Consider the following 72,089-nt stretch of genomic DNA (forward strand, 5'->3'; position numbering starts at 1 on the left):
CGTCTCTGTTCTATCCCCTGTGAGGGTGAATACTTGTTCTGCCCCGTCCTAGACGAACTGTTAGAGAAAGCCGGGGATGAGAAAAAGAAATTTCCGAGTCTGCCGAATACATCCTGGAGACGTCCCTTTTCTAGGAAAGGGTATTCCCGCAGGAGGCAGGCCAGAGATCAGAACAGATGGGACAACAAGAAAACCAGAGGTACGGGCTTCATGTTCGGAGGAGGGGGGCGCCAAGAAGGTCCATCTCGGGATAATAAGAAACCGCCCCAATGACTAGTGGCTCCGGTAGGAGGAAGATTATCTGCCTTCTACCCGGCCTGGGCCAGAATCTCAAATAGCAGCTGGATACTGGGGGTGATAGCTACAGGACTGCACCTAGAGTTCTCCTGCGTTCCCCAAGACCGATTCAAGGTAACTCCGCTCAAATCTTCCCCGCTAGAACAAGCTGCCCTGGAGACCTAGGTCCTCGAGCTACTGGACAAAAAAGTCCTGACGAGAGTTCCAGAGGAAGAGAGGGGGAAAGGCTTCTATTCCCCCCTGTTCTTGGTCCGTAAACCGGACGACTCATTTAGGGCTATATTTAATCTCAAAGCCCTCAATAAATTTCTGGTCGTTCGACCGTTTAAAATGGAAACAATTAACACCGCAATAAAAATGCTGTTTCAAAACTGCTTCATGGTGGTCCTAGATCTGAAAGACGCGTACTACCATATACCCATATGTCTAGCTCACCAACCTTTCCTCAGACTGGCGGTTCAGTTGGAGGGGTCAATCCAGCACTTCCAGTACGCGGCCTTACCCTTCGGGGTGGCAGTTGCATCCCGAGTATTCACCAAAGTGATGGCAGAGGTGATGGCCCATCTGCGCGAGCTAAATATTCTAGTCGTTCCCTATCTAGATGACCTCCTTATAATAGGCAGTTCAGCCGAGCAATGTTTAGATCAGTTACAGAAAACAACGGCGGCTCTAGAGCGGTTGGGATGGTTACTTAATATCAAAAAATCCCGTTTGCAGCCATTAAAAATTCAACAATTTTTAGGCCTAACCCTAGATTCTAAAAAAACAGGAATGCCGTCTGCCCCCAGAGAAGCTGCTGCACCTGCATGGCCGGGTCCTGAACGCTTCCAACAACCCCTCCATGTCCCTCAGGAAAGCCATGTCCCTGTTGGGTTCCTTCTCGTCCTGCATTCCCGCGGTCCAGTGGGCCCAAGTTCATACGAGAACTCTACAGGGCGAAGTTTTGTGGTATCAGAGGATTCTTGGGGGTAACTTAGAAGGTCGACTGACCTTATCCAGAAACACAATAGAGTCCCTGGAATGGTGGCTAGAAAGAAATAACTTATCTAAAGGGGTCCCTTGGGAGTATAACATTACCCGCGTGGTCACCACGGATGCAAGTCCTTCCGGTTGGGGGGCGCATATGGAGGGAATTCTGGTCCAGGGCCTATGGGAACGGGATCAAATACAAATGTCTTCTAATTTGAAAGAATTGACAGCGGTAGTACACGCAGCTAAAGAGCTCCTTATGTATCTACAGGGCCATCACGTACGAGTTCTCTCGGACAACCGAGTGGCCGTGGCCTATATCAACCACCAAGGCGGAACTCGATCCAAAACTCTGATGAATGTGGCAGGACAGTTATTCCAGCTAGCAGAGCGGCATTTTTTATCTCTCACGGCTCTTCACATAAGAGGGAAAGAAAACGTCGCGGCAGATTTCCTAAGCCGCAATCTGTTAAAACAAGGAGAGTGGGCCTTAAACACCTCCATTTTTGTTCAGATCGTACAGAGATGGGGTCAACCAGAGGTGGATCTATTCGCCACCAAAGAGAACTCGAAAACGAGACAGTTTTGCTCCCTAAATCCCAGGGAGACTCCTCTGGCAGTAGATGCGCTACTGATAAAATGGGACTTCAGGCTAGCCTATGCCTTTCCTCCCCTATCTCTACTTCCTCTGGTGTTGAGGAAGATCAGGAAGGACAAGGCAAGAGTCAGTCATCGCCCCGTTCTGGCCCAGAAGAGCATGGTTCTCGAACCTCAGGATCATGTCGATAGACGTTCCTTGGGTTCTCCCGGACATCCCGGACCTTCTGTCCCAGGGCCCGGTCTTCCACCCTCAGGTGGCTGGCCTACATCTCACGGCGTGGAATTTGAGCGGTCACTGCTAAGAAGTAAAGGTTTCTCCCCAGACCTAATTGACACTCTACTAAAAAGTAGGAAAGTGGTGACAACTAAGATTTACGTCAGAATTTGGAAAAGATTTCTCCAAAGCTCAAATATAAATACTGATGATTCCGTCCCTATAGGCCAGATCTTGGAATTTTTACAAAAAGGGCTGGACCTGGGTCTCTCCACCAGTACCCTTAAAGTACAGGTATCTGCCTTAGGGGCCCTCTTTAGCTGCAACATCGCGGCTAATTACTGGGTCAATAGGTTTATCAAAGCAGCGAGTAGGTCCAGACCAATAGTAAAGAATAGACTCACGCCATGGGATTTGAACCTAGTCCTCACAGCTATGACAGAAGTGCCATTTGAACCCATCTCGTCAGCCTCTATTAGGAGCCTGTCCTTCAAGATAGCTTTTCTGATAGCCATAACGTCAGCCCGTAGGGTAAGCGACATTCAGGCATTGTCTAGGCGCCCACCTTTTCTTCAGGTAAAAGAGGATAGGGTAATACTTAGACCTGACCCAGCGTATTTACCAAAAGTAGCCTCCAGCTTTCATAGGTCGCAGGAAATAGTCCTTCCATCCTTCCTCCCTAAGCCAACTAATGAGAAAGAGGAGAAGCTACACACTTTAGATGTTAGGAGATGCCTCTTAGAGTATCTAGCAGCTACCGATCCTTGGAAGAAGGACAATGCCCTCTTTGTCTCCTACCAGGGCCCTAGGAAAGGTCTTAGGGTGTCCAAAAGTACACTAGCCAGATGGATTAGAGAAGCAATCTCGTTAGCTTATACCTCAAAAGGTAGAGTGGCTCCGGAGAAATTGAAGTCGCATTCCACCAGAGCCGTGGCGACCTCGTGGGCCGAGAGATCAGAAGTCTCCATCGACCAGATTTGTAAGGCGGCCACTTGGTCCTCTCCGAGCACTTTTTATAGTCATTATAGGCTAGACTTGGGTGCTTCTGCAGACCTCTCCTTCGGTATCAGGGTTCTGCAGGCTGTAGCCCCCCCTAAAGTAGTGATTACTCTCTGTAATTCTCTCAGGTGGTGCTGTCATGGACGACCGAATAAAGTCTTAGTTACTCACCGGTTAACGGTATTTTTCGGAGTCCATGACAGCACCCGTATATTCCCTCCCTTTAGTTTAACTTGGGTGTGCACGTCTATTTCTTGTATATGCTCACTGGTGATAAAAGTTTATAATTGTAAAGAATACTGTACATAAATCATGCATTAACCTTGGAAGTCCTCTTGTGCTCTGTAATCCAACTGATGCGTGGGAGAGGTGCCACCCTTTTTGTATCTGTAGGTTTCCTGTTCCTAAAGGGCGGATCCCCTCTCTCAGGTGGTGCTGTCATGGACTCCGAAAAATACCGTTAACCGGTGAGTAACTAAGACTTTTATCCTTACCACTGGTTTGTGGTGACTCCAGAGAGCGCAGAACAACTTCCTTTCCCGGCATCTATTTCTGACGTCCCCAGGAAGCCGCAGCATCTGGATTCAGAGCTTTATATGTGTTGTGTCTCACACAACCCTATTAGGTGAGCAGTTCTAACACTTCTGTACCAATTATTTAGATTAGATAAGACTCCATTGCTCTCTTACATTTGTTCATTTATCATCACTTTGTCCCTTCTACTTGGTGAAATGTGATCTTGTCCACAATCTCTTCCTAACAGTGGCCGTTTCCTTGTGTCAGTATGTGTCACAACACAGCTGTTGGGTGACTCAGGATCAGTGGCTCCTTCCCTGTCCATAACACTAGGGGGCGCCCTTGCTTGCCCTTCTTCCCATGATACTTCTGAAGGTGAAGATGCCGGGCCTCTATCCTTGCCTTATCTCCTCAGTTAGCCCTCCGTCTGATCTCTTCTCCCACCCAGGGAAGAGGGGGTGTTACTGTGCACCATAGGACACCAACTTGATAAACAAGGCAAAACAAACAGGGGTTAACAGAATACTCCAGGCATACAAAATATTCACTCACATATAACAGTGGAATGCACCAGGGAGTGGAGGTAGGGGAATAAACCAAAACAGAGGATAGGGAATTACCACACATACAAACCAAGCAACAGTCACAGATAACTCTTCCAAATCTTTTTCATATGAACTCCTTGTGGAGAAGTGGGGTCAGTGGGTGCTCTCATCCGCTGGCCTGGCTGCCTTTAGAAAGACTGCATGGACCAGGGCTCATACCACTGAACGCCCGCTCTATCTCCCTGTGGGCAACATACTACACAGACAACACAGGGTTAGGGTAAAACAGTGTGGCAATACTTTATTGAACCAAAACACCCAATAGTAAACAGAACAATCCCAACAATTGCCCCCAACATAGTGCACATTACAGGGCCTAACCCTTCTGCTCACTCGCCTGGATAACAGTAGATTTTACGTCAGAGCTCCCAGGGTCGATATTCCACCTGTGATATACACACAGAGAAGAGATATTGACAAGCGTAGGGAGATGACCGAGAACAGTCCATAGAGTCCATGGAAGGTCCAACTACAGTTGACACAACGTCAGAGCTCCCAGGGTTGCTATTCCACCTGTGATATACACACAGAGAAGAAATAACAACAAGCGTAGGGAGGTGACAGTCCATACTGTCCATACAAGGTCTAAAGCCAGTTGACACGAGAGTCACCACCTGGCTTATCCGACCATCTCCATGGAACAAGGCAACCAGCGGGTCCCAAAACCTGGCTTTCTCCAAACATATCCATACTTGAGAGATGGTCAATGGATCAGATCTGTTTCCTTCCAACCGAAGCCGATAACTCCTAGGTTGTTTCCCTTAGAATGATAGATCCATGTCCCTCGTGATGGTGCCATGATGAATTGGCTGCTGTCCTCTCTCTCGTCCATTGAGTGTTGTGCAGACTGGTAGCTCTCTGTGTGATGAGATGAGCTCTGGTCTCTCCATGTCAGGGTCTTTTTATACCCAAGGCAAGAAAGCTATTTTTAGAATTGCCCAGTGTCCTTCAGTACACCCTCACAGCCTTTACCTATCTCCCTTCGAAGTCAACAAACTGGTTATAGTATACAATACACAATTAGCATATCAGCTCACAATAAACAGATAAGCACTCACTATGTACAAGACACTATTACAGACTTACACAGTATGTTAAATGGCATGAAAGTCTGTATTATTGACCCACCAGATATTAACACTTAAATCCACAAGCCAATATACAGAAAAAAAGTCAATTCTTGTGGGTTTACAAAAACATGCTTGTCTGGGAAATTAGGATACAATCTGGTTTCTTCACACTCCTCTCCATGCAGCAAATGCTACTGTAGCTCACACAAGGATTTAGTAACAGAACCCAGATTATAAAGGGGAGAAGAGTGGCTAACCAAGCACAGCTGTGAGCACAGGGATTTCCAACATGGCCGATGAATCTCTCTTCTGCCAGAAGGAATAAACACATTTAAAATGAAGGAGGAGTGCCTTTTCTTTTTCACTACATGGGATGACAGTCCGGTATTGCTGAGTCTCTGATGGGTTCAGCTTACAGAAATCAATGTTTTAACTGACTCTCTTCTTCTTCATAGTCCTGGTTTGTGTTGTGCAGTACATGATCTGGATGTTAGGAATGATTTTCTTTCTCCAGTTGAAAAGTTGCATGGGTGATAAGATTTGGTCTGAATATGTCCTCTGGTGTCTAGCCCGAGCTGAAAAACGTTTCACGGGGCCTCCTAAATCTTCACATTCATGTTTGTCATGAACTATGGCAAAAAAGTCCATTCAGCTTCCACTCCAAAACCTTTCTTGTGATGGCAGGCATTTATAAAGTTTTTCTTATTTTTATGGAGTGCAGAAGAGCCATTCGAGAAGTAGTAGGCCTTGCTCAAACTAGGTAGGATGTCAGTCGTTATCAATGAAATCATTTTTTGGGGGAACAAATTAACAGCTATGAATCATGAAGTAAGCACTCAAATATCATAAGTACACTGTTGTACTTTATTTCTGACTGTAAGCAGAGCTGGCTGATTACTATTCAGCTAAGCAGACAACAGACCAGATGCTGCTCTCATCACACAGAGCACTGGGAGAGACATTGCACAAGGGAGACACCGCAGGGACCATCCCCTGAAATGAGCCTAACTGTTATGAATTCCCTGGCTCAGACTTCTGAGCTGAAGCTGCCCCTGCTCCCTCCGGTGGTTACTGGAGGTAGTGGAGCTGACCAGATTGACAGATCTGCCACCTGATGATGATGATGATGACAATTGGAGATCTGGGGTTACTGATTGGAGTATTTAAGTCTGCAGACTTCCTGCAATCCCTGCTGGTGATTGCTTTTCTGTGCATTCAGAGGTCTGATGTCTCCTGCCCTGATCCTGCATTGTTCAGCTAAGTGGTTCATTTGCTAATCCTTTGCATCTGATCTGGTTTTGTCTTTCTCTGCTTGTTGTGCGGGTTCAGCTTGCTCCTCTGGGGGTTGTGCTGGACCACCGCTCCATATGTTAGGCCGGGGTCACACTAGCGATTAAATCGGACAAATGCAATGCGATAAGAAATCGCATTGCATTCATCCCAATGTTATTCTATGTTGCTGCTCCCATCATGCGATTTTTTTTTTTTTTGAACGGATCCGATCCTCGGGACTCCCTGCAGCCTCAATGACGTCAGCAGGAGTCCCTGCAATTTAATACAACGAATTAACCCCTTAAATTAACCCCTACAACTCCATAATTTTACCCACAAACCCTCATCTAATTAATAGTGATAGACATAACGAAAAAAACATGAAATGAAATGGTTAACTATATGTAAACCATGTGTCATTTCATGTCGGGCAGGAGAATGATTATACAAAAGCCGGCAAATGTTTCTGAGGCTATACTGCTATGAAGAACTGTATGAATTCTAAATATATATATATATATATATATAAATGTGTCTCTATGACATGTATAAAATATATATATATATATATATGTATTTAATGTGTCTAGATCTATTCATTCTTTGTGTGGGGAAACCTGTCATTGGGCTCCATTATATGTCCATTTAGCTATCCTGCGAGAAAATCTCACCAGACGGATGTCAAACGGATCCTTACATGCAATTAAAATCGCATCAATGAAGAAAAATCGCACCAAAAACGGATCAATGGTTAAGATACCTTTGTGCGATTTCGGACCGTTAAAATGGGACCGATTTTTTTATTCGCTGTGTGTGACTCCAGCCTTACGGCCTGTGTCAATTTGTTCAGTCCCCTGTTATATTGGTCTCTTTTGCTTTGCTCCCAGTACAAACCGGAGTGCTGATATAGTGGGGGCGAAGTCATGTGACTTCAATGTTTTTTTGTACATCAGACGTGTTGGATTTTTCAGGGTTTTTGCGTGATTGCAGACAGTGTCTTTCCTTTCCTGTCTAGTCAGTTTGGGCCCCATCGTTTTGCTCAGTCTACTTTTCTGCCTGCATTTGTGTTACATCTTGTCTCACTGACAATATATGTTTGGGGGCTATCTATTCCTTTTGGGGTCTGCTCCGGGGCAGTTTAGATTTCACCTTTCTTGCTTTAGGCTTAGTTGGCTCTCCGGCTGTGCCGAGGCGTCTAGGGCATCGTAGGTATGCTTCACGGCTACTGCTAGTTGTGTGGATAGGATCAGGGGCCGTTCTGTCTTGTTATCACTTGCGCTCACCCGCGGTAAGGCTAGTTTCACACTATCATTTATGAGCGCAGCGACGGCCTGCGCACGGCCGCCGCTAAGCCCCGCCCCCTGCCGCGCCTCCGGCGGTAGCTCCGCCCACCGGCGCATGATGCTGCATGCGCCCTGCGTCCCCTATCTTTATCACTGGGGGCGCAGGCCGTGCGCAGTATGCGTTTGGCGGCGCATGCGTCCTTTTGACGGTGCGCCGACCTGCGCCAAACGCAACCTGCTGCAGTTTGGTTGCGTCGGCGCACCGTCAAAAAGGCGCATGCGCCGCCAAACGCATACTGCGCATGGCCTGCACCCCCTGTGATAAAGATAGGGGACGCAGGGCGCATGCAGCGTCATGCGCCGGTGGGCAGAGCTACCGGCGGGGGAGTGGCTTAGTGGCGGCCGTGCGCAGGCCGTCGCTGCGCTCATAAACGCTAGTGTGAAACTAGCCTAAGTCTTCGTCCAACTTCTCCCGCAGAAGACTTTTACCTACTCCTCTGAGTTCTTCCATTTCTTCCCTAAGGGTCTTGTTCACATTTTGCCACATTGACAGGTGACCACTGAGATCCAAGACTTCTTTCTCAAGCCCTTCCACATCTTCTCTTAAGGTGTTGTTTGCGCTGTGCCACGTTGACAGGTGACCTCTGAGCTTCAAGACTTCTTTCTCGAGCTCCTCCACTCTGTGCTCGGCCGTTGTCTCCTCACAATTTCTCGCTCGAGATGTTCCTTCACTGTCTCTTTTATTAACTGTATCTCCTGCTCTAGTTCTCTTTTGGCCAGTATGTGTTGCACCATTACTTCTTTAATTATATCGTCAAAAGGTACCCCGGGGTTAGTCCCATCAGTTGAGTGAACCCCCCAGTTACGCTCTGACTGTGTCTCTACTCCCGTTATCTTCTCGATCAGGTTACCATCCGTCCTGTCACGAGTTTCAGTCAGCACAGCACTAGATTCTGTCCTAGTGGTGGATACTGGCAACAACACGTCACACCACACCGTACGGTGAACCCCCAAGACACTCTGTCCGTGTGTCAGCTCTACTCTTTTTGTTTCACACCCTTCTCATTCACACCGTTGTACCCTTCAGGTGACATCCGGTCAGTAAGTTCGTCCGACACCATTCTTTCTCCGGTCGCCCCTATGTCTGGCCTGTCCACGTTAGGAGGCGTCAGTGTCTCAGTGTCTGCTAGCCCTACAGTAGAAACGTCTCTATCCTCCTTCCCCACATCATCAAATATGACAAAGTCCCGGTGCTTCTCGAAGGTATGCACTAAGTTTGGTGGCATCCTACCGCCTTGGCACTCCCCCTTTTTCATCTCAATCAGGACTCTGTCCACCTTATAATTCACAACGCCCCCGTGGACGCAGCGAACTCTGACGTTTTCCTCGGTCAGAGATAAAACGAGCGGCGTTCCTGTCATAGTCACCTGACTCTTGGAGTCCAGCCTACCAGAGACTCCTTCCTAGTACAGCATCACGGTACACACCTGGGGCCCGTCATTACTACCCGGAAAGGATATCTCACATTCCTCCCAAGACATACACATACACTGCGGTACTGCAGACATACCCACTAACTCAACCAGTGCTGCCATTTCCTGAACCACCCCAATTTGGGTTACCGCCCCCTCCCGGGACTCCACCCCTTTTTGGGTTACCACTCCGATTTGGGTCACCGCCCTCTTCTGGGACTCCACCCCCTTTCGGGATCTCACCATGTCCGTTATACCGGTCTTCTCAGACCACAGTACACACAACAGTTTGTCTTAACGATACCACACAAGTCCTTGTTGGCACCACCACAGCTCCTGCTGTCACCGATCACCGACACCACCGGCTGCTGTTCACACACACAGCGGCTGGAGTCACTGCAGCTCCTGCTGCACCGTCTTCGTGGACCCGCCGATCCACCAGAAGCCGCTTGTCCCCTTCGTAACCCCACCGATCCACCAGAAGCCGCTTGTCCCCTTTGTAACCCCATTGAGTTACCGGAAGCCACTTGTCACCTTTGTGACCCCACTGAGCCACATCAAGCCGCTTGTCACCTTCTTGACTCCCACTGAGCCACCACAGGCTGAGTTGAGAAAAGAAAAACACCACACAAAAAAAACTCACGTGTCCTGTCTGTGTGCTATTCAGGAAGCACCGTCTCCACCTGAGACTGTCCAACACACAGGGCGCACAGGGTGCTATTCAGGGAGCCGACGCTCTTTCCAGGGTTTCCCAACACACCGGCCTCACCAGGTCCAGGGGCTTAGCGGGTGCTATTCAGGACATCCGTCTCAGCCTGAGACTACCCAACACAGCCTCACCAGGTCCAAGGTCATACCACGTGCTCCAGGGATCTTCCCAACACTGTCCCTCGCTCACTGAACCCTCCAGGAACAGTCTTTCCCACTGACCCGGTCAGTACAACACGATCACCTGTCTGTTACCTGTGTCGGCCCCACAGGTCCTCAGATACCTCTTCTCCTCAGAGGCACCCTATAGCAATCACCAGTCTCTTTCTCACTGATCCTGGTCAATAAAACACGTTTTTCACGACCGTCACCTGCTGGCCGAACAGGTTCTCGGACCCCTCTACAGCAGAGGTATCCTAGTAAACACCAGTCTCTTTCTCCTGAGGAAACGGCCGCACTGGGCTCACTGATTCGGACAGTGCCTTACTCACTAGGCCGCCCCACGGTTCCAGAACCACAGCCGGGCAGTGGCTTCCACAACCGTCAGCCGTCCTGGCTCAGAGTTGCCAGCACTGCAAGATACGCCTTTGGAAACCGTTGCCCTTAGCAACCGAAACTTTGCAGTCCTCTTCCGTTGCTCCCAGCAACAAGGCTACAACAAAGCTTCCTCCACCAAATGTGAGGTAGCACTGTCATTTACTTGGGGAATTCTCACTTGGCAGCGAACAAAACACATTCGGCACGGGTTTTCCATCAAACATAGCAGTCCATGCGGTTTATTATGCAGCATAAACCGATTGATTCTATCAACAAAACTTCACATAAACAGCAGAGCGTCCATTATAGCTTCCCACTGTAAACCCAGTGTTCACACAGGTTGTTCAATGTCCAGCACAGGCTCTCTTAGCCTCATTTATCTCACTCACGTCAGGGTCTCCACCTGGTTCCGTCACTCATGCTGCAGACATCCATATCCCTCCAGGGAACTTTCAGGCTCTGGCAGCCATTACACACAGCCACACACAGGCTGTTAGCCAGGAGACAATCATCCTCATGGGACCTTCCGCTCTGGACCAACCAGGTCCCTGCATTCACCACATGTGACCTACCCTGGCCACATTATATGGTCTATAGACATGCCCACCGGGTCCCGTGACTATGACCTCATCACAGGTCCTTCACACACTCACATAGCCTTTTACTACAGGCGTTTTCAGACACTGGGTGGGTTTGCAGGTAACCAGAACCCGCCCATCTCTCTAGTTACCTGAAGACTTCTCCCTTACACTTTGAAGGAAGACCTCAGCAATGATATTGCTGATCACACATGCACAAGTCTCCATCTCAAAGCCACCCACTTTGAGATACATAACCATCCTTCAGGATTCTGCCACTCATCCGTTATCTTGGGACCTCCACACAGCGCCCCCTAGTGGACCCAGTGGTTACTACACCACACTTCCCTCCGATAATCCTCCTACCACAGGTCATTCGGAAGATTAGAGAGGACAGTGCGAGGATAATTTTGATAGCACCGTTCTAGCCCAAGAGACCATAGTTCTCATGGCTACCAACCATGTCCATATCAGGTCCTTGGGTCCTGCCGTTGATCCCCAACCTACTCTCCCAAAGCCCTTTTCTCCACCCCCAAGTGGACAGCCTACACTTGTCGACGTGGAATCTGAGAAGCAGCTACTAAAAACAGGAGGGTTTTTTGAGACACAAATTACTACGCTCCTACAGAGTAGGAAGCAGTCTACTACACAGATTTATACAAAAATATGAAAAAAAAAATTTCTGCAGTTCTATACAGCCTCTCACTCCACCGGAATTCCGATAGTTCCTATCCTGGAATTTCTACTAAAAGGTAAAGAACTGGGTCTAGCAATAAAATCCAAGTGTCTGCATTAGGAACACTCTACGGCCATAATATAGCCGGAACAGATGGGTGTCCCGATTTATTACAGCTTGTAAACGGATGACCCCTGTTCACATACCTAGAATCCCTTCTTGGGATTTAAATTTTGGTTCTAGACGCCCTAACGGAAGCCCCTCTTGAACCAATAGACAGTATTTCTCCTAAATACTTGTCACACAAAACGACCATCTTAGCACTAATATCCGCTAGGAGAGTTAGCAACATTCAAGCCTTATCCATAGATCCACCCTTCCTACAAACGTATCAGGATAGGAAGGTATGAGGGATCTGGTTTTAAGATCAACCTAAGGTATCAGCAAAATTCCATAGGTCACAAGAGATACTTCTCCCCACTTTCTTCAGGGATCTCTCCACTCTTGAAGAACAGAAATTTCACACCTTAGACGTTAAGAGAACTGTCTTAAAATACATCGAAAGGTCCTGGAGCTGGAGGCAGTGTAGGGCTCTGTTCATATCTTTTCAGGGCTGTAAAGAGGGGTACGGAGTCACGAAGAGCACCTTATCCCGATGGACCAGGGATGCCATCCAATTAGGTTACTCCGCGAGAGATGAAGATCCTCCGGAGAACATCAGAGCTCATTCTACTAGAGCAATGGCATCATCTTGGGCCGAGAGGGGAGACGTTCCAATCGAAGCCATATGTAAGGCGGATCCCGCTACCTCCAGTGGGTGCTGTCGTGGACTCATTAAAAGAGCATTACCAGTAAGTAATCCGGCTTAGGCTACTTTCACACATCAGGTTTTCGGCGTCAGGCGCGTTCCGGCGTCGTGCCGGAGCGCCGGATCCGGCAAATGTTTAGTAAAACCGGATGTGACGGATCCGGTTTTCTGCCGGATCCGTCTTCCGCTTGACAGCCAAAACCGGATCCGTCTCATCCGGTTCATCCGGTTTTCGATCCGTTTTTCAACGGATTACGCTGGATCCGGTTTTTAAAATCGCCCCTTGTGGCCTTCCGAAAGGGATTGGCTACTGAAAAACTATATATAGCATGTTCCTACAGCCCTTCTTTGACAGGTTGTAGAGGAGAAAGTGCAGGTTGGAGAGAAGAGCAAGTTACTGGCGAAGATGGATGTTGTGATTGGAAATATTTTGACTAATTTGGCGGATTTTATAGCGGAGGCGAATCGTTTGAGGGTGATTGTTCTGGAGAAGGAGAGAGCGAGACAGCAGCTCATCAGGCATCGTAGACGACGTTTGTGGATCCACCCCATCACAGCCAAGAGAATGACGCGTGGGATCTATTCTACACTCTGCATGGACCTTCGACGAAACCCGGATAAATTTTTTGGATGTGTTCGGATGAAAATGGAGAATTTTGATTACTTGGTGGAGCGCATTGCATACCTCATAAGAAAATCGGACACCTATTGCCGCTTCTCTGTTTCACCCGCAGAGCGTCTGATGGTGACTTTAAGGTAAGCCACATTTATTGGCTATGCCTCGCATCAGAGCACACTTTCACTGCAATCTTGTTGGTGGTAGTTTGCATCTCCAAGTGTTAGAGCTGACTTTTGGTATGTAATGCTGTGATTTTAAACTAATTGATTGTTTTTTAATTCCCCACAGATTTCTTGCAACTGGAGAATCCCTTTCGTCACTGCATTTCCAGTACAGACTCGGGATTTCCACCATATCTGGAATAGTGAAGTACACATGCCGTGCACTGTGGGACTCCTTAGCTGAAGAGTTTTTACCAGAGCCCACAACAGAGAGGTGGATTGAAATTTCAGAAAAGTTTCAACAGATATGTCAGTTTCCGAACTGCTTGGGCGCTGTGGACGGGAAACATATCCGCATTGTAAAGCCAGCCGGATCGGGATCGGAAAATTTCAATTACAAGAAATATTTTTCAATTGTCCTCATGGCCATCGCTGACGCGGAATACAAATTTATTGCGGTTGATATTGGGGCCTATGGCCGCTCCAATGACTCTCAAATTTTCAAACTGTCTGCCATGGGGCGTAAACTGTATGGAAACACCTTCCAGTTCCCACCCCCTAGACCGCTGCCACAAACATCTGGCCCACCTATGCCATTTGTCTGTGTAGGGGATGAAGCCTTCCAGCTGTCAGAACACCTTTTGAAACCATACGGTAGCAGAGGATTGTCAAGAACAAAACACATTTTTAATTACCGCCTCACAAGAGCAAGAAGAATGGTTGAATGTACCTTTGGTATTCTGACAGACAAATGGCGGGTCCTATTGACTGCGATCAACCTCAAGACAGAAACTGTGGATGAGGTGATCAAAGCTTGTGTGGTACTCCACAATTTTGTTATCTGCAAGGAACCCATTTCCATTGAGGACACCTCTGAAGAAACCACCTTGCAAGATTACCATGACATTACCACTAGAAGTTCTGTGACGGTTTCAGTAATGAGGGACAATTTTGCACTATACTTTGTCACCTCAAGGCACAGTACACTGGCAGGATGACAGAGTGTGAAAGATTTGTGCCCTTAACCAAACTTGTGAACCTTCTGTACCAACAGTATATACCTTTGCCAACCAAAGTTGGCTATCTTGTCATGGTCTTACTGTTTTTACCTTTAGGCCACAGGTGTGTACCTGGTTGTGTTTTATGCAAAGTATTTCACCTTTTAACAAAAGTTGTGTACATTGTTAGGAAATCACCAACAATAAACACAACTTTTTAGGTGAAATACTTTGCTTCAAACACAACCAGGAACACAACTGTGGCAAAAAGCTAAAATTTACCCACAGTTATATACCTGGTTTTGAATACCTTTTTACCTTTGAAGTACCCTGTATTTGACCTTTTTTTTTAAACATAGCTCGCCGCAGAAAGAAATGACAGACAACCATTGTGAAACGATAATTTAACTTTTTACAACAAAAAAAATATTTTAAATAAATGTTTTTAAAGTGAAAAAAAACTTTTTTAATAAATGTTTTAAACCAAATGACCATTTTTATTAAAAAACACATTATAAATCTGTGTAGTGTGGGGTGGAAATACTGCTGGAGGGGCTGCGGGACACTTCGACACTGGGAGTGTGGAGAGAGGACTGGGATCGTGGTGGGGAAGGAACAGTTAGAGGTGAAGGTGTGGAAAAAGCTACAGAATGGGTGGACATGTGGAAGGCAGAAGAGGTGGTGGGCGGTGGAGTGGAGGGTTGGGCAGGGACTGTAGGAGCAGATGATGTTGATGGCAAGTTGTATGGGGAAGGAGTTTGGTACGGGGCAGGTTGCTGGAAGTGGGGAGGTTGCTGGTACTGGGGAGGTTGCTGGTACTGGGGAGGTTGCTGGTACTGGGGAGGTTGCTGGTACTGGGGAGGTGGATGGTATGTAATAAGAGGGGGAGGATGGAAAGTGGCTGGAGGGGGTGCAGGTGGAGGAACTACTGTGGTGGGAGGAGGAGGTTGGGAGGTAACGTGCTGGAGAGCACCGTGGCATGAATGCATTACATGCATCTGCTGGGTAGGAGAGAGCGTTGCCATGCGCTCCACAACAGACCTGAAAAAGGTGTGGTTTGGCGAAGATCTTGCTTCTGAATGCATGGTTTGCAGAAGTGTCTTCAACTCCAGAATGCTGGAGTTGATCTGCTGAAAGCCTGCGGAGATTTGCTCTGACAATACTTTTAGACAGTTCTGGAAAGATGCATTCAGATGCAAGAACTCTGGCACATAAGTCTTTTCCTGACCCCTCTGCCGCTGCCTCCCAGTACCCGCAGGTGTACTAGAGGTGGCAGGGGCAGAAGGGTTGGGTAAAGGGAAAGCGATCTCCTCACCAGCAGCTTCATGTAATGTAGGCGGCGACGATGCTCCTGCGCTGGTGGATGGGACAGATGGCTGTAATGTGTGGGAAGGTGCAGATGTACCGGGGCGGTCGAAGTGTCCCTCGGTGCCGGTCTCCTCAGGGATCGCCTCAGAAGGGTCCAACCGTGCAGGCTCCCGAGTGCTGCTCACCGTGCTGTGGAAGAAAGAGAAAAAAAAACTATTAAAATAGGGACATGGCATGGCCCTGGCTGAAAAAAAATTGTTACATCTAAACATTTTTTTTTCACATGTGGTGTGTAATATTTACCTTCTGGTGAGCATTGTATCCCGGAGGAATGACAGGGCTCGTGTGTACTTGTACTTGCTCCTGCGTCCTCCAGATCCACTCGGGGCCCGCATCTCTTTATTGAACTCCTTCTTGAAACGATCCCTCACAGACCGCCACCGCTTCACAATTCTGTCCCCTGAAACGAGAAAGGACAATGTGGTTAGTATACAACATCAGTGTTTCCCAAACTCCAGTCCTCATGGTCCCCAGGGGTCATGTTTTCAGGATTTCCATAGTAAATAGAAATCCTGAACACATGATCCGTGGGGACCACGAGGACTGGAGTTCGGGAAACACTGGTTTACATCAAGCAAATGGTACTGTATATACTTACGCTCTTTAATCTGGGCCCGAGCATCGAGGTCCTCCCAGCGGTCCACAAGGAGCGAACAGATTTCCTCCCAGAGTCATCGGGTAACGATAAGGTCAGCGTGGCGGCGGTCAGCCATATTCCAGAGCGGCTCCCTTTCTCTGACGAGATCGATGAGGTGGTCCACATCTATTCCTCCATCCTCACTGTCTGAGTCGGGAGCACGCTGTGAAGGCTGTTAAAGTAAAAGAGAAAAATAGCAAAATTAGTCACCACAGTTAAGACATGAAATAAAAAGTGTACCAAAATTTCACTTAAATATTATACTTACACGCTGGTGACCGCCACGTTGCTGTCGCCGACGACCCTGGGAGGCACTGCGAGGACCTCTTGGCCGAGCACCAGATTGGGAAGACTAGAGAAGAAAAGAAAAAAATTTATGTGTTTGGATGTAGGCATTTGTTTGCTGTGTGTGGTCTGCAGAACATTGTTTTCTATGTGTTGTGTGTAGTGTGATGTTGCGTTTCTGCGTTTGATGCCAAAATCTTACCAATTGTGAGCCCACTCCAGGTGTCTGTCCACCCCTTCCTTCTTCTTCTGGGAGCTCCTCTTCATCTTGTGATTCCTGTTTTGAAATAAAAGGCAATGAATAGACATATATTACAGAGATGATGGATTTTGGAAATAAAAACTTACCGTCAAACGCTGACGATGCGAGGGAGGGCTCCCAGAAGAAGATGTGCTGTCCTCTTGCTGGCCAGACTCCATGGCTGTGGGTGGTGGTGCTGCTGCCAGTGCTGCCACTGCTGCATCTCTTGGGCGGCTGTTGAATAAAGAGAAACAAAGGGCCAATGAATATCTTGATATTCCATGGCCCTAGTTTGGAGGAATGGGGGATTTGATAATTACCGTCTCTCATCTGCTGCTGGCCTCCCCTCCTCAGCATGTTCCCTTTGCTGCTCCATTTGGGGTGGTGGTGGTGCTGATGGTGCTGCAGTGGTCTCCTGCCTTCTCCTGCGCCTGGTTCCTGTCTTGGGTGGCATGTTGGGTGTGGCTGAGGGTCCCACTGTCTTGCTTTTATATATGTGTCTTGTGGGCAGAGCTACTGAGCATGTTCAGACCCAAAAAACCGGATCCGGCATTGCGGCGCTCATAGGCTTTCATTGTGTGAAAAAGCCGGACGTGCCGGATCCGGCGTGTCCGGCTTTTTCGCCGGAGACAAAAAACGTTACAGTAGCCGTTTTTTCCAGACGCCGGATTTCGACAGATTGCCGGATCCGGCGAAAACCGGATGAAACGCATGGCCATCCGGCCCGATCCGGCGCTAATGCAAGTCAATGGGGGGGAAACCGGATCCGGCATTGCATTTCGCCGGATCCGGTTTTTGTCAAAAGTGCCGGATCGCGCCTGACGGCGAAAACCTGATGTGTGAAAGAGGCCTTATCCAGCACCATGACAACCAGCACAGCAGAGTCCTGCACACACTGAGGGCCCTGATCATGTGACCCCTGACTCCTCCCCTCCTGTGACCTCATCACAGGTCCTGTGCGCACAGAACAGCCATACATGTGGAGTAGTGTGGCCCAGCGGGTGAAGGTAAGTGGAGATTCCTTATTACTGAGGGGACATTAACCCCTTCAGCACTTAGACACTTTTGGGGTCTCAATGTGGTATGAACAGTGAGGTAACAGCTGTGGAGAGAATGTGGCTTAGGCCTTATTAACACATCCGTTTTTTGCCATCAGTCACAATCCATTGGCTGGATGGATCCGTCGCAGATTGTGAAAAACTGATGCGACGGATCCATTATTTCGACGGATCCGACTAGTGGATCTGTCGCATCCGTTTTTTGATGGATCAGTTTTTAAAAGCACCCACAGATAGATAGATGTATAGCCATAGCTGTATAGCCATAGATACTCTATATCGCCATAGATATAGCTATGGCTATATATCTATGGCTAAGCAGCCACACAAGAGAAAAGTGTATGCACCAAAATACAGGGATCACCACCAAGCCAAAATATTCAGGTTTAACAAATTTCTTTGTTTGTGTTGCTCATTGTAATAAACACTTGTTTAAAAGCCGTTAAAAAGTCTGGAAAGAAACAGACATGGATCAGTAGACAAAAAAATGGGTCATGATGTTAAACAATAAAGAGTCAAATACTTAGAGCCCCATAGTGACTCCACAATCAGTGTGCTGTAAACCAATACAAATGATTGCTGGCTAATATTGCCTAGCTCCTGCTATAGCCGTAGTCTATTCGTATGCTGTGAGCATATGAGCCTCAATCATGAAGTGCTATTGTGGCGTCTCTGAGGCTCAGACGCCACAGAGGTACTGCACCTTCTCCTGAGGTGTAGTGCCCCACTGTCCAGGTAAGGTGGGAACTCCTTTCCACACTCCAACACTCACACCCCACACAACAGGGTAGTTCTGCATAACCACATTGCGGCTCAGTGCTTAGAGAGTAGCAGAGCACCTCTGGTGGTTCCCTGCTTGGAACACTGGACGTGTTGGGAGGTGGGTGGAGGTAGAATGCATAAAAGACTGGGAAGGTTTAGAATTAGAAGTCAGTCTGCGGGGGGAAGTCTGCGAAAGGAGTCCCCTAGGAAAATAGGAGAAGGAAGCCACTCGGAGAGGAGTGGGGATCCCTGGAAGAAGGGATGGAGGAAGGAGTGCTGCAGCTGCATCAGTGACCTGAGCCAGCTGGCACGGGAAAGGAAGGAAGAAGGACACTGATCTATAACCTAAGCATCCATAAGAAAGAGAGAATAGTACGGATCGAAGGAGAATAGAAGAGAGAGAGGACGTGGGTTGGAAGGAAGCACCCTGCCTATAGGTTCTAAGTGCAAGGCCGGGGCCCGGTCCCCGAGGTTGTATGGACACTTATGGTTCTGCAGCAGACACCGGTGGAGTAGTTGGCTGTAAATGCACTACTCCCATCTAAGACTTGGGGCACAGCAGCATTTGGATAGAGAGCCAGGACTCAGGATAAGGGAGTTGTCTGCCATACAAGGAGAGTTCTTGGGAACATCTGATGAGAGGAACTCCAGTGTAACTCAGTACTAGGAGATCTTCACACTTTAAGGCGCTATAGAGGAGATGTTCAGAAAGGTACATGTTGGCGGAGTGTTGGAGGGGAGCCTACCATCTTGCCTCGAGGTTGACTGAGTCTCTGACCTGGAGGACACGGCCCGGAGGCAGGCACCTGTGTGCACTACAGACTGTGAGTAAAGCTTTGGAACTCCAAGCCCCGGTGTCCTCCATTCATTATCGCGCCTACATCCTCAGCACCACCACATCTGGGTACCAGCTCCTACACTGCCTGCGCTTCTCCTCATTCATTACCTCTAAACTGCCCTGGGGCTACAGCTCCACCTGTGGGGAGCTTCACCATCTTGGCTGCCACACACCACCAGCCCCAGAGGATCTGCAAGCAGCGTTGGCTTACCACCTCACTTGCCGAACACCACAGGTGGCGTCACAAACTATTCATTAAAACTAACTACAATACATATAACCCCCCCCATTACTTGGGTGCCCAGGGCCACAGACCGGGTCACCGCCGCTGTGACACATCCCGCTGACACCGGCCCGGTAACAGCCCTGGGAGGGCGACCCAATTTCAGTAGAGATGAGCGACTTGACCCGAAAAAAGGCAAAGTCAGGTTTCATGAAACCCGACTTTCGCAAGTCGGGTCGAACGCAATCGGCCGATTATCGTGAAAAGTCAGAGGCCGACTGAAACACGAAACCCAATGCAAGTCAATGGGGAAGAAAAGTCGGCAGTGAGTGGAGGACAGGAAACACACCAACAGTTCCCATTTTAATGCCAAAAACATCAATTCTTATTACTGAAGCTTGTCAACCTTAATTTACTTTAAATATTAGTTAAGCATTGAAAACTGGGGGTTATTTGGCTAAAGTTGTGGGGGGATAGGGCTGGCTCCAGATTTTCGTTGGCCCAGGGCCAAAGAGTGTCACTGGGCTCCTTTAACACATGCCACAAATCATGATCCTCAGATACGGCAGAGAAATAGCGGTATAGTACAATGAAAAATACTTCACTTGTTACATCACATGACTGATATCCATTTTAAATTCTCCAATAGCTCCAAAAACGGACAGTATATTACTCCATACAGTATTATGGCCACCGCATAGTGCGCCATACAGAGTAATGAGGCCCATATATTTCTCCATACAGAATCATTGGTCCCATATAATGTTCGATACAGTATATGATGAGCTCCACATAATGCTACAGTATATGTTGGTCCCCATGGATGAAGCTCCGCTGTCTTATGGGCCCAAATAATGCTCCATATATAATGGGCCCCATTTCTAATGCTCCAGTGTATAATGGGCCCTGTAAATGCTGCTCCAGTGTCTGATGTCCCCCATTTGGAAAGCTCCAGCATATGATGGGCCTCACGGATGATGCTCTAGTTTACGATTGGTCCAAATAATGCTCCATATATAATGGGCCCCATTTCTAATGCTCCAGTGTATAATGGGCCCTGTAAATGCTGCTCCAGTGTCTGATGTCCACCTTTGGAATGCTCCAGTGTATGGTGGGCCCCATATATCATTCTCCAGAGTATAGTGCTCCCCAAAAATTGCTCCCAACTTTTAAAACAATTAAATAAGTCTCCTCGCTAGGGAATCCCTGTACTCTGGACTTCTCGTCATCCCCATCTTCCATCTCTCTGCACTTGGACTGTTTAGGCAGAGGGCGTACAGACGTGATGTCATTGCGCTCTCTGACCAGAATGTCACTGTCAGGAAACACGGAAGACGTCACGGCGGTGGAGCAGGGAAAGGTAAGTATTTCAACTTTGCAAGTGCTGTGATCCTGAGCAAGCAGGGGGGGCCCACTCATTGGCGACGGCACTGGCACAGGGCCCCTCATAGTACTGCTGTGTGTCGGACGGCGGGTGAGCCCCCCACCAGCAGAGACACTTTTGCGTACTATGAGGGGCCCTGTGCCAGTGCCGTCGCCCATGAGTATGCCCCCCCACCTGCTCAAGGAACCTGCACTTTCATCTGCACCTTTCTCTTTGTCACTGTGTAAGGTGGTATAGTATGTGGGAAGGGGAACCTGAGTTTCATCAGGGTCAGATTCTGGCTGTGTAGGATGAGCAGAGTTATGGCTCACTCCTAGCTGGAGCGCATGGTCTGGATTCCGGGCTCCGAGTTTGTAGGGACACTGACGTTCCTGCAGCCGAAACCGGAGGAAGTAGCAGTTGTAAATGCTCTGTACCCAACTAAGGCTCAGAGGCCCCAGCAGCGACGTGTGGGAGCCAGAAGGAAAAGGCTACGGCTGCCTGCTATACGAGAAAGTTCCAAAAGAGAGTCAACAGGGGGAACTTCATTGAACTCAGTACTGCGAGTACCTCAGATAAACGCTAGAACGGAGGCCACACTATCTATCTGCAGAGAGAGAATTCCTAATTTGCTTCCAGGCTGACCAACTCCTTCTCCATCTGTACTCTGGGTCCTGGATGGCACTTACCAAGTATAGGTAAAGGAACTGCACGACTGTGTCTGTCATCTTTCTCCTGCGCCTGGCGCACGGCTCTGCTACATCCTGCACTGCACACCATCTACCAACTCTTTCATCTGCCCTGCAACTACGGCCCTACCTGTGCAGGGCTTGTACATCTTAGCTGCACCACAACATCTGTCCCAGAGAAGCGACACTGCAGTGCTGGTCAATCTGATCAGAAACCACAGGTGGCGTCACGTATCATTCACCTATAAACATTATTCACCCCTTTGAATGGATTCCCACGCACCGGGTCACCACCACCGTGACACATCCCTCTGAGACTCCGGCCCGGTACCGTTGAACCCTACTGCCCTGGCTGGCGACCCACACTCCATGTCAGATTCATCTTGGACTGGGGAATTCACAATTTGACTTGATAACCCAGGCATGGAATGTGAGAAAGAGCTACATGGACTAATGTGAAGCGTGGCCTGCTGCATCATTCACTTTTGGTGGGGGGTGAAGGACACAAGGTAAGGGGTTCTTTCTGACCAGGAGCCAGCACTTGACAACTCAGTGCTTGCATTTTTTGAAACTTCAGAAGAGGAGGGCATATTAGCTGGAGTCTGTTTCGGCAATGTAAGCCAAAACCAGTTCCTGATGCTCCGGCTTTAAAAGCGGTTAACTTACTCCCAGAAAAGGTAGCCTTCCAGGCCTTCCGGAGCCAGACCATGACGCAGGCTCAACACCTCCTGCCTTAGCTGCTATTGTGCTACCAGCAGATGCACCACCACCATCAGTACCAGCTGGCCCCCCCACATCCACGGCCTCTTCTACCATACTTCCAAATTTTGGAGAAAATGTACCCAAAGTAACATCAGATATATGGTACTGTATTAGAAGCGTACAGCTGTATACAGTCAAAGGATAGTTGTAAATCGCCGTATATATTTCATGAGTCACACACGCTCACAGGCTCAGTATGGATTAGACAAGAATATAAAAAGTAGAAAAAGGGTACAGTATCATCAGATAGCAGGTGTATATATAGTATAGTTTAAACATTCTAAATCTTCGTATATATTTCAGGAGGCAGACACAGACGCTCTCAGGCTCAGTATGGATTACAACACAATATAAAAAGCCGTAAAATGGTAATGGATCTGAAGCGTACAGCTGTATACAGTGTAGGGGTCATTGTCAATCTCAGTATTTATTTCCAGAGTCAGAAACAGACTCTCACTTGGTCTGTTTGGATTAGACCAGAATATAAAAAGCAGTAAATGGGTAATGTATCACAAGGGTAGAGCTGTATACAGTGTTGGGGTAATTTTTAAATCTACATATAAATTGGAGGAGTAACCCACAGACTCTCACACGCTCAGGATGGATCACACCACAATATAAAAAGAAGTTCCGCAATAAATAATCACGCGTGGGCCAATGTTCCAGGTGTCAATGATACACTTAGAGTGGTGGTTGGAGGATGACTTTCTGGCAGAAAGGGTACAGTATCACCAGATACCAGGTATATAGACATACATTTTTAATGTTTAAACTATGCCATATATATCAGGAGTAGTGTTGAGCCACCCCGCTAGTGTTCGGTTCGGTTTGTCGAATGTTCGTCGAACGTTCAATGAACACCGTTGAACCCCATTGAAAACAATGGCAGACAAACACATACAAACACATACAAACACATACAAACGCATACAAAACACATAGAAAACACAAAAAACACCTTAAAAGGTGTCCCAAAGCAGACAAAATGCTCAGAAGACACAAATAGCATATGGAAAAGGGCAACTACATATAGAAAAGAGGTGGAGGAGTAAAATGAGGAGGAGGAGACACAGATATAGGCATGTCATGCCCTTATAAAGTCAAGAAAGGCTGGAATAAAAATCTAAAATAAAAATTCTAAAATTCTAAAATCGAAGACGATCATATACCGTCGGACTTCCCACCATAAATTATGCCAACTGCCAATCGGGCGGCGTTCTTCCCACGACCCTCCGAACAGTGTCCATGAAGGCAAAGTGTTTGGTTTCCGGGGGCAGTATGGTTGCAAAGCTGAACCTTAAAGGAATGTCCAGAAGGGCACACCAGGAGTGGAGCCGGCGGCTTAATTGGACTCCACATGGGCAACCTCAACCATGCCAGCCACGGGAAGGATGGACAGATTTCAAGCTTTCTAGATTCTGTGGGTGGTGGTGCATGGCCGTTTTTAGCTGTGCTAGCGATTTGTCAGCTTAATTCTGTTAACGAACGAGACTCCGGCATGCCCCCGCGGTCCGCGCCCAGCTTACTAGAGGGACACGCGAGGCTCTGGCACACGAGATCGAGCAATAACAGGTCTGTCATGCCCTTACATGTCTGGGGCTGCACGCGCGCTACACTGAAAGGACCAGCGTGTGTCGCTTACAGGTGCGGATAACCCGCTGAACCCAGTTAGTGATGGGGATCTGGGATTCCAATTCTTCCCCGCAAACGAGGATTTCCCAGTAAGTGCAGGTCAACCGGAATTAGGCCTAACCAGCATTCCAGAAAGAATGTGAAAAAATTAAGCAAGCTACAGCACCTGTGGTTTGGACACTTAACAGCTGGGCTCCTCTGCTGAGTAGCACACAGATCTTACATAAACAGGCGGCAAAACTTGATTCACGGGTGGGCAACTCTGCTGAGTAGCAGACAGTGCTACAAGGCCCAAAAGGATTTTCTGGACAAGATGCGGTAAAACATTATTAGAAACACACACGGTGTAACTCCTTGACAGGTGTACTACACCGCTGGCTACCAGACACCACTACTATGCCATGAAACTGTCTATTAACATTGAAAGCCATTATTAATGTGAAAATAAAGTTACGTTTTTGGTGAATGAACCATTCTCAAACGGAACCTCGAACAGCCGAATTTTAAGCATAATGTTCGAGTTCGACGAACGGCTCGAACACTGCCCAAAACAGCTAGAATTTGAACTTGGCAAACAGGTCGACTCTAACACCGCTCATCTCTAATCAGGAGGCAGACTCAGACGGTCTCAGGCCCAGTATGGATTCGATAAGATTGTAGAAAGTTGAGAAAGGGTACAGTATCACCGGATGCCAGGTATATATGTAGCATAGTTTACACATTAAAAATCCCCGTGTATATTTCTGGAGTCGACAAAGACACTCACAGCCTCAGTATGGATTAGACAAGAATCTAAAAAGTAGAAAAAGGGTAATGTATTCGAAGCGTACACCAGTATACACTGTTGGGGTATTTTTAAATCTTCATATATATTTCAGTCTCAGTAAGACAGTCCAGACTCTCCGCAAGAGGAAACGAGATGGATACAAGTACAGATGGAAAGTCGAGTGATTGCAGAAATTTTGGAATTACTAATCACGGGAAAAACTCCCGGGAGAATTCTCAGAGGCGATGCTGACCCTCAATTACTTTGTCTGTGGAGACAGCGAAAACAGTTCTTTGTGAAGAAAGGGTTGCTGTATCGCAGTACCGTGGATCCCATCACCGTTACACCTCGATCAAATTGTGATCACAGGGATAGATGTAGACATGGTCCTCACTGCCTATCATGATCTGTCAGGTAACTTTGGAGTGCAAAAGACAGAAGCCACAGGCCGTAGACGATTCTATTGGATTGGCATGAGAGGACACATTTAAAAATGGGGGCAGGAATGTCACACGTCTGTGAGTAGGAAAACTGTGAAAGCTGATGATAAACGACCACTGCATCTCATTGTGAGTTGACGTCCATAACAAATGGAAGCCATTGATCATCTGAAGGAGCACTTTCTGGCAAATCCACATCCCTTCAGTCACGCACAAACCCTGTAACTGACCTTGCCACGCCAACATTTTCTCTTGCCCCCTGAGAAGCATCCTCCTCCTCCCCTAAATAATCATCCCCATCATCCTCCTCCTCTTCCTCCTCCACCTCGTCCAGGAGAGTTCCTTGAGCAGACAATGGCTGACTATCATCAAGGCTTCCCTCCTCCTCTTCCTCCTCGGCTGCAGACGCATGCTCCTTAATGTGCATCAAAGTTTGCATGAGCAGACGCATAAGTGGGATGCTCATTCTTATGATTGCGTCGTATGCACTTACCAGCCGTGTGCATTCCTCAAAACACTGAAGGACTTTACAGAGGTCTTTCAGCTTTGACCACTGCACACCAGATAACTTCATGTCTGCCCTCAAACTGCCTGCCCGTGTATCCTCCCACAAATGCATTACAGCCTGCCTCTGTTCGTACACCCTCTCAACCATGTGCAGGGTGGAGTTCCACCTTGTTGCAGCGTCGATAATTAGGCGGTGCTTGGGAAGGTGGAGCAATCGCTGCAGCTTCTGCATACAACTGGAGTGTACGGGCGACCGGCGGATGTGCGAGCACAGTATTCGCACCTTATGGAGCAGGGCTGTTAACTCCGGATAATTATTGAGGAAGCACTGCACCACCAGGTTCAAGGTGTGAGCCAGGCAAGGTCTGAGTTTTGAAAGGGCTATGGCTGCCACAAAATTCCGGCCGTTATCACTAACTAACTTGTCTGCCTCAAGATGTATACTGCCCAGCCATGACTCAGTTTGTCGCTGCAAGTAGTCGGCCAGTACCTCCACGGTGTGTCTGTTGTCGCCCAAACACATCATCTTTATCACAGCCTAGCTGTTCGATAGTGGGACACCTCGTGTGCAACACTGGCAGTTACAGATTGAGTGCTCGTGCGACTGCGCTCTGTGGACGAGCTTTCGCTTCTGGAGGAGGAGGGTCGAACACCTACAGCCAACTGTTTCCTATACCGTGGGCTAGGCAGCACTGTCCCACCGCCGCAGTCCCCTGTGGACCCTGCATCCACCACATTAACCCAGTGCGCAGTGATGGACACGTAATGGCCCTGGCCATGCCTACTGGACCATGCATCTGTTATGAGGTGCACATTTCCACTCACTGATTGCTGGAGTGCATGGACAATGCGGTCTTTCACATGCAGGTGGAGGGCTGGGATGGTTTTTTGAGAAAAGAAGTGCCGACTGGGTAGGTCATAGCGTGGTACTGCGTAGGCCATGAGCTCGCGGAAAGCTTCGCTTTCAACCAACTGGTAATCTATCGAGATTCGTTTGGCAATGTGGGTGTTCAAACACAGTGTACGCGGATGAGAGGATGAGTACTTTCTTATCCTACTCAGAGTCTCTGGTAGGGTGAGCTGGACTTGAGAGCTGCATATGGTGGAACTAGAGGTGGACATAGCGGACTGAGAGAGGGCTGGTGATGGTGTTGGTGGTCTGCTGATGGCCTAGATTCAGTCTTTCATGGCAATAACATTGTGATTCCCTGAGTGCTTTGGCCTTGCGATGACACCTCAACATTTGCTGCTGGTGGTGTGCTAACCGGTGGGCTTACAGTGGGGGAAGCGATGTAGCGTTGCTGACTACCTTCATTCGGAGCAGGTGCACATGTGGTACGTGAGGTTTGGTAGTCCGTCCACACTTGCAAGACCATGGTGGTTAAATGTCTAAGCATGCAACTGGTATTCAAATTTCTCAGATTTTTCCCTCGGCTAAAGGTCTTTGTGCACTTCTTACAGATAACCTTTGCCTGATCATTAGGATTTTGTTAAAAAAAGTGCCACACTGCACTCTTCCTACTATGGAAGACATTTTGAGGCCTTGCACGCTGTGCTAATTTGACCGTCTGGCCAAGCTGTCATGCAACTCTTTTGGTTTTTGTAACCTGTTTTTGGACTGCTACGGTCCTGCCAGATAACAGCTGTTGCTATGTTGTTGCCTGCTGCGGATCCTCCTCCTCCTCTTCTGAGCTATTGGCAGCGGCACCCTCTTCCCCCAATGGATGCCAATCTGGGTCAACAACTGGGTCATCCATCACCTCCTCTTCAATTTCATGTGCACCTTCCTCTGTGTCACCGTGTAAGGTGGTATAGTATGCAGGAAGGGGCACCTGAGTTTCATCAGGGTCAGATTCTGGCTCAGTACACTGCGAGGACAATGTAGTGCTCTTAGTGAATGTACCAGCAGAAAAATCTAGCAGTGGCTGTGCATCAGTGCACTCCATGTCAGATTCATCTTGGACTGGGGAATTCACGATTTGACTTGATAACCCAGGCATGGTATGTGAAAAGAACTCCATGGAGTAATCTGTAGTGTGGCCTGCCGCATCCTTCACTTTTGGTAGGGGTGAAGGACACAAGGAAAGGTGTTGTTTCTGACCAGGAGCCTCCACTGACGACTCTGTGCTTTTATTTTTTGAAACTTCAGAAGAGGAGGCAATAGAGCTGGAGGCTGTGTCAGCAATGTAAGCCAAAGCTTGTTCCTGAAGCTCCGGCTTTAAAAGTGGTTTACTTACTCCCAGAAAAGGCCTTGTGGTGCCAGACAATGACGCAGGCTCTTGTCATCTGCACCTCAAAAACATCTCTAGAATTCGACCTTTTCTTACTTTTGACTCTGCAAAAACTCTTACTGTTTTTCTTATTCATTCTCGTCTCGACTATTGTAACTCTCTTCTAATCGGTCTCCCTCTTACCAAACTCCCCTCTCCAATCTGTCTTGAATGTTGCAGCCAGGATCATATTCCTCACCAATCGTTACACCGATGCCTCTACCTTGTGCCAGTCATTACACTGGCTACCCATCCACTCCAGAATTCAGTATAAACTTATTACCCTCACCCACAAAGCCCTCCATGGCTCAGCACCACCCTACATCTCCTCCCTTGTTTCAGTATACCACCCTACCCACGCTCTCCGTTCTGCTGATGACCTGATGTTAGCATCCTCAATAATCAGAACCGGCCACTCCTGTCTCCAAGACTTTACACGTGCTGTGCCAATTCTTTGGAATGCACTTCCCCCACAATTTTAAGCGTGCCCTGAAAACGCATTTATTCAGACTGGCCTACCGCCTCAACACCTTAACCTAATCTATCCCTGTGTGGCACAGCCAAAAGTTTTACCATAACCAGGTTCCCTGTATCATGTTCCCACATGCTTTATGCATCCATTAGCCCTCTGTGTCCGTACTGTTACACACTTAACATTATGGCTGGTCCATACAATCAGGGCAACTGTTACCACCCACCTTTCGTGTCTACCTCTTTCCTCATAGACTGTAAGCTTGCGAGCAGGGCCCTCTTTCCTCTTGGTATCTGTTATGATCTATGTGATTATTGCTATGCTGTAATGTCTATTGTCTGTAGAAGTCCCCTCTGAAATGTAAAGTGCTGCGGAATATGTCGGCGCTATAGAAATAAATATTATTATTATTATTATTAATAAGGTGTATATAGTATTGGTGAGAATTTGAATCTCCCTAGAGATTTTAGGAGGCTGACAATGATGCTCTCAGTCCAAGTATGGCAGCAGGCAGCCTAATAAGCAGGACTGCTGCACACAAAAGTGTGGAAAAATGAACGCTTGGTAACTGTGCAGAAAGGAGGAAGAAAAGTATTTTTGCTTTTAAAAAAGCAGTTTGCACAGCAGTGTGCAAACAGCAATGCAGCTATCAGGGAGCCTTATAAGGCAGCCTAATAACCAACAGAGCTGATGCACAAAAATATACCATCCCCTGACACTGCACACAAAGTGTTGTGTTGTAAGTGGAAATCGCTACCAGTAGAAGCAGTTTTTTGGTTCTTCTTCCCTGCCTAACGCTCTCCCTTCTTCAGAATCAGCAGCAGCAACCTCTCCCTATGCTAAGATCGCCATAAGTAAGATGGCGGTCGGCGTGCACGCCCTTTTATAGCCCCTGTGACGCCACACAAAGCCAGCCAATCACTTGCATGCCCTTCTAAAAGATGGTGGTGACCGCTGCCCATGTCATCGCGTTGCCCACAGTGTGCGTCCTCCATCATTGGCTGAAAAAGGGCGGTGGAAGCATCATTTGAAACGCGACTTTGGCGCTCTGGTTGCCGACCTCATGGCCGACTTCACACTGTGGTCGGGTTTCGTTTCATGAAACCAGACTTAAGCGAAAGTCGGCGACTTATGAATTTGACCGACCTGTTTCGCTCAACTCTAGCTATCAGTATTAAATACACAGCCAACGATAACATAATCAAATAAATACAAAAATATGCTGTATACCTACAAATCATGAGCACTCAGTTCTAATATGACAGAAATACAATTATTCCATGCAAACACAGCTTGTTACCAGCAAAGATGGCTAAAGAGGTACAGACTAAATCACTCCTTCCCCCAGCATGATGGCGATTAGCCCCTGAGCACAAGCACACATCTCAGTTATCTATTGATTCATGTCTGTTTCTTTCCAGACTTTTTATCTGCTTTTAAACAAGTGTTTGTTTGTGTTGCTCATTGTAATAAAGAAATTTGTTAAACCTGAATATTTTGGCTTGGTGGTGATCCCTGTATTTTGGTGCATACACTTTTCTCTTGTGTGGCTTCATGTTCATTTGTATGCATCAGGTGATCCCACTTCAAATTATTGAAAACTTAAATTTAGGATGGTGCCCGTTTATTCTATATTTTGCTAAGTATATATCTATGGCTATATATCTATGGCTATATACCTATGGATATATATCTATGGCTATATATCTTTTTTTCTGCGCTAGAAGGGGAAAGCCGACGGTCGGGGGCCAATATTTTTAGCCTGGGAGGGGGGTAATACCCATGGCCCCTTCCCAGGCTATGAATATCAGCCCACAGCTGTCTGCATAGCCTTTACTGGCTATTAAAGGGAATCTGTCACCCCATTTTTCGAGTATCAGCTGCCGGCACCGTCATCAGGGACTTATCTACAGCATTCTGTAATGCTGTAGATAAGCCCCCGATGTAACCTGAAAGGCTTGGTACGATGGGTGTCGCGGTTTGGTCCGCGGTTGCCGCCCCGCGTACTCCGCACTCCTGCGGCTCTGCCTACTCCACACTCCTGCCTATATCCATACCTGCACTTCCTGTGTGAACAGGTCCAAATCCTGTTCCAACATACACCACTCCCTCCTGCTTGCACCTGCTGTGTGAACAGGTCCCTACCTGCCCCTTCTCATACCACGCCAGTCTGTCCTGTGTCTCCAAGCCGTGCCCACCTGTCCTGTGTCTCCAAGCCGTGCCCGCCTGTCCTGTGTCTCCAAGCCGTGCCCGCCTGGCCTGTGTCTCAGCCTGCTGGTCACTCACACCTGTCCAGGTGTCCTGTTCCCGAGTGGGATCAGCAGCCACAGCCAGACACCACCCTGGAGTGGCACCCGGCAGCTACCTGCCGCACAAGCCTGACCTCACCATCAGAGGCTCCAGTGAAGACCAAGGTAGCTGCCGTAGTTACGCCCCTTCCAGGGTAGTCTGGATTGTGGCACAGTGGGGCCACAACCCCCTGGCTCGCGCCACTCAGCCAAGGCGCGAGCGTGACACTGCCTGTGTTTTGTGCTTCATCTTGTCTCACCGGCAATATATGTTCTAGAGCTATCTTTTCCTTTGGGGTTCTACTCTGGGACAGTTTAGCTTTCCCATTTCTCTCTGTAGGCTTAGTTAATTTTGTGGCTGTGCCGAGGAGTCTAGGGCATAGTAGGTACGTCCCGTAGCTAATTCTAGTTGTGTTGTCAGTTTAGGGGTCTGCAATCCGCTAAGCTACCAACCTCTGTGGTTATCTGGTTGCCTAGTCTATTCCCCTGCTATCCTCCTCGGTTACCTAATCATAACACCTCTCGCTTTACGGCACTACAGCATGAGAAAATTCTCACGCTGTAGTGCTGCAAAGTGACAGGTGAACTCTGGTGATCTATCAGCGGCGGAGTGATACAATGTGTGTGGATTTTATCACCGGAGTCCCTGAAGAGCGGTCACATCAGCTGATGTGACAGCTCTCCACTGTGGATTGTCGTGGGACAATCATATTAATTGGATTACATCGGACACAAGGAGTTTTTGTTTATTATTTTAATTTTTCTTACAGGTTATCGAGGGCTTCGGTGATTAGGTGTAGATAGTGAGTATGAACTATATATGTATGGTTTTTTTTGTCTTTTTTTTACATTCAACACATTAGCCGGATGATGGGACTACTACTGTCCCATTGTTGGCTAATGTGTCAATCACTGTAGCGGGCATAGCCGGATGGGACTTGTAGTCCCATCGGCCGATGCCTGCATACACACACCCAAACACACACACAGCCCCGCATAGACACACATAGCCCGCACACACCATAAACGCACACAGTGTCTGAGCATGCGCAGTTAAAGAAAAAAAAAAAAAAAAAAAAATGAAATCCGTCACCGGATTCCGTCATTTGTCAGACAGCGACAGATCCATCGCCCATAGGCATAGCCTTCCATTCTAGCAAAAATCGGACAGTGACAGATGCATCGCTGTCCAATTTTTCAACGTAGACAAAAACCGTTCCTATGTCCGTTGTCTCCCTCCGACGGACAAAGAATTTTCGACGGATCCGTCGAATGACGGATGAAACGTGCGGCCATCCATCGCTAATACAAGTCAATGAGAAAAAAACTGATCCAGCGGCATTAGTCGCTCGCTGGATACGTTTTTTTCAAAATTCGACTGATTGTGAATGATGGCAAAAAACTGATGTGTGAAAGAGGCCTTAGCTGGTTCCCAGCTCCACATTAGATTCACACAACTGCAGGATGAGAGGACAGAAGCCCAAATAAGTTCTCACACAATGTGATTATTTCTCTCCTGGCTCTGCTGCAGCACAATAATGTAGATACTAGTGATGAGTGAGCCGCTCTCCACTACTAGATCGAGTATCGCGGGTGCTCGAGTCCTCGATCCGCATGTTTTGCTGCTGTTAGGCTGGTTTCACATTAGCTGTTTTTTGCATAGCGCATCGTGCACATCCGTGCGCATGCGTCATGCGTACCTATGTTTAACATGGCGTATGCATGGTCTTGCGTTTGCATGCGTCCGTTTGTGTTTTTGTGCGCATGTGTTTTTTCTAGGTGTGCGTCTAGACTCGCTAGACGCAACCTGTTGCATTTTTGGGTCCACCCAAAGGTGTTAAAAAACGCATGCGTTCGCTTGCACACGGAATGCGTCATAACATTGCATTACAGTCAATGGGAACGCAGGCGTGCGCATGCGTTTTACGAGGAAACGTGTAGACACTGGTTTAACACCTAGAGAACGAATGCGCAAAAAAACGCAAGCGCATGCAAAAACGCATGATGAGGTTCTGCATGCACTTCTACTTGCGCGCGCAGCGCACAAAGACGCAAATGTGAAACTAGCCTTAGACAGCTAATAAACATGCGTGGATTTCCCGCCAATACACGGTAATGCCATAGCCATATGGACTACTGGCATTACTGTGATTGGCCACCCACATCACGTTATCTGGTTTATAGAAGACCCGATGACATGATTCTCGGTACACTATCCTCAGGAAGAAGTTATAGGAGGGAGAACTTAGATTCATGTTTGACACCCCTAAATATTATAAAGTTGCACCCTTTTTTCATGTGACACTACAGGGTGTATTTAACTTTTTTTAAACCTATTAAGTAATTAATTAAAAAACTGACTTGGGATCCCCCCTATTTTTGATAACAGTCCAAGGTAAAACAGACAGCTGGGGGCTGATATCCTGCAATTGGCCTTTTCCCAGCCTATAAATAACAGCCCGCTTCAGTCGCAGAATTGACGCATCACATTAAATCCGCCAACTCTGGCACTTTGCCTGGTTCTTGCCCTGGTGCATTGGCTATCAGGTAATATTTTTGCGGGTTTATGTCAGCTGTGTATTGTCAACTGACATCAATCCCAGGTGTTAGTATTGCAGAGACATCTATCAGACAAACCCATTACTAACCCATTAAACTAAAAAAAAACCACAAAACACACTCTCTTTTCCACCTATTTTCCACCTATATATTAATTTAAAAAAAAGTCAAATCTCAACCTGAAATACATAAAAAGAGAGAAAATAATAAAGACAAGAGTCAATGTGTCATTTACCAATTTATTATCTTCACAGCTCCAACGTAGTTCATGGCGTTCCCACGACATCCACCGATTCTGTAGTACAACCTATGGAGCCTGAGATAGAAGTTTCATAGGTCACTCCCGGACAGGCTGCACTCTGAGAGAGCGGTGACTTCAGTAACAATAACATTAAGTCATCACCGCTCTCGCATGTCTCGCAAAGCGCAGCTGTTGGTACAAGCAACCTTTCATGGGGACAACATGGAAAGGAGGTTGTTATGTGAAAACGCACCTGTTACTACAATCCGGAGGCGGACTCCTTTTACAAGCCGGCGTTATATCCCTTGGGTGTTTCTTATATCATGATTGTCACATGACAACAAGATTTCGAATGTCAGAACCAATACACATACGTGACATAAAGATAATAAATGACAAAAGAAACACCAAAAAAGGTAAAGAAACAAACAACCACGCACGTCCATAGAGTGACAGGATTATAACCTATTAATACTAGAAATATATTGCACAGGGGATATCGCAGCCAATTCCCACAAGAAGAATCCTGGAAACACAGAATTAGAAATGATTCTTTCTCCACAGTTTCTTTAGGACTTAATACATTCCTGATTCCGGAGAGTAATAGAAATATGGCAGAAAACAGGAAGAAAGCTCAGAGAAGGAGCTTCATAGAAAGACCTTGAAGTTACAGATGACATTTATCCGTTTAGGAGAACATGATTCCAGGGAGTAAATCCAGAAGAATCCTGGAAACCCAGAATTAGATATGAATCTTTTTCCACTGTTTCTGTAGGACTTAATACGTTCCAGAGAGGCCATATTGGGCCCATGGCCATAAGGGGAGGCCGACATGATGGGGGTAAGGCAGGAATAAAGCGAGCTGGGCAGTTATTGTGAAGTTCAGGATTAATAGGAATAGCAGAGGTGGAGTTGGGGTCAGAACAAGGGAGAAGAGAGGTCGTAGGTGTGGAAGGGGGTAGTGGTATAAGAGGGTCAGCCATTTCCTTTGAGGCAACCATTTTAGGTACCCATTACCAGAATGTATAAAGCTCCCACCCTCCCAGGGACGGGATTAAAGAGGCCTGTGGTTAGTGGTTTCGAAAATTGGCCAAGTACTTAATAGGTGCCTCTGAGCTGGTACAAGGTGGGTTTATTAAACCTGCTGTTTATAGTTTTTGGGACTTCGAGGACCAACCCTTGTGGGAAGTTGTTGTTGTTTTAAACTGATTTGTAATACAAGGCTGATGTGACCAACCAATCCAATATAAGTGTGGTGTGATTATTTGGTAGTTTCGAAGGTAAAAAAAAATGAGCGCGGAGAGTAGGAGAAAGAGGGTTAAAAATCGAAGCTCACATGAATCGCGAATACCTCTTATGTCATGATTTCAGAGTAGAAATACAGCAGAAAGCAGAGGAATAAAGTTCAGAGAAGACGCTTCATAGAAAGGCATTGAAGTTACAGATGCCATTTAACCCTTTGGGAGAAAGTGATTCCAGGGAACAAATCCAGAACACGTCTCTGTAGGAATTTCCTGTGTTGTGATTGTGAATCCGCTGCGGTCGCCTCTTCTAACACCGACCATCGGAGATCAGAACTTTTATCACCATCTCTGAGAAATGTCCGGCCACGGTGGTCTCGCCAAACTTCTGCTCTTTCTCGTTCTTTTCTTGCACGGGCCGCAGTGGATTTCATCCTAGATCCATAGAGCTGAATAGGGGAGCGATTTTCCTTCAGTCTGATGTTAATTGATGGTGATGTTTGTCCAACAGCTCCTTTACCACAAGGCACTTTACCGAGTAAATCCCACCAGGACTGTAGCAGGTAAAAGACCCCAATATCCACAGGTGTCCCTTCTAAGTGGGGGGGGAAACTATCACCTCTAATAATCCTCGGACAGTTCTGGGAAACACGGGAAAGTGCCCCTTTATGGAGGTGACAGAAAGTCTGTTTAGTCTCTTTAGCTCCATAGTATCAGCTCTAATCCAATGGTGAGAGAGCGATTTACCCTGAAGAGTCACAAATTGTGGGGTTGTTATAAAATGTTATATTTAAGGTTTTGTGTTGTCTCCTTATAAGAATCACAATGGTTTTTCTTTTTTTTCGCTGAAAGATACAAACGACCCAACTATCACAAACAGGAACCAATGAAACCTGTATGGCTCTTACAGTATGGTTCCGCTCTATTGGCTCCTACACACAGTATAAAGTTCTCACAGTACCGCCATCATCCCCCACACAGTATAATCTTTCCACAGTTCCGCCATCACCAGTTTTTTTTTTTTTTTTACATTTTAACACCTGTTTTTTTTGGCGTTTTTCATGTAAATATATGGAAGCCTATGGAAAATGCTAAAGAAATCATATCCCAAAGAACACTGCACATGGAGACTTTGGCATCAAATAGCTTCTGTCCTGATGTTCTTAAAAACAATCTTTTCTAAAAGCCTCATTCTTCTGTGTGTGAATCAGAGCTGAGATCTAACGTGATAGAAGATTACAGTGCGGGGAAGACGGGAAACCTTCATATAGACGGCCGGTGGGGATGGAGTCAGTGACGGACACTGGCCAAATATGTTTCTAGAGCCGCAGTAGAAGATGAAGATGTCGTCCTCATCATGAAGTAGTTATTTCTCCTGTCCCGTGTAATGAATATCTCCTGCAGTATTGCTAATGCCGATTCCAGTGTCGGTAAATGAGACGAGAATTAGCGTTATGGAAGATGAGTCTATGAGGAACGTATTCAGCTGCCGACTCCGAGGAGGAAACTGCTTGTTGTCTGTGGCCTAAATATATAGGTTTTATTAGTAGATGTAAAGAAGGAAACTAAATACTGTAAAATAATAAATCTCATAGGTTTCCCTTATTATCTCCAGTAATTGTATTATTACACAGGATTTTTATGATGTTACATCGGCTCATCTTCTCATTCAGGTTTCTACAATATCGGATCCTCTCAGTGAAGATCTTCTACAAAAGAGAATTTTCCTGATTTACCCATCAAAGATGGATATGGACAGAGAAAAGATGGCGGAGAGGATGTTACACCTCACCCTAGAGATCCTCTTCCATCTTACTGGAGAGGTGAGAGATCCTGATGACGTCACGTTACTTCATTCTTATCTATGGGAATAACAGATGGACAGAACTGGAGAGGTGAGGACTCTGGAAATGTCTGTAGTGAGATTTATTAATGTGTCTCTCCATAACCAGGATTACACAGTGGTGAAGAAGACCTCTAGTGAGCGCTGTCAGGACCCTGTGTCTGAGGGATGGGGAAGACCCCTGAGCCCAATCATGGGGCCTCCACCTCACCCCCTGATACATGAGGACATCAATGACCAGAAGATCCTAGAACTCACCTACAAGATGATTGAGCTGATGACTGGAGAGGTGACACTGCTGGGAATGCTGGGACATTATACAGTAACGCTATGAAGGGATCGGGGGATGACAGTATCATTGTATGTGTCAGGTTCCTATAAGGTGTCAGGATGTCGCTGTCTATTTCTCCATGGAGGAGTGGGAGTATTTAGAAGGACACAAACATCTCTACAAGAACGTCATGATGGAGGTTCCCCAGCCCCTCACATCACCAGGTAATAGACAGGACTAAATACACACGGCCTATAATGATCTGTATGTAAAGAATGGATTCAGTCCCTGTATGTGTTTCCTCCAGTTCTATCCAGTAAGAAGACAACACCAGAGAGATGTCCCCGTCCTCTTCTTCCACAGGACTGTAAACAAGGAGACCCCAATGTTCCTCAGGATCATCAGGTAGATGGAGAGAAGGTGTCATGAGATCTCCCCTATGATGTGTAGACAGCTGTGAAGGTCTTGTGCTCAGTCTTGTTTTATCCACCAGTATTGTATGTTTTATTCTTGTGTAATGAGAACGTTGGAGATGGCAGGATTAGAGCTGATCATAGATGTGACTTCTCCATCTGTCTGTGACTTTTATAATATTTGTTTCAGGGTGAAGATCTGACCCATATTAATACTACAGAGACATGTGTGAGGGGTGATGAGCGGCGTAAAGAGGAGATTCCTACAGATGACTACCCAGGTGAGTAGTAACCACTAAATGCATAGAAGTCACAGATTCTACTCAGTCATCGGCTGTGGACGCTTTATCGGTGGTGTAGTCCGGTAGTAAAACAATCGTGTGATCACCATTTTGCATCTAGACCACAACATTCTCCTCCACCTAAAACTGTTCAGATGACTTTGGGCATTGAAGGCCTTTATTATAGATCTTACAACCTAGAGCAGTGATGGTGCACCTTTCTGAGACCGAGTGCCCAAACTGCAAGCTAAAACCCAATTATTTATGACGAAGTGCCAACACGTGCCAAATGCCCCATCATGATCCCCTTCATGCACAAATATGCCCCATCATGATCCCCTTCATGCACAAATATGCCCCATCATGATCCCCTTCATGCACAAATATGCCCCATCATGATACCCTTCATGCAGAAATATGTCCCATCATGATCCCCTTCATGCAGAAATATGCCCCATCATGATCCCCTTCATGCAGAAATTGCCCATTCCACCACCTCCATCATTTTTTCCTCCCCATCACCCCATCATTGTCCCTTTCCCCATCACCCCCATCATTGGCCCATGTGTGTGGCCGCTGTGATGTGTGTGTGGGGAGAGGACCAGTGATGGTGAGACGGCCAGTGATGGGGAGAGGGCCAATAATGGGGAGAGAGCCAATGTGTGAGAAGCAGGAAGCTGCAGCTCCGGAACAGTGAGGCGAGGCAGCATGCCAGCTGAGAGGGCTCTGCGTGGCTTCGCTGGCACACGTGCCATAAGTTCGCCATCACTGACCTAGAGAATCCACCTACCCTCTGGGATTAGAAGACGCTGATCGTTACTTGCCCAGATCTATACACTACAAAGCCAAATGACAGCGTACGTAGAATGTGCTGACAAGTTAGAAAGTGACTTGAAGAAAAATATTATGATGGGTCTGTAAGAGAAAGCGGAGGGTAATGATGCTGTTGGCTTCCTAGATCCCTGATATCTTATTGGATGAATCTACCTTCTCTCCCTTCTGTGCTGCTGAATGTGCTCATATGGTCCCTACAAGACCAGGTCCAGTCTTTCTGGCCAAACTTCGCTTTTATGATCAACAACATTAAATGTGCAGTGAGGCCAAGTGTGAATTTCTGTACAATAACAACAGAGTTTCCCTTTATACTAACTTCTCAATTTCTTTTAAAACCGACTAAGTTCAAGGAGGATTGTGATAAACTACATAAAACACATTCCACCTGTGCCATGATATATCTCTAAGCTGAGCGTGGTTGATGCCTGTGATATACATTTATAGGGGTTGTCCACTGTGATGCGGTGCTGTGTCACCAGCACCCAATCAGCACTGGCGTCACTGTCTCCGCCTTCAGACAAAACTGAACATGAAGAGGAAGACAGAGCTGCAGCTCATCCCAGACTTCCTCTTCATATTCAGTTTGTCCGAAGGTGCCGATAGTGACGCCAGCACTCATTGGGCACTGGGCATCACATGTCATTCTACCGCATCACAGCCCCGGTGCAGCGATTGCCAACACTGCTGGAACAGAGCAAGCATGGCAGAGGCGTATAAGTTTTATTTTTTTTATCGGGGCCAAACATTTAGTTTAAGAAATGCTTGTCCTAGTACTGGACAACCCCTTTAATAAATACTATAGATATGCATATATTGCCAAGTTTTTAACACTAAGGTTCGCATACGACTTTAAAATAAAATTGTGTTACATCACAAGTAGTAGCCTTCTTCAAAGTACAAAATTAAAGGAATAGTATGATTGAATAGTGTGATTGTGTACACTTTTGTATATTTTAACATACAAAGGTTAAGTACATATAAAGATCAAATGCATAAAATGATTAAGTACATATAAAGATTAACTACATATACTCACATCATCACCAAGGGGCTTTTAAACCTCAGCCATCTGGAATATCAGAGAAGCAAGCACCAAGACAGAGAACCCCTTGGAAATTCATAACACTGCACGGGCGTCCCCACTTATGCACGTATCACAACACTGTACACGTGTACAGGTACCCAACTCTCTGCTTCTATCCTAGTCATGTTTCTCTGGCCTTAGGCTAGTTTCACACTAGCGTTTTTTGCCAGCAACGCATGCCGCCACTAAGCCCCGCCCCCTGCCCACCCCCTCCAGTCATCTCCGCCTAGTATCGCACACGGCTGCATGTGATCTGCACACTCTATCTTTAGCATAGGGTGCGCTGACCATGCGCTAGTAGAATTTAGCGTTCGCTGCGGCCTTGCGCCGGTGCGCGCCGAACGCACCATGTTGCATTTTGGCGTGCTCAGAGCACCATCAAAAGGGCGCAGCGCATGCTAAATTCTAGTAGCGCACGGTCTGCGCACCCTATGCTAAAGATAGGGTGTGCAGATCGCATGCAGCCGTGTGCGATACTAGGCGGAGATGACCGGAGGGGGCAGGGCTTAGCGGCGCGTGCGCTGCTGGCAAAAAACGCTAGTGTGAAACTAGCTTTATATAGTGATTTACACTATGTAACTCTGGTTTCACCTTCCCCTTCCAGAAGCCAGCTTTTAAGATAAGATGAAACAGATACCAGGCGAGCATCAAACAATGGGCCATAAACTCTGAATATAAAAGCCACAAGGATTAGATAAGTCCACCACAGACAGAGGTTAAATAAACCTAAATGTTTTACAAAAACAAACAACAAACATAGAGAAACGTAGAACTGTTTGTGAGGTGAAGGCTTTCAGACAATGAGTAAACAGTTCTCAAGATTGTGTCACTGTGAGTATTGTCTGTCTGTAAATGTGTGACCAGCAATGCTGCTCTGTAATGGTCTGAATGCATTCTGTATATTTCAATATACTGATATATGAATTGCTAAACGTCTATGTGTATGGCTGGGTAGAGTATTCAGGGGCACGAGTACGCTTAAGGAGATGATCAAATCGATGATGAAGCCATACTGTGCCTTCGATTTGTACAGTGTTGGATGATGCAGAGTTAGCAGCGTTCCAGCCACCTGGGCTGATCCTAACACTTGCTTGAAAAGGAAAAATCTGCCGCCCTGTGTCTGCGTAATGTCACTACACCGCGGGCTCTCTTCTATTGCAAAAAAAGAATGATGATATCCAACGTGTTCCTGAGGCTTTGGTGTCTCTCGTTAGGAATCCCTTGTTTTTTGCAACAGAAGAGGGCCTGCCATGTATTGACATCACGCAGACATAGGGCGGCAGCTTTTTCCTTTTCAAGCAGTTGTCAGGATCAAAGCAGCCAGCTGGAATGCTGCTGACTCTGCTTCATCCAACATAGTACAAATCCTGGACACAGTATGGCGTCATCATTGATTTGATCAAGTGTATGTGTGCCCCAGGCTACTCTACCCAGCCACACATGTAGACGTAGACAGGGGCGTAACTACTTGGGCTGCAGGGGTCGCAGCTGCGACGGGGCCCAGAATGATTAGGGGCCCACCCCAGGTGCAGCCGGCAGGGGGGCGCAGTAGGGCTACCTACTGCGGTAGTCTGCAATGTCTCCCCCGGTGGCTGCATTCTGCAGCAACCCAGACTGGGAGTCGGCTCTTCTCTGTGCTGGCTGTCAAGCTGACAGTCGACACAGAGAAGCTGCAGCATGCCGGCTCCCAGAGATCAATTGTACTTGCTTCTTACAGCGAGTACAATTGAAGCTCCATAGTCTATTATGGAGTTGGTTTTTTTATGTGATGTCACCAGAAGGGGCGTGGCCTCCTTCAGTCCAGTGAGGCTCCCGAGTCCCGTAGCAGGAAGTTGCCTTTTGCTGAGGCTGCTGGAGAAGAGAAGCAGGAAATGAGGGGTTGCACCATGGAGCCGTGAGAAGAGAGGACCGAGGGGTTGCACTATGGAGCCGTGTGAGGTGAGGACTGAGGGTTTGCACCATGGACCCTTGTACAAATGTGAATGAGGATGCAAGATTCTGTGTGATTGCTCTGAAGATGTATTTTGGAAATGGGTTGATGTTACTTGAGTGGGGCTGCATAGGGAATCTTATGATGAGGTGCTGTGTGGGGAATGGGAGGATGATGAGGGTCTGTGGGAAAGGGGAGGATGAAGAGGGTGTCTGTGGGGAATGGGGGGATGATGAGAGGCTGTGTGGGGAGAAGGGAGGATGATTAGGGACTGTGGGGAGAAGGGGGATGATTAGGGGCTGTGTGGGGAATTGGGGGGATGATTAGGGGCTGTGTGGTAAATTGGGGGATGATTAGGGGCTGTGTGGGGAATTGGGGGAATGATTATGGGCTGTGTGAGGAATTGGGGGGATGATTAGGGGCTGTGTGGGGAATTGGGATGATGGGGGGATGTGTGGGAAGTTGGGATGATGAGGTGCTGTGTGGAGAATGGGAGGATGATAAGGGGCTGTGTGGGGAATGGGAGGATTTAATGTGTGGGGAGATTTGGAGTGGGATTGGGAGATTAAATGTGTGGGTGGAGATTTGGAGGGGTGGGAATGTTTAATGTGGATGGGGAGATTTGGAGGGGGTGGGGGTGTTCAATGTGTGTGGGAAGATTTGAAGTGGGTATGGGGGGATTTAATGTGTGGGGAGATTTCGAGTGGGGATGGGGGGATTTAATGTGTGTGGGGAGATTTCGAGTGGGATTGGGGGATTTAATGTGTGGGAGGAGATTTGGAGGGGGTGGGGGTGTTCAATGTGTGTGGAAAGATTTGAAGTGGGGATGGGGGATTTAATGTGTGGGGGAGATTTGAGAATGCAAAATGGGAGATGCAGGGCATGTATGAGGAAACAGGATGGGGAAATGGGTGCAGATAGAGTATGGTGAGTGGGGATGGGTGCTGACATTATGGGGAGCAAATGGGGGAATGTATGCGGACCCAGTATCAGTATTGATGTGAATAGAGTATGGGGAGTTAGGGTGATGTGTGCAGACACAGTGGGGTTATATGTTAGGGGTATGTGTGAGCAGGCAGTATAGAAAGTGAGGGGGTAAATATACGAGGAGACAGTATGGTGAACGGGGGGATGTGAGAGGAGACAGTATAAGGAGGGAGGGGAATAGTGTGAGGAGACAGGAATGGGGGGAGAAAAGTGAGTTGGCAGAGAATAGAATCTGAGTAGTGGGGGCGTATTACAGGGCAGTATTAGGTCAGACTATACAACATTGCAACAAATCTATGGTGTGCGAAATGAATAGGGAAAATGTGAATTTGGGTGGAAAATATTTTGGCATGGGGGGGTGGGGCCCATTTGAAAGTTCACACCGGGGCTCATAACTTTGTAGTTACGCCACTGCATGTAGACATTCATTAATTCGTATATCGGTGTCATTTGTGTGTGTAGCGCATATCTACTGTATATATTTATTGCATTTCTACCCATTACGCATGATGACAAGCAGCTGCGTCCACATATGCAGCTTTATAACACTGACACGCAGTGGTAGTGCCAGTGCATTCATCAAATTTGTGTCGCTGTAATATATATTTATTTATATCTGCATGTTGGAATGGCTCGAACCCTGGTTTCATGGATTCCCTTCACTTTATAAATTCCTTTATGCTTTTGATCCTAAGGAATTCAGATTACTGCACAATCTCTCCTGAAATGGGGGCACTAATACTTTCTGTACTATTCTGGTCAGGACTCATAGTAGCTCCAATGGTCCAACATGAATGAGTACAACTACGGTTTAATGTTGACGTTCTCCCTCAAAAATACGTTGTTGTTGGAGATGGCCCAGGAGGTCCCTTCCAACTCTACGATTCTATGATTCCATGTAGCATGTTTTATTCTTTGTCGATTGGTTAACAGTTCTTCATTTTGTATGATTTGTGGTCGGATCGGCCTGCTTCACTTATGTGAGTCTGTAACTCCCTGATAGTCTTTAAAAAGGTTTCCATTACCTCTTCCAAATGCCCGAGACTGGTTTGACGACAAAATTTATTGGGGACGTTGTTCGTGTCACCTGGCAGCTCAAAAGATTGCTACCATGAAGAGGTTTGGCTCTATCTACTCCATTTTCTAGATCCAAGGGATTGTCTTGCTCATCATCCATTAACCCTTCTACATGGATCTGGACTTGCAAAGACTTCTAGTCTTGGGCCATGCTGTTGCCTGCTGTTTTGTGGTGTGAAATATCTAGAAGAATAGATTAGTTGAGTCAGAACCAGGAGAGGAGAGAAAATACAAAGTCAGAAGACGCAAGAGTAGTCCGTAAACGGGACGGGTTCACAACAGGAAGCAAATACACAAGCTGGGAGCTGAGGACTGAACCAGAGGAGGCCAAGGCTGTATCTGACAGGTTTCGTTAATATTCTTCGAGCTTTAGTAGGGTGTGGTACTTTCCAATTGGCTGAAGCAGGAAGCGGATTACTTCAACTTGACAGCACACTCACCCATACTGTCAGGCTGGACGGTACTACTGGTCCCAGGCACCATAATCTTAGTGATTTAACAGTGCCTGTTTCGCCTAGAGCATCTGTTTCTAACGCCTCCTCCATCACCTCTGCTACCTGCTGAATGAATAAGATGGCACCTGATGACAGAAGTAGACATCGCAGGAGCAGATCCTAGAGAAAATGGGACACACCGTTTGCGGAAGCCCTAATATGACAAAATGGCAGAAATCTAGAGCAGTATAAATCCTCATAAAGTGACTCCAATTCGGAAATTATAACCCCCAGTGAATTATCCATAGGTGTAGTGACTATTTTGACTTCATAGGCACTTTGGGAAATTAACTTGCAGTGAATGTTGGAGAGTGAAAATTTCAAATATGCCACTATATTGCCCAGCACATAGTACCCAGTGCTCCAGGAGAAAGACACATTGTAAACTAAGTGGGATCTTCTCATTATGGTGATAGCATGGATGCTAAATGTGGTTTGGGCTCACTGCAAAGCTCAAAAGCAAGGGGGAGATTTGAATTTGGGAGAGCGGATATTGCTGGATTGGTTTATGGAATCCATGTTGCTTTTCAAGAGTCTTTGCGCTACTAATAATGTGGACACCCGTTTTCCTCTGACAGATGATGGAACTGAGTGGAGACTTGTTTTTTTTTGTGAGATGAGAAATTTTTATTTGTTTAATTCACACTTACATACAATTTTAGGTGGCTTTTAATTCCATATTTGGGAGGGAGAATGAACAAAAACAGTTGAACAACTCTCAACTGGTTCATCCTCTAAGTTTTTCTATTAGACTGTGAACTGTCATCGTTTTGGTCAATCATTCAATATTTTTGCATAACTTGCCATTTTTACAGACAGTTTAAGTACAAATTTTCAAAAATATAAAATTCAGGGATATTTTATTCAAAAGTAATTTTTTTTATCTTTGCAGATGACAGTACCAGGAGATCAGAGGGACAGCTGTCGTCTTCAATTTTTGAATCAGATGATCTCGAAATCCCACAGGATGCAACTGAATTGAATGCCATTACTTCAGAGATACCATCATCCCTTCACAGCAAAGATCTGTCATCTGATCCTTTGAAACAGGTCCTGTGTTCTGATTTATTACGGACTACAAAGGAAAATGAAAGTCACAAGATAAGCATTAAAACACAATCTGCTCCTAAAGAAAAGAAGTCATTTTCACTTTCAGAATATGGAAATGGTTTTCCCCTTAAAAAGTTGTTTCTTAAACATCAAAAAATTCAAACAACGGAGAAAAGATTTTCTTGTTCCAAGTGTGGGAAATGTTTTGAACAGAAAGCGCATCTTGTTAGTCACCAGAGAACTCACACAGGGGAGAAGCCTTTTTCCTGTTCAGAATGTGAGAAATGCTTTAAACAGAAATCACATCTTGTTATACACCAGAGAACTCACACAGGGGTGAAACCTTTTTCCTGTTCAGAATGTGTGAAGTGTTTTAATCATAAGTCAGATTTGGTTAAGCACCAGAGAACCCATACAGGGGAGAAGCCTTTTTCCTGTTCAGAATGTGGGAAATATTTTAACCATAAATTTAATCTTGTTACACACCAGAGAACTCACACAGGGGAGAAGCCTTTTTTCTGTTCAGAGTGTGGGAAATGTTTTACACAGAAATCAAATTTTGTTAAGCACCAGAAAACTCACACAGGGGAGAAGCCTTTTTCCTGTTCAGAATGTGAGAAGTGTTTTAACCAGAAGTCAGATTTGGTAAAGCACCAGAGAACCCACACAGGGGAGAAGCCGTTTTCCTGTTCAGAATGTGGGAAATATTTTAACCATAAATGTAATCTTGTTACACACCAGAGAACTCACACAGGGGAGAAACCTTTTTCCTGTTCAGAATGTGGGAAATGTTTTAAGCATAAATCAGATTTTGTTATGCACCAGAGAACTCACACAGGTGAGAAGCCTTTTTCATGTTCAGAATGTGGGAAATGTTTTAACCGGAAAGCGCATCTGGATGGCCACCAGAGAACTCACACAGGGGAGAAGGCATTTACATGTTCAGAATGTGGGAAATGTTTTAATCAGAAATCATATTTTGTTAGTCACAAAAGAATTCACAGAGGGGAGAAGCCTTTTTCATGTGATTAATGTGGAAAATATTTTACACAGAAAGTAACTTTTAATAAACATCAGAACAGTCACAGTTGAGAAGCCTTTTCCATGTTCAGAATGTTGGAAATGTTCAGAATGTTGGAAATGTTTTAATCAATAATTGTATTTTCTTAAAGTGGTTGTTTACTATTAAGGCAGTCCCTTTCCATTCCTCATTTTTTGGCTTTGTTAACCCCTTTCTCACCTTGGACGTATCAATACATCATTGTAACCTGGGTCATAGTGACATCCTGGTGATTTTGCTCTCACACGGCCTGTGCATGAGTGATCACTGCCTGGAGTAAGCTGATTCTGACAGCTGACACCCAACACTCAGTGCCAGGAGTGGTGCCGCATCGCTCCTTTAACCCACTAAGTGACGTGATCGAACTCACAGCAGGCAGCGGGAAGACTGCCTCTTTGTCTTTGAATCAGAGACCCCAAAACATCATTGTAGGGTTCCGATTGTTGCCATGGTGAATGTCGTGACGATGACCAGAGCTAGCAAATTTGCTTGATCATGCTCAGAGTTTAATTGGCAACTTTGTCTGTCAGAGCAGCATTGACTGTTTGTATAGCATAGGGATGCTCCTACATCACCATGTTACACAAGCAATCAGCCTGGAAAAAATGAAAGTCCCATAGTGGGACAAAGTAAAAAAAAAAAAAAAAGTTTATAAAAATATAAAAAAAAATAAAAATATATTGTAACTAAATAAATATTTTAATGAAAAAAATAAGCAATAAAAGTACACATATTTGGTATTGTCACGTCCAGAATGAACCCCTTTAGTGAACACCATAAAAAATAAATAAAAAACAAGTAAAAAAAAAAATCAATGCTTTATCATCATACCGTTGAAGGAAAGGTGGAACACAACGCAATCAAAAAGACAAATATAAATAAACATGGTACCACTGAAAATGTCATATTTACCACAAAAAAGAAGCCATCATACAGCTCCATCAGCGGAAAAATAAAGGTTACAGCTCTCAGAATAAAGCAGTGCAAAAATAATATTTTCTTCTATATATTTGTTTTTGAGTGAAAGCGCCAAAACATAAAAAAGATAAAACTGGCATCGCTGTAATCATACTGACTGGAAAAATAAACCTGCCTTATCAATTTTACCACACGTGGAGCAACATAGCAAAAAAAGAATCTTTTTTTCTTCCTCCCAAAAATCAGAATAGAAAGCGATCAAAGAGTGTCATGTGTCTGATAATGGTACTAATACAAACGTAAACTTGTCTTGCGAAAAACATGCCCTTTCATGATATGGTGACGCAAAAACTAGTTTTTGCAGTAAAAAGCATTTTTGTTAGTGTTTGACAGCAGCCAAAGAAAAGAACGATATAAATCTGATATTACTGTAATAACACTAAACCGAAGAATAAAGTTGCCTAATCACTTACACAGCATGAGAAATAACATAAAAAAATGCATAAAACCAATTCTTCACCTGCTGTTTTGTTCATTCTGTCTCCCAAAGATCGCAGTAAGGCTTTGCTCACATTTATCTTGCACTCTGCGCTGAGCGCTTACACCAATGTAAATCTCTGAAATATGTGATTCAGACAGAACCCCAGCAGAATATTCCCTATAGTGAGGAAGATGGAGGCACTGTGGACACCATATGACCTGTGAGCCGGCGGTGTCCGCCATTTAGGACTGCATAAAAGTGCCGTCGGCCACAGTTTTATGCATCTCTGAAAAGAAGGACAATGCTGAACAGAGGCCAGAGTTCAAAATAACTCTTCTGCTGCATTAGAGTGAATGGATCCCTCGGGGGTTTCATCTGAATCTCATCACTTGGAGATTTAGATGGAAATCCCAGTGTAAGAGCTCAGCGTAGAGCGCTGGATAAATGTGATCCCAAACGTTATGTAAAATGTTTCCAATAAAAGCTTTAAATCAATCCACAAAAAAAGCAAGTCCCACTTGGGTCTGTCATCTGTTAATGGAAACATAGGGGCCTTCCACGTTATTGGTAGCACAAAGGCTCTAGAATAGTGAAATGGCTCCTCACTTATCCAAAGAAATTCAGCAAATTCTGCACTTCCAAATCCAAATGCCCCCCTCCATTCTGAGCCCCACAGTGTACCTAAACCACATATAATATCCATGTTTGGCATTTCTGAAGCAACGAGAGCCCGCGTAACTAATGGGTGTGTTTCTCGAGAAGCATGAGGTGGGCATAACGTACTGGTGACTGCAACGTACTGGTCACTACAACGGCAGTTTGCAATTTTCACTAGGCAACATTCATTGCTGCTTGTTTATAGAAACCACTAATGGAGTCAAAATTGTCACTGCACCTGTAGATAAATTCCAAGAGTGGTATATTTTCCAAAATGGGGTCACTTGAGGGAGATTCTGCTCTTCTAGCAATTAGGAGCTCTGTATATGGAGTCCGCAAAGCAGTACTGTATAGCCATATAAGAGATATTGCCACCTTCAATAGAACTTGTGGGACAAACTATAATGCCATTTTTACTCACTACTTGTGTGAAAAAGTAAAATCTGGGGCTAAAACAAAACTTTGGTGTGAAAAATGTAGTTTTTTCTTCACTGCCCAATGATATAAAATTTTGTGACACACCTGTGGTGTCAACATGATCACTACTGTCTCTTGAGGGGAATTTTCACTGTTAACCCCTTACTGCCATCAGACGTACTATCCTGTCCATGTGCCCTGGGACTTAATTTCCAGGGACGGGATAGTACGTCATAGCGATCAGCGGCGCCCACGTGCTGAGCGCCGCTGATCGCGGCAGGGTGTCAGCTGATTATCACAGCTGACACCCGGCACAATGTGTCAGGAGCGGTCACGGACCGCCCCCGACACGTTAACCCCTTGTACACCGTGATAAAAAACATGATCGCGGTGTACCGGGGGTTAGAGGGAAGCATCGGCAGGGAGGGGGCTCCCTCTGTGCTTCCCTGAGCCCCCCACGGCAGCGCAATGTGCAGCGCTGCTGCGGGGGGCTCCTTCCCTACAGGCCCCCGGATCCAAGATGGCAACGGGGATCTTCGGGGGCCTGCAGGGAGCTGACTTCCTCACTGCCAGCAAAGCGCAGGCATGAGGAAGCCTGCAGCACTGCCTGTGACAGATCGCTGATCTGTCACAGTGATCTGTGATGTGACAGATCAGTGATCTGTCATAGGACAGTGATGTCCCACCTGGGACAATGTAATACAGTTAAAAAAAAAAAAAAGTGTAAAAATAATTTTAAAAAATCGCTAAATAAATCAGTAAAAAAAAAAAAAATTCCCCAATAAATTCTTTTTTTGAAAATAAAAAAAACCAATAAAAGTACACATTTGGTATCGCTGCATCTGTAACGACCCGCTCTATAAAACTGTCCCATTAGTTAACCCCTTTAGCGAACCCCTTAAAAAATAAAAATAAAAAACGAAGCAAAAAATAATGATTTATTATCATACCACCGAACAAAAAGTGCAATAAACGCGCAATCAAAAAGACGCATATAAATATCCATGGTACCGCTGAAAACGTCAGCTTGTCCCGTAAAAAACGAGCCACCATACAGCGTCATCCGCAAAAAATAAAAAAAGTTATAGCTCGCAGAATAAAGCGATGCAGAAATAATTATTTTTTATATAAAATAGTTTTCATTGCATAAAACTGACAAAACATAAAAAAAGACCTAAATGAGGTATCACTGTAACCATACTGACCCGAAGAATAAAACCGCTTTATCAATTTTACCGCACGCGAAACGGTGTAAACGCACCCCCCCAAAAGAAATTCATGAAACGCTGGTTTTAGTTCATTCTGCGTCCCAAAAATCGGAATAAAAAGCGATCAAAAAATGTCACGTGCCCGAAAATGGTACCAATAAAAACGTCAACTCGTCCCCCAAAAAATAAGACCTCACATGACTCGGTGGGTCAAAATATGATCATGTTTGTGGAAAAAATACGATTTTTTTATTTTCACGCCCGGGCGTTATAAACTTCTGTGAAGCACTGGGGGGTTCAAAGTGCTCACCACACATCTAGATAAGTTCCTTGGGGGGTCTAGTTTCCAAAATGGTGTAATTTGTGGGGGGTTTCCACTGTTTTGGTACATCAGGGGTTTTCCAATTGCGACATGGTGTCCGATCTCAATTCCAGCCAAAAACGTCAAATGGCGCTGCTTCCCTTCCGAGCTCTGCCATGCTCCCAAATAGTGGTTTACCCCCACATATGGGGTATCAGCGTACTCAGGACAAATTGCACAATAACTTTTAGGGTCATGTTACCCTTGGAAAAATAAAAATTGGGGGTGAAAAGATCATTTTTGTGGAAAAAATATGATTTTTTAATTGTACCGCTGTACGTTATAAACTTCTGTGAAGCCCTTGTGGGTTCAAAGTTCTCACCACATATCTAGATAAGTTCCTTGGGGGGGGTCTAGTTTCCAAAATGGGGTCACTTGTGGGGGGTTTCCACTGTTTAGGTACATCAGGGGCTCTCCAAATGCGACATGGCGTCCGATCTGAATTCCAGCCTATTTTGCATTGAAAAAGTCAAACGGCGCTCCTTCCCTTCTGAGGTCTGCCATGCGCTGAAACAGTGGTTCCCCCCCACATATCAGGTATCAGTGTACTCAGGACAAATTGCACAATAACTTTTGCAGTCCAATTTCTCCTGTTACCCTTGGTAAAATAAAAAAAATTGAACCTGAAGTATTTTTTTTGTGAAAAAAAGTTAAATGTTCATTTTTTTTTAAATATTCAAAAACTTCCTGTGACGCACCTAAAGGGTTAATAAACTTCTTGAATGTGGTTTTGAGCACCTTAAGGGGTGCAGTTTTTAGAATGGTGTCACTTTTGGGTATTTTCTATCATATAGACCCCTCAAAGTGGCTTCAAATGTGATGTAAAAATGAGAAATAGCTGGTCAATTTTTAACCCTTATAACTTCCTAACAAAAAAAAAAATTTGGTTCCAAAATTGTGCTGATGTAAAGTAAACATGTGGGAAATGTTATTTATTAAGTTTTTTGTGTGCCGTATCTCTGTGATTTAAGGGCATAAAAACTCAAATTTGGAAAATTGTGAAATTTTCAAAATTTTCACCAAATTTCCGTTTTTTCACAAACGCAAGTTATATGAATAAAATTTTACCACTATCATGAAGTACAATATGTCACGAGAAAACAATGTCAGAATCACCGGGATCCATGGAAGCGTTTCAGAGTTATAACCTCATAAAGGGACAGTGGTCAGAATTGTAATAATTGGCCCGGTCATGAACGTGCAAACCACCCTTGGGGCTTAAGGGGTTAAGGCACATCAGGGGCTCTCCAAACGCGACATGGCATCTGCTAATTCTTCCAGCAAATTTTGCATTCAAAAAGTCAAATGGCGCTCTTTCCCTTCTGAACTCTGCTGTACACCCAAATAGTGGTTTTCCTCCACATATTGGGTATTGTCATGCTCAGGAGGAATTGCCTAACAAATTTTGGGGTCCATTTTCTTCTTGTAAACCTTGTGAAAATAAAATGTTCATTTTTTTTTTTCCACATTTCAAAAATTCCTGTGAGGGACCTAAAGGGTTAATAATCTTCTTGAATGTGGTTTTGAGCAGCTTGAGGGGTGCAGCTTTTAGAATGGTGTCACTTTTGGGTATTTTCTGTCATATAGACACCTCAAAGTCACTTCAAATGTGAGGTGATACCCAGAAATATGGTTTTGTAAATTTTTTCGAAAAAGGAGAAATTGCTGGTCTACTATAATATATAGGTCACCCTTATAACTTCCTAACAAAAAAAAATGTTTCAATTATTGTGCTGATGTAAAGTAGCAATGTGGGAAATGTTATTAACTATTTTGTGTAACATCTCTCAGATTTTAGGGCATAAAAATTAAAACGTTGAAAATTGCTATTTCTGTTTTTTTTCATAATTAAACGCAAGTTATATCAAAGTTTTTACTGCTATCATGAATTACAATATGTCACGAAAAAAACGTCTTTTTGGCTTATACTATTTGTATATTGTTTTCGAAAATTCAATAAAAAAATCTGTTTAAAAAAAAAACAAAACTGAAAGTCTCCACTTTGGTGCTGGTAAAAAGGAAAAAAAAAATCTTTTAAATCTTCTGCCTGAGCAAGTGTGAACGAGCTGAGTGTGACCTGAGTGTAAGTGCGAACTGTGGTAAGTGTGTGACTTGAGATTCAGTGACTTTGGATTCAGGGAGTTTCCAATGGAGGTATTACTGAATTGCTGTTATATTTTATTAGTACTTTTTATTTATTTTTGCTTATCTTTTTGTCTGGTGCAATCCCCATTAGGATGTGCTCCACTAGTGCCAATGCCATCCAGTGCACATCTTGCCGCATGTATGAAATCCTTGAACAGCCGGTCGAGGGTGCATACTGCTGTGCGAGATGTGAGCACGTTGTGCATTTGGAAGCCCAGATACTGGATCTAAATGTGCAGCTGGCAACACTGAGATCCATAGACAACATGAAAATGAGTCTTCTGCTCACTGAGCAGACGCTCAATGGGATAGATGAGGGGGGGATGCTAGGTTGGAGCTGCAGGACAATGAAGCAGCTAGCTGGGTGACAGAAGGCGGGGTAGAGGGAAGAGCACCAGGGAGGCTAGTCCTGATCTGGCACACCCCAATACGTTTGCTAAGTTGGCAGATGAGGGGAGTGTTAGTTCATTAGTAGCACTGCTGCAGCAAGGCTTGTCCTCTGAAAGCCGGAGGAGTGTCTGCTCCAGTAAGGGGGAAATAGGAGAGCAGGGCAGGCCAGACAGGTTCTGGTAGTGGGAGACTCAATTATTAGGGGAACAGATTGTGACAGATTGCCCTAAGACAGGGATCGTCGAACGGTGTTGCTGCCTACCTGGCGCTCGAGTCCGACACATCGCTGATCGGGTTGACAGATTACTGGGAGGGGCTGGTGAGGATCCAGCAGTCATCGTGCATATTGGCACAAATGACAAAGTTAGAGGTAGGTGGAAGGTCCTTAAAGATGATTTCAGGGAATTAGGCTGTAAGCTTAAAGCAAGGACCTCCAAGGTGGTATTTTCGGAAATACTTCCTGTGCCACGCCAGAGAGGCAACGGGAGATTAGGGAGGTTAATATGTGGCTCAGGAATTGGTGTAGGAAGGATGGGTTTGGGTTCCTGCAGAACTGGGCCGACATCTCAGTTGGCTACAGGTTCTACACTAGGGATGGGCTGCACCTCAATGGGGAGGGTGCAGCTGTGCTGGGGGAGAAAATGGCTAGAAGGTTGGAGGAGTGTTTAAACTAGGGACGAGGGGGAGGGTATTCCTTTTAAAGGAGAGGAAGACAGTGCAGATAGAGACCTGGGCGCAAATAATTACATTGGGGGTGGGGGTGGCATGGGGGGTGGGGTTAGAACAGTTAATAATTTAAGAAAGAATAGAGGTACAGAGAGATACATAAAGTGCATGTATACTAATGCCAGAAGCCTCGCCAACAAAATGGAGGAATTGGAGTTAATGTTGTTGGAACATAATTATGACATGGTGGGGATATCTGAGACATGGCTGGATGAGAGCCATGACTGGGCCGTTAATTTACAGGGCTATAGTCTGTTCAGAAATGACCGTACAAATAAGCGAGGGGGAGGCGTGTGTTTATATGTAAAATAATCCTTAAAACCCATCCTGCGTGATAATATATGAGAATCTAATGAAAATGTAGAGTCCCTGTGGGTGGAGATAAGGAGAGGGGGGAAAAATAATAAATTACTGATAGGGGTTTGTTATAAATCTCCAAAAATAATGGAAGCAACTGAGAATATCCTCATAAAGCAAATAGATGAAGCTGCGACTCAAGGAGAAGTCATTATTATGGGGGACTTCAACTACCCTGAAATACATTGGGGAACTGAAACCTGCAGTTCCAGCAAAGGTAATAGGCTTTTGATAACTATGAGAGACAATTACCTTTCACAACTGGTTCAGGACCCAACAAGAGGGGGGGCAATGCTAGACCTAATATTAACCAACAGGCCAGACCGCATATCAAATGTAAGGGTTGGGGGTCACTGGGGTAATAGTGATCACAGAATAATACGTTGTCATGTATCCTTTAATAAGATGTGTAGTAGAGGGGTTACAAGGACACTAAACTTCAGGAAGGCAAATTTCCAACGGATGAGAGATGATCTTGGTGCAATTAACCGGGACGATAAAAATACACAAAGAAAATGGGAGACGTTTATTAGCATCCTGAATAGGACCTGTGCACAATATATACCGTATGGGAATAAACATGCGAGAAATAGGAGGAAACCACTATGGCTAAATAGAGCTGTAGGGGGCGCAATAAGAGATAAAAATAAAGCATTTAGAGAATTAAAGCAAGTAGGTAGTGATGAGGCATTAAATAAATACAGAAAATTAAATAAATTCTATAAAAAGCAAATCAAGACAGCAAAGATTGAGACAGAGAGACTCATTGCCAGAGAAAGTAAACATAATCCCAAAATATTCTTTAACTACATAAATAGTAAGAAACTAAAAAATGATAGTGTTGGTCCCCTTAAAAATAGTCTGGGTGAAATGGTGGATGAGGATGAGGAAAAAGCCAATAGGCTAAATGACTTTTTTTAACAGTATTTACACAAGAAAATCCCATGACGGATAACATGATCAGGGATAAAATTCTCCATTAAATGTCACCTGCTTAACCCAGCAGGAAGTACGGCGGCATCTAAAAATCACTAAAATTGACAACTCCCCGGGCCCGGATGGGATACACCCCCGAGTACTGCAGGAATTAAGCACAGTCATAGACCATTATTTTTAATCTTTAAAGATTCCATAATATCAGGGTCTGTACCACAAGACTGGCGTATGGCAAATGTGGTGCCAATATTCAAAAAGGGGACAAAAACTGAAATTATAGGCCAGTAAGTTTAACCTCAACTGTGGGTAAAATCCTGGAGGGTTTTCTAAGAGATACTATACTGGAGTATCTGGAGAAGAATAACCTTATGACCCAATATCAACATGGGTTTACAAGAGACCGTTCCTGTCAGACTAATCTGATAAGCTTTTATGAAGAGGTAAGTTCCGGACTGGACCAAGGGAATGCAGTGGATGTGGTGTACATGGACTTTTCAAAAGCTTTTGATACGGTGCCACACAAAAGGTTGATACATAAAATGAGAACAATGGGGATAGGGGAAAATATGTGTAGGTGGGTTAAGAGCTGGCTCAGGGATAGGAAACAAAGGGTGGTTATTAATGGAGCACACCTCGGACTAGGTCACGGTTAGCAGTGGGGTACCACAGGGGTCAGTATTGGGCCCGCTTCTTTTTAACATATTTATTAATGACCTTGTAGGGGACATAGAGAGTAGAATTTCAATATTTGCAGATGACACTAAACTCTGCAGGGTAATTAATACAGAGGAAGACAATTTTATATTACAGGAGGATTTATGTAAACTAGAAGCTTGGGCTGATAAATGGCAAATGATCTTTAATGGGGATAAATGTAAGGTCATTCACTTGGGTAGAACAAACAAGATGTATAATTATTTGCTTAATGGTAAAACACTGGGAAAAACTGTCACTGAAAAAGACCTGGGTGTATGGGTGGACGACAAACTCACATTTAGTGGCCAGTGTCAGGCAGCTGCTGCAAAGGCAAATAAAATAATGGGATGCATTAAAAGAGGCATAGATGCTCATGAGGAGAACAAAGTTTTACCTCTATATAAGTCACTAGTGCGACCACACTTGGAATACTGCGTACGGTTCTGGTCTCCGGTGTATAAGAAAGACAGCTGAACTGGAGCCGGTGCAGAGAAGAGCGACCAAGGTTATTAGGAAACTAGGGGGTCTGCAATACCAAGACAGGTTATTACACTTGGGGTTATTTAGTTTGGAGAATCGAAGGCTTAGGCCTGTTTCACACATCAGTTTTTCCAGATCAGTCAAAATCCGCCAAAATTTGAAAATGGCGGATCCGCTAAAAATGTGTCAAAACGGTTGCAAGCAGATGGTACGGATCCGTTTTTTGACGGATCCGGCTATACGGATTTGTGTACGGATCCAGTAAAATGAATAAACAGCTGAAAGCACATACAGGATCATTCAGGAGATGCACGCTTCCTGTCCAGAGACCCAAATAGACATAAAAATGCCAAACAAATAATGTAGAGGAGCAGCATCCATTCCCGGTGAAAAAAATGCTGTGACGAGCGTCTGCTTACGCTGCGTCGTTTTCCTTTTTAGAGTGCACCCTCTGGGCCGTGGCACCCACCCACCTAGGGTGAGCTGACCTAGTGAGAACCCACCCCCTAAACAGGGAGTGTCAGGGGAAAGACCCAAGGGGGTGAGCCACCACAGCAGCTGGACCAGACGGCCGGCTCAGGGAGACACTATTGAGTGTCTGGCAACAGGACGGACAGGATACGAAACAAAGCGAAGTCACAGGGTTTCTTCAGCAAACGTGGTTACACAATTTATGCCTTGCACCTGAATAAACAGGGAATCAGGTGCAGGGCACAAACGGTGAAACACGGCAAGGTGCGTGCAAGGGCACGCCAAATGTTCCAGACATAACACGTGCAGAAAACATACCAGGGTCCAGGGCAGGGTACGTATTAGGGGTCACACCAGAGTTCCTAGGAGGGATGCGTGCTAAGACACGCTAGAGTCCAAGACAAGATGCGTGCTAGGAGACACGCCAGCGTCCAAGGCAGAGTGCGTGCAAGGAGACACGCCAAGTTCCAAGGCAGGGTGCGATGGCATCGGACTCCAGGCATCTGGCAACGACCGACAGGATCCAGGCATCAGGCTGCGGACATCAGCTCCGGACATCAGGCCGCAGTCATCTGGTTCCAGACTTCTGGCAGCGGTCGGCAGGCTTCGGGAATCCGGCAGGCAAACCAGGATACGAGGCAGGGTGCATGCTAGGAGACACGCCAGGGTCATATTCAAGGACGGAGGCCTGCATGTGCAGGGGGCACGCCAGGGACAGGTGCAATCATACAAACAAGGTGCGTGAATAGAGACACGCCAAGGTCAGAGTTCAAGGCAGAGTCCTGCGCATGCAGAGAGGCATGGCAGGGTCAGGTTCAAGGCAGAGTCCTGCGCATGCAGAGGGCACGCCAGGGTCAGTTTCAAGGCAGAGTCCTGCGCGTGCAGACTGACACACCAGGGTCAGGCGAGGCAGAGTCCTGTGCGTGCAGAGAGGCACGCCAGGGTCAGGCGAGGCAGAGTCCTGCGTGTGCAGAGAGTACGACAGGGTACATGGCAAGGCCTGCGCGTACTTTTACAGAAGCACGGGGAGGTATGCCAAGGAGCAGGCAAGGGCCTGCGCGTGCTTTAGAGAGCACGTAGAGCACAGTGCAGAAACAGCGTGAGGTGCAAGGGAGCACAAAGGGCATGAGTGGGGCACTGGCTAGCTGATTGGGCTGCAGCACTGACAGAGGGGCAAGACTCCAGCGAACCCGACTGAGGCATGGCAGGCGACACAGCTGTCACTGACCGACGAGCACGGCTGAGGCACAAGCATGCAGGCACGGCTAGGGCAGGCACAGCTGAGGCACAAACAGGAGTGTTGTGAGTTCATTTTCCCCTTCACCGTCGATGTCTGATGAACTCCCTCTTCTGGTGAAGGAAGGTAGTGAGGCTGATTACCAAACACCTGATCTGGTAGATGATGACTGGGTAACAGGAACGTCTGACTGGATATAAGGCAGCCGACGCCCTTCTGAGTCGCTGGTGATTTCTCTGCTGGATTCTTGGAGACCAGTCTGATTCCTGCTTCCCAAAGATAAGTTTTTGCTCTGCTATTGAACTTATTAGTTTTGTTTACCTTGTTTTTTGGAGTTCAGCCATCCGCGGTCGGGGGTGTGCCGAGTTCCATTTTTGTCTCTGATCAGTTTGTCTCTTTGATCTGTCTTCAGAATTTACCTGAGTGCTGATATAGTCTTTTTGAAGTCCTAGCGACTTCAGGGCCTGTTTTTCCTATCAGACGGTTGGGACATTTTTTGATAGGGTTTTTTACGGATTGCAGACAGCAGCTTTTCTATCCTGTCCTTTTTAGTTAGCTTGGGCCCCATCGTTTGCTCAACCTATCTTTCTATCTGTGTTAGAAAGATAGACTTGCTTCACCGTCATTATATGTTGGGGGCTGCCTATTGCTTTGGAGTCTGCTCTGGGGCAGTTTAGATTTCCCCTTTCTTTCTTTAGGCCTATTTAGTTCTCCGGCTGTGATCGAGGGGTCTAGGTCATCGTAGGAACCCCCCACGGCTACTGTTAGTTGTTGTGGATAGGATCAGGGGTCTGCAATCCGATAGCTGCCAACCTCTCTGGTTTTCTGGACTTAGCTTGCATTTTTGTTTTTTCCTCCTTCGGTGACTCATAACACAGGAGGCTAGGAAGGCCAGGCGCATGCAAAGAGCACACGAAGCAACAAGGCAAGGCAAGACGAGAAACAAGACAGAGCTTAGGCAGAGTACGGAACCAGGAACGGAAGCATAGGCAGAAACACGGAATCAGGTCAGAGCAAGAACAGAGCTAGCAGCGGAGGGTAGGCCGAAGCCCACGCAATCCGATAGCTACCAACCTCTCCGGTTTTCTGGACTTAGCTTGTATTTTTGTTTTTTCCTCCTTCGGTGACTCATTCATAACAGAATCACCAGCCATACCGCAGATCTTAGGGTACTCAATAGCAGGAAAGAATTGTAAAAAAAAAAAAAAAAGTTTGTCAGAATATTTTTTTTTTGTGTATATTTTTTCCTCTATGTCTCTGAGGACGTAGGGGAAAATTTTTTTTCTTTCTCAATGGAGATGAAGCAATTGTCTGATCGTGTGGAGCAGCTCACTGCTGAAGTGCGGGGAATTTCCGCCTATCTTGCTCATTCACATGCTGCTGAACCAAAGATCCCTACTCCTGATGTGTTTTTTGGGGATCGGTCTAAATTTTTGAATTTTAAGAATAATTGTAAATTATTTTTTGCCTTGAAGCCTAACTCGTCGGGGAGCTCCGCGCAGCAGGTTAAAATTGTCATCTCTTTGCTGCGCGGCGATCCCCAGGATTGGGCGTTTTCTTTGAAACCTGATGATCCTATTCTTACTAATGTGAACACATTTTTTCAAGCCTTGGGGTTGTTGTATGATGAACCTAATGCTATTGATCAGGCTGAAAGGCCCTGTTGGCATTGAGCCAGGGTCGGGATTCTGACAGTTGTACTGTCAAAAATTCCAAAAGTGGGCGGTCCTTACTACCTGGAATGATGGTGCCTTGGCAGCTCTCTTTCGGAAGAGTTTGTCAGAAACTGTAAAAGATACTATGGTGGGATTTCCTGCTCCCTCTGGTCTTGACGATTCTATGTCATTAGCCATTCAGATTGATCGGCGTTTGCGTGAACGCAAGACCGCACGAGAGGTGTTGCCACCTGTTGAACAAATGTCTGAACCTATGCAATGTGATAGTTTTGTCTGGGGCGCAGCGTCAGGAGTTCAGAAGGCGTAATAAGCTGTGTTTCTTCTGTGGTGATGCCTCGCATATCATTTCTCTCTGCCCTAAACGAGAGAAACGTTTTGCACACACATTTGCTGTGGGTGGTGTTCAACCTAAGTTTCTTCTGGCAATTACTCTGATCTGCTCCCTGTCCACATTTTCCGCTAAGGCTTTTGTGGATTCGGGAGCAGCTCTGAACCTGATGGACTTGGATTTTGCTAAACGTTGTGGATTTCCTATGACACCTCTGCAGACGCCTATCCCTTTGAGGGGTATTGATGCTACTCCTTTGGCGAAGAATAAACCTCAGTTTTGGACCCAGGTGGTAATGCGGGTCGCCCCAGACCATCAAGAGAATTGCAGATTTTTGGTGTTGCAGAATTTGCATGATACCATTGTTCTGGGGTTTCCCTGGTTGCAAATCCATAATCCAGTTTTGGATTGGAAATCTGTGTCTGTGGTGAGTTGGGGTTGTCAGTGTACCCTTAGTGATGCTCCTGTTTTCTCCACCTCTCCCCAGTCGCATGATGTTCCTGACTATTTGGCTGACTTTTGTGATGTATTTAGTGAGATTGAGTCTGCGTCTTTGCCTCCTCATAGGAGTTATGACTGTGCAATTGAGCTGAGCCCTGGGTGTAAATTTCCCAAGGGTCGACTTTTCAATTTATCTGTACCCGAGCACGAGGCTATGCGATCCTATGTTAAGGAGTCGTTGGAGAAGGGTCATATTAGACCATCCTCTTCACCCTTAGGTGCTGGGTTTTTTTTCGTGGCTAAGAAAGATGGGTCATTAAGTCCTTGCATTGACTATCGTTCCCTCAACAAAATTACTGTTAAATATCAATATCCGTTACCCCTGATTTCTGATCTATTCTCCAGAGTTAAAGGTGCTTGCTGGTTTACAAAGCTTGACCTCAGGGGGGCGTATAATCTTATTCGCATTAAGCATGGGGATGAATGGAAGACGGCGTTTAATACTCCAGAGGGACATTTTGAGTACCTGGTGATGCCTTTTGGGCTCACTAATGCCCCTTCTGTCTTCCAGTGCTTCATGAATGATATTTTCCGAGACTTGGTGGATAAATTTTTGATCATCTATCTGGATGATATTTTGATCTTTTCCAAGGATTGGGACTCTCATGTGGAACATGTTCGGAGTGTGTTCCGGATTTTGAGGGAGAATTCCCTGTATGTCAAGGGATCGAAATGCCTTTTTGGTGTACAGAGGATTTCATTTTTGGGATTTATTTTGTCTCCGTCAACTATTGAAATGGACCCGGTCAAGGTACAGGCCATTTATGATTGGGTTCAGCCCACTTCTTTGAAGGCCCTCCAGAAGTTTTTGGGTTTTGCTAATTTTTCTCATAAATTTATAGCTAATTTTTCTGGTATTGCCAAACCATTGACTGATTTGACTAAGAAGGGTGCTGATGTGCTGAATTGGTCTCCGGAGGCTGTTTCTTCCTTTCAGGAGCTGGAGCGAAGGTTCACTTCTGCTCCGGTTTTGCGGCAACCTGATGTCTCACTCCCGTTTCAGGTAGATGTGGACGCTTCTGAGATTGGTGCAGGAGCTGTTTTGTCCCAAAAAGATCCTGCAACATCTAAAATGAATCCCTGTGCTTTCTTTTCCCGAAAGTTCTTCCCATCCGAACGTAACTATGATATGGGGAATCGGGAACTGTTAGCCATGAAATGGGCATTTGAGGAGTGGAGACATTGGTTGGAGGGAGCTAAACATTAAGTCATGGTCCTCACTGACCACAAGAATTTGATTTACCTGGAGTCGGCCAAACGCTTGAATCCTAGACAAGCTAGGTGGGCCTTGTTTTTTACACGTTTTGATTTTGTGGTCTCTTTTCTACCGGGCACTAAGAATGTCAAGGCAGACGCCCTCTCTAGGAGTTTCTTTGCTTATTCTCCTGTTGTGACCAAGCCTGCTACCATCTTAGGTGAGGGGGTAGTTCTTTCTGCCATCTTGCCCGATTTGAGACGTGCTCTGGAAGAGTTTCAGGAGGACAAACCTGAGCGTTGTCCCATTGGAAAATTGTATGTTCCTGACCAGTGGAGGAAGAGAGTGATGTCTGAAGTTCATTGCTCTGCATTGGCTGGTCATCCAGGTATTTTTGGTACTAGAGATTTGGTGAGTCGGTCTTTTTGGTGGCCCGCCTTGTCTCGTGATGTCAGGAATTTTGTGCAGTCCTGTGGGACTTGCTCTCGGTTTAAACCTTGTTCTCGCTCTAGTGGGCTGTTGATGCCTTTGCCGGTGCCCAGGAGGCCATGGACCCATATTTCAATGGATTTTATCTCTGATATGCCTGTCTCTCAGAGAATGACTGTTATTTGGGTGATTTGTGATAGATTCTCTAAGATGGTCCATCTTGTACCACTCCCTAAGTTGCCATCTTCCTCAGAGTTGGTGCCCTTGTTTTTGCAACAGGTGGTTCGCTTGCACGGGATTCCTGAGAACATTGTATCTGACAGAGGAGTTCAGTTTGTGCCTAGATTTTGGAGGACTTTCTGTTCCAAGCTGGGAATTCAGTTGTCCTTCTCCTCTGCGTTTCACCCTCAGACCAATGGGCAGACGGAGAGAACAAACCAGACTTTGGAGTCGTATTTGAGATGTTTGATTTCTGCTGATCAGGATGATTGGGTTTCATTTTTGCAAAAAAACCTCAGAAAAAATGTGTGTAGGGACCAGCAAAATATTTTGAAAACCAAGAAAGCAAAACATAGAAAAAGACCCCTAAAAATAAACCTTTATTAAATAATCATAAAAATAAAAACAAAACCTAAATGCCAGGTGATAATGGGTTTCATTAAGTGACCAAATATGTATCACTATAAAAGGAAGGGGGGGAAACCTCTCCCTGATAAACCCTAATGTGTCCCTTCCTAGCCGCGGAGGTTGGCACCCTAATTGTTGATGATGTGGCGCCCCCGCTCAACGTCGGTAGCCCTAAAACACCCTAAATCAAACTAGCAAAACAAAAAAAAGGATACACAGTATAACACACACAAACAGATATACCCGAAAAAACCCCTAATGGGTAGACATAAATATGTCCTAATAAAAGGATGGTACTGAAGTGCTATATATCTCGTAATCAAAAAAGGCTCAAAGAAAAAATATATTAATGCAGCTATGAATAACTTATCTCGTACTTAAAAATACATAAGCTGCAGAAAAAACTATAGTCCCTGCAGCTCATAAATCTTATCTCGTAGTGAAAAATACTGCAGAGGGACATATATCAATAATATTGCCTAAAAACCGTCTACAATCACAGGCTCAAAAACCATAAATATTAACAGCAACACTTCAGCCACATAATTGCAAACCAACAATGCAAAAAAGACAATCCATGAAAAAAGGACCTAATAGTCCCTCAAAAAGCTCTTTGCAATAAAAATGATTACCATGACAGATTTATGGCACCAGAGACAATGTGCCATCAAGCGCAATGGCCATCAATAGTCATAGATAACAACAAAATGCATATAGACAAAGCAAAGTTGGTCTGACAATCAAAAATCAAAACAAATACTTATCAGCCATTGATGTGCCTTGAACGCACGCCCGACGCGTTTCCCCCTCCTAATCATTGAGGGTTCATCAGGGGCAAAATCATAGGGGTCCCATCCCCCACCGGCTGAACAAAATGCAGAGTGCGGCGTGGACTGTACCTGAAGCGCCGTCATTTGAAGACTCCCGCGACCCATATGCAGCGTCATTACCGGTCACATGATTAGTGACGAATACACCGGAAATGCATCAAAAAAAGGGGCGGTTACTACACCACATTCCTCAGTAATGGTGAATGGAGCGCAGAATGCGCTCCACACACAGGAACTACATCAAAGAAGAAGCGGTCACTTAGCAACAATGCTCCGATCACATGATCTATATACAAAGTAAACATTGGAAGTCCATCACTAGACGGGCGATCACAATGGCAGTAGCCCTAACTAACTAAGTAACGAGAATACACTCAAAGGTCATATGCGAATCAGGATGGAACGGCATCTAAATTAACAACAATATTATCAAACAAATGTATGTAAATATACAACAAAGGTAACCCAAAATGTAAAAAAATAATTATCATTAAGATAAATTGCCCTTCCACAGAACACAACCATGTACCCCAAGAAAAATCCTAACAAATAATATACATCAATGTTTGGCAAAATTACCAATATTCAAACAATAAGAAATAACACATAAAAAAGCAGGCTGGAGCCTGTCAAGAACCCGGATTAAATATAGCTCACAAAATTCAATTGCTCATTAAGGCCACTAGGGCTCTGTGATTCCAACCAGAAAATCCAGCGTGTTTCACGCTGTAAAATCCTCCTGTCCCAATCCCCCTGTCTAACAGTGGGTTGAACTCTCTCAATTACCCGAAATGTAATTTGTGTTTCATCACCCCCATGAACCAACTTGACATGTCGGGCTAAAGGAGTGTCCCTGTTGTGCCTGATGTCCCCCAGATGTTCACTAATCCGAACACGTAGTTTCCTCTTCGTTTTACCTACGTAGTCGAGAGGACATGTACACGTACATAAATATACAACCCCTGTGGTCTTACAGTTTGCAAAAAAATTCATGTTGTATATTCTTTTAGTATGTGCACTCGAAAAAACTTTAGATGGGCTCACAAAATTACAAAAACTGCAATGGCCACATCTAAACGTGCCAACAGATCTATTTTGCAACCAGGTACCTTCCTTCTTCAATGGATCAAGATGGCTTTTAACCACCTGATCCTTAATTGATCTCCCCCTTCTGTAGGTCACCGAGGGTTTCGGGGTAATCACATCACAAATGTCACGATCCGTTCTTAGGATCGACCAGTATTTCCTCAAGATTTCCATCACTTTCCCTGATTGATCATCAAACGTGCCAATAAGTCTCGTCAAATCATTAGGGTTCCCCCTTTCTCTAGGGATCAACAGAGATGACCTCCTTACCCATTTAGCCACATTATAGGCTGGTTCTAGGACTCTAGCAGGGTAACCCCTGTCTCTAAACCTACCCCATAATTCCCTTGATTGTGCCTCAAAGTCCCCCACTCAGAACAATTCCTCCTTATACGTAAGAACTGTCCCCTGGGGATACCCCGTTTCAAGGGAGGGGGATGATGGCTCTCCCATCTCAAAAGGCTGTTGGTCGAGGTGGGTTTATGGTATAGAGATGTATGTAGAGTTCCATTCTTTGAAATAGAAATATTAATGTCCAAGAATGTAATAGACTCACCCCCCACCTCATAAGTGAACAACAGCCCCATCTGATTATCATTAAGGGAATCTACAAAGGAACCAAAGGATTCTCTGTTGCCGGCCCAAAGGACGAGGATGTCGTCAATATAGCGCCCCCAAAATAAAATCCTCGGGGACCAGACGACATCCTCGTCCCTAAAGACCGCTGTATCCTCCCACCAGCCCAGGAGCAAATTTGCATAAGTAGGGGCACAAGGGCTCCCCATCGCAGTGCCCCTGAGCTGGTGGAAATATTTACCATTGAAAAGAAAGTAGTTGTGGCGGAGCACATAGTCAAGCAATCTATGTACAAACTTGTTATGCGATCCCAAGTGTACTCCCCTACCCTTCAGAAAATGTTCAACAGCTTTTAAACCTTCAATGTGTCTAATGCTGCTATACAAAGTTTCCACATCAATTGCTGCTAATATGGTACCAGGATCCACAGATACCCCTTCCAGTTTGTTCAGGAGATCCATCGTATCCCTCAGATAGGATGGCAGGGTCAACACAAACGGTCTCAAAATTTTGTCCAAATATACACTAGAATTCTGACATAAAGCATCAATCCCAGAGACTATTGGTCTCCCCTTCAAGGGACTGATGCCCTTGTGTATTTTGGGAAAAGCATAGAACGTCGCCACCATAGGATATCTAGGCAACAGGAAATTAAGCTCGTTCTTTGAGATGAGTCTAGAGTCAAAGGCAGCCTTCAAAATTTTTGACAATCCGAGGCTATACTCCTTAGTAGGATCAGATTTAAGTACCTCATACGTAGTTCGATCAGACAAGAGGGATAAACACATTTCGATAAAGCTGTCCCTATCTAAGATCACAGTGTTGCCCCCTTTATCAGAGGGCTTCACTATAATCTGATAATTATTGCTCAAACCCTCGAGTGCTTTCCTCTCACAATACGAGAGGTTAGGTAATGTATGATCCACTCTTGGATCAATTCTCCGAATTTCATCAGAGACTAGCTGTTGAAAAATATCAATACACCCCCCATCACTCATGGGGGCATCTTGGTACTCTTCGGCTTTAGATTAGAGAAGGGGCCTTCACCAATCCCTCGTTGTCCCTCCTCTACCAGATCAGCCAACAGAAGCACATCAGGGAGTTCATCAGTTGAAATACCAAGTCGCAAACACTTCGCCTTATCATTTAAAGCAAAAAATTTTTTCCATTTCAGTTTCCTAGTAAAAAGATTAATGTCTTTAATCCATTCAAAAGGATCAAACCTAGTGGTAGGTACAAAAGAAAGGCCTCTAGCCAGGACCCTACGCTCCACATCGGACAAAACATAAGATGATAAATTTATGATCTCATTTTTACCATTAGCCAGGACGCCCTCATCCTCAACCAAAGGTACAATTATCTGTGATTCATTTGATTCGTCCTTTCCCTCAATTTGTAAGGGGCCAAACCTTTGATTTCTAAAAAAGAAGAAGAAGAAGAGGAAGGAGCACAGGCCGAGGAGGAGGGTTGGCTTGTATTTGTAGGAGGAATAGTCTCTTTTGTTTTTGTATATTTTCTCGCATGAAAACGATCTGCTTCCTGCCATCTCCTATAACCACCTTTCCAACCCCGCCCTCTGTTCCTATAATAGGATTTCGACGTGGAGTATTTAGCTCCTCCCTCTGCATCAGATGACTCAATATCAGAGGAGGAGATATCAGTCTGGGCACTATTGTTAGTACCCAGAGCCGGATACGCCCTCCTCTCCTTGAATTCAGTGTTATCCCTCAAAAAACGTTTGTTTTCTATCTTTAATATAGAGTTGATATTTCTCCACTGATGTTTTTAAATTTTCTTCCTTAGCGGAAAAATCTGTAGCCGTTTTAAATTTCAGGATATTCTCTGTGAGTTCCTTGACCCTCAAAGAAGTTCTCTCTAAAGTCTGTTTCTCTTCATCCAACAACACCTGCATCAAGCGCAACGAGGAGAGAGTCAATTCCTGTTCCCACCTACTCAATAGTGTACCTGTTCTACACCTAGGAGCAGGTGTTAAATGAATCCTAAGTCCACGTGGGACAATTTTTTGTTTGATATAATTCTCCAATGATTGTACTTCCCACCAGGATTTGATGTTTTCCTTAAAAGCTTCTAGAAGCTCTGAAAAAAGTGTTTTGAGAGAGGGACCCACAGTGGACAGGGAGTCGGATTCTACTTCTGAAAATACTTCTTTGGCATCATCAAGCCATTTTTTTGTATCCAAGGGTCCTGACAAAAAAACAGCCATACTAGTCACAAAAAAACCTCAGAAAAAATGTGTGTAGGGACCAGCAAAATATTTTGAGAACCAAGAAAGCAAAACATAGAAAAAGACCCCTAAAAATAAACCTTTATTAAATAATCATAAAAATAAAAACAAAACCTAAATGCCAGGTGATAATGGGTTTCATTAAGTGACCAAATATGTATCACTATAAAAGGAAGGGGGGGAAACCTCTCCCTGATAAACCCTAATGTGTCCCTTCCTAGCCGCGGAGGTTGGCACCCTAATTGTTGACGATGTGGCGCCCCCGCTCAATGTCGGTAGCCCTAAAACACCCTAAATCAAACTAGCAAAACAAAAAAAAGGGATACACAGTATAACACACACAAACAGATATACCCGAAAAAACCCCTAATGGGTAGACATAAATATGTCCTAATAAAAGGATGGTACTGAAGTGCTATATATCTCGTAATCAAAAAAGGCTCAAAGAAAAAATATATTAATGCAGCTATGAATAACTTATCTCGTACTTAAAAATACATAAGCTGCAGAAAAAACTATAGTCCCTGCAGCTCATAAATCTTATCTCGTAGTGAAAAATACTGCAGAGGGACATATATCAATAATATTGCCTAAAAACCGTCTACAATCACAGGCTCAAAAACCATAAATATTAACAGCAACACTTCAGCCACATAATTGCAAACCAACAATGCAATGTTTACTTTGTATATAGATCATGTGATCGGAGCATTGTTGCTAAGTGACCGCTTCTTCTTTGATGTAGTTCCTGTGTGTGGAGTGCATTCTGCGCTCCATTCACCATTACTGAGGAATGTGGTGTAGTAACCGCCCCTTTTTTTGATGCATTTCCGGTGTATTCGTCACTAATCATGTGACTGGTAATGACGCTGCATATGGGTCGCGGGAGTCTTCAAATGACGGCGCTTCAGGTACAGTCCACGCCGCACTCTGCATTTTGTTCAGCCGGTGGGGGATGGGACCCCTATGATTTTGCCCCTGATGAACCCTCAATGATTAGGAGGGGGAAACGCGTCGGGCGTGCGTTCAAGGCACATCAATGGCTGATAAGTATTTGTTTTGATTTTTGATTGTCAGACCAACTTTGCTTTGTCTATATGCATTTTGTTGTTATCTATGACTATTGATGGCCATTGCGCTTGATGGCACATTGTCTCTGGTGCCATAAATCTGTCATGGTAATCATTTTTATTGCAAAGAGCTTTTTGAGGGACTATTAGGTCCTTTTTTCATGGATTGTCTTTTTTGCATTATTGGTTTGCAATTATGTGGCTGAAGTGTTGCTGTTAATATTTATGGTTTTTGAGCCTGTGATTGTAGACGGTTTTTAGGCAATATTATTGATATATGTCCCTCTGCAGTATTTTTCACTACGAGATAAGATTTATGAGCTGCAGGGACTATAGTTTTTTCTGCAGCTTATGTATTTTTAAGTACGAGATAAGTTATTCATAGCTGCATTAATATATTTTTTCTTTGAGCCTTTTTTGATTACGAGATATATAGCACTTCAGTACCATCCTTTTATTAGGACATATTTATGTCTACCCATTAGGGTTTTTTTCGGGTATATCTGTTTGTGTGTGTTATACTGTGTATCCCTTTTTTTTGTTTTGCTAGTTTGATTTAGGGTGTTTTAGGGCTACCGACATTGAGCGGGGGCGCCACATCGTCAACAATTAGGGTGCCAACCTCCGCGGCTAGGAAGGGACACATTAGGGTTTATCAGGGAGAGGTTTCCCCCCCTTCCTTTTATAGTGATACATATTTGGTCACTTAATGAAACCCATTATCACCTGGCATTTAGGTTTTGTTTTTATTTTTATGATTATTTAATAAAGGTTTATTTTTAGGGGTCTTTTTCTATGTTTTGCTTTCTTGGGTTTCATTTTTGCCCTTGGCCAAATTTGCTTTAAATAATAGAGCTAGTTCTGCCACTTTGATGTCACCTTTTTTTTGTAACTTTGGGCTTCATCCTCGATTCTCTTCAGGGCAGGTGGAGCCTTCTGACTGCCCAGGTGTTGACACTGAGGTGGAGAGAATGCACCAGATCTGGGACCAAGTGGTGGATAAGTTGTCTCTCTCCCAGGAAAAGGCCCAGCGGTTTTCCAACCGGCATAGGACCATTGGTCCCCTGCTTAAGGTGGGTGATATGATTTGGTTGTCATCAAAGAATATTGCTATGAAGGTGGCTTCTCCAAAGTTTAAACCTAGATTTATTGGACCTTGCAAGATTTTGGAGATTCTTAATCCAGTCTCTTTTCGATTGGCTATTCCTGTTACATTTAAGATCCATAACGTGTTTCATAAGTCTCTGCTAAAAAGGTTTGTTGAGCCAGTAGTTCCTGTGGTGGCACCTCCTGACCCGGTATTGGTTGAAGGTAATGTGGAATATGAGGTTGAGAAGATACTGGATTCTCGCCTGGCTAGACGGAGACTCCAGTATTTGGTTAAATGGAAGGGTTATGGCCAGGAGGATAATTCTTGGGTCCCTGCATCTGATATTCATGCCGAAAGATTGGTTCGTGCCTTTCATCGGGCCCATCCTGATCGCCCTGGTGGCGTGGATGAGGGTTCGGTGACCCCTCCTCAAGGGGGAGGTACTGTTGTGAGTTCATTTTCCCCTTCACCGTCGATGTCTGATGAACTCCCTCTTCTGGTGAAGGAAGGTAGTGAGGCTGATTACCAAACACCTGATCTGGTAGATGATGACTGGGTAACAGGAACGTCTGACTGGATATAAGGCAGCCGACGCCCTTCTGAGTCGCTGGTGATTTCTCTGCTGGATTCTTGGAGACCAGTCTGATTCCTGCTTCCCAAAGATAAGTTTTTGCTCTGCTATTGAACTTATTAGTTTTGTTTTGATTACCTTGTTTTTTGGAGTTCAGCCATCCCCGGTCGGGGGTGTGCCGAGTTCCATTTTTGTCTCTGATCAGTTTGTCTCTTTGCTCTGTCTTCAGAATTTACTTGAGTGCTGATATAGTCTTTTTGAAGTCCTAGCGACTTCAGGGCCTGTTTTTCTTATCAGACGGTTGGGATATTTTTTGGTAGGGTTTTTTACGGATTGCAGACAGCAGCTTTTCTATCCTGTCCTTTTTAGTTAGCTTGGGCCCCATCGTTTGCTCAACCTATCTTTCTATCTGGGTTAATGTTTTCATCTTGCTTCACCGTCATTATATGTTGGGGGCTGCCTATTGCTTTGGGGTCTGCTCTGGGGCAGTTTAGATTTCCCCTTTCTTTCTTTAGGCCTATTTAGTTCTCCGGCTGTGATCGAGGGGTCTAGGGCATCGTAGGAACCCCCCACGGCTACTGTTAGTTGTTGTGGATAGGATCAGGGGTCTGCAATCCGATAGCTACCAACCTCTCTGGTTTTCTGGACTTAGCTTGTATTTTTGTTTTTTCCTCCTTCGGTGACTCATAACACAGGAGGCTAGGAAGGCCAGGCGCATGCAAAGAGCACACAAAGCAACAAGGCAAGGCAAGACGAGAAACAAGACAGAGCTTAGGCAGAGTACGGAACCAGGAACGGAAGCATAGGCAGAAACACGGAATCAGGTCAGAGCAAGAACAGAGCTAGCAGTGGAGCGTAGGCCGAAGCCCAGAGCCGGGCCAAGGCAGACCCTTGGGACTAGCCTAGAAACGTGCAAGAGAGCACCATAGGGGAGAGTCTAGCAGCGGAGCATAGGCCGAAGCCCAGAGCCGGGCCAAGGCAGAGCCTTGGGACTAGACATGGAAAAGAGCACCAAAAGTAAGAGAGAAGGAATGGTGTGTGTGCCAGGGAGCACTACAGAGCACCATAGGAGAGAGCGAGACAGAGCAAGCAAAGACAGAGACCATAGGGAGGAACAAAGCAGAGCAAGGCAAGGTACGGAACAAGGAACGGAAACTAGACTGAAGCACAGAACGGAATCAGAGCAAGGAAGGACTACAAGGCAAAGCAGAGCAGAGACAAAACATGGCACAGAGGACAAACACTAGACATGGCATGAGACAAGAGATGGAGTACAAGCACAGAGCGTGTGCAGAGACGCACGACAGGGCAGAGTGCAGGGGCACAGAATAGAGGGAGTGACCCAGCAGACCAAGCAGCCATGCAGGGAAGCAACACAATACTCAGGCCCTGAGCATAGGGAGGGGCGGTCTGATATAGGGCATTAGCACCTCCACTTCCGGGTCAGGACCAGGGGAGAACTTCCAGGTCAGATCCTCCAGGATCACAGAGAGCGGTCACATGATCAGGGGTTCAGACATGCAGAGATGATTGCAGAACCAGACAATGCTGGAACCTAGGAAGGGTCACATGATCAGGGGTTTCAGACATGCAGAGATGATCACAGAAGGCAGAGCAGAAACGCAGGCATCTTGCAGGCCAACAGTCATGAGGTGAGTGTGCACACCGCTCCAGGGGTCATGAGGCAAAACAGACATGGTGGACATAACAGACATGGCGAGCATGACAAATGCTTACAAAAGTTTATTCTGCCATTGAAGAAACATACAACGTTTCGACCACAATATGGTCTTTTTCAAGTATAACAAGCACCAAATATGGCGGCTTTATATAGAGAGGATAAACCAAACAAAGACAAAGAACCGCCTTGTTATAATGTTCACAAATAAATATACAAATACGCATATAAATGTCAATCACAGAATCATATATAAAAAAATATCATCTTCCATAATAGGACATATATAAAAACAATAGATTTACAACATAAACAGACATATAAACAACAATATACCAAGCCACACGTATATGTACCAA

At 45.5% G+C, this 72,089-nt stretch overlaps 2 protein-coding genes across 2 annotated transcripts; one reads left to right on the forward strand and one right to left on the reverse strand.

Annotated features, from left to right (window-relative positions):
• Window positions 1-14,849: 14,849 nt before the first annotated feature.
• On the reverse strand, window positions 14,850-16,180 carry LOC141059278 (uncharacterized). The gene is made up of 2 exons (XM_073555587.1): window positions 15,994-16,180; window positions 14,850-15,879 (listed from the first exon to the last, which is right to left on the reverse strand). Exons 1-2 carry the CDS (start codon window positions 16,083-16,085, stop codon window positions 14,895-14,897), a joined length of 1,077 nt encoding a protein of 358 aa, XP_073411688.1. The 5' UTR covers window positions 16,086-16,180; the 3' UTR covers window positions 14,850-14,894.
• An 18,624-nt stretch (window positions 16,181-34,804) lies between these two features.
• On the forward strand, window positions 34,805-52,359 carry LOC141059334 (uncharacterized). Its single transcript, XM_073555661.1, has 6 exons — window positions 34,805-34,852; window positions 36,977-37,156; window positions 37,239-37,362; window positions 37,446-37,543; window positions 37,742-37,832; window positions 45,131-52,359. Exons 1-6 carry the CDS (start codon window positions 34,805-34,807, stop codon window positions 46,318-46,320), a joined length of 1,731 nt encoding a protein of 576 aa, XP_073411762.1. The 3' UTR covers window positions 46,321-52,359.
• Window positions 52,360-72,089: the final 19,730 nt, after the last annotated feature.

The sequence above is a fragment of the Dendrobates tinctorius genome, unplaced genomic scaffold, assembly GCF_039654945.1.
Source record: "Dendrobates tinctorius isolate UK_male_01 unplaced genomic scaffold, ASM3965494v1 ptg000226l, whole genome shotgun sequence".
Lineage (NCBI taxonomy): Eukaryota > Metazoa > Chordata > Amphibia > Anura > Dendrobatidae > Dendrobates > Dendrobates tinctorius.

Excerpts from the sequence above, each read along its gene's own strand:
- LOC141059278 (XM_073555587.1), bottom strand. The coding sequence starts at position 16,085 with ATGCGGGCCCCGAGTGGATCTGGAGGACGCAGGAGCAAGTACAAGTAC. Across the intron at positions 15,880-15,993 it reads GATACAATGCTCACCAGAAG|CACGGTGAGCAGCACTCGGG; the intron begins GTAAATATTACA and ends TTTCTTCCACAG.
- LOC141059334 (XM_073555661.1), top strand. The coding sequence starts at position 34,805 with ATGTATAAAGCTCCCACCCTCCCAGGGACGGGATTAAAGAGGCCTGTG. Across the intron at positions 37,363-37,445 it reads CCAGCCCCTCACATCACCAG|TTCTATCCAGTAAGAAGACA; the intron begins GTAATAGACAGG and ends TGTTTCCTCCAG. Across the intron at positions 37,833-45,130 it reads TCCTACAGATGACTACCCAG|ATGACAGTACCAGGAGATCA; the intron begins GTGAGTAGTAAC and ends TTATCTTTGCAG.